The following is a 72,089-nucleotide window of genomic DNA, read 5'->3' on the forward strand; positions in this document are numbered from 1 at the left end:
CATGTTTCCAGTGACTCTTATAATTAAGAGTCCTGGCCTTTAGATGTTTGTATTTGTTATAGATTTTAAAACCCGGGAATTTGACTCAATTCTGTTCTGTATTATTTCCATGATAACCATGAGTCTGTAGAGTTCCCTATCCTGGTTGATGGGAAAAGGGAAAGAGTACAAGGAAATGAGAGGAAACACTCCATTAATTTATAAGAGTGAAAACAATAGATAATTGATCAATCTGTGAGAGGCAAGGAGAAGTTTCCAAATGAAGCTGGTAGAGTTAGTTGCAAGAAATTTAGACCAAAGGGAAAATCTAAGATGAGACAAATGGTCTAAGTTTTCAAAAGGGGCCTGAAAGGTCTGGCATGCATTTCAAAAGGATGAGATGTAGAATGACATCTGGATAGGGAAGCGAGTCATAGAGCAGCATCACTGGGATGTATTGACTTCACCATAGGTTCTTGTTATTCTCTGCCTTATTATCTGAACCCTATTCTTCTGAGGGCAGCTGGAAAGGGGCTAGCAGAAGTAGGATACTTTTCAGAGCAGGACCTCTAGGTGCTTAAGGCTGAGAATTGTAGTTCAGGCAAAGAACTAGGATCTGAAGAAGTTCTTACAGTTTTAATATCCTAGTGTCAAAGAAAATTTGAATTCCCTGATCACACCTGGTGCAAGATGGGTCCCTGAATGACCTCATATCTACAGAACCCAAGTCACTATTTTCTATATTAGCTCAGAACTCTGGGATGGTCACTGAGAATATTAACACACTAAAGACAACCATCCTAATTAAAGGATTACATGATGTGATTTGGGGCTGGCAACCAAAATGTAATATATTTTCTTATCCTGTTGCTCAAGTTATAAACAGCTGATAAATATACATTATTGGGAAAACCTGATTTACCATATTCTCCTACTTTTGACTCTCCTTTTTTATTACCTGGCTCTCCAGATACCTATAAATATGCTTTTGCTACTCTTCCCTCCCTGGTTTGCAAGAGACAAAGAGAATGAAGATATGGTACACATGTTGGAAAAGCTGTACTCACCCCCTCAACCTTCTTGGACGTGGATATAAGTTTTCATCTATTGTATTAGTATCTTTTATCTGTGCCCTTAAATAGTACTTAGCTTATTTTTTGTAACTTGGAATTAAACATTCTATTATGAACTCTCCCACTCTAATTTTTTCACATGATATGATTTGTGTGTTCTTGGGGAGCCTAGGGTTAAAAACATCCTGAGGAGTAAATATCTAGGTGTTTATGTCAATTTTTTGTAGTAATTAAAAATAAATTTGGGGTAATTTTAGTTACTGACAGTCTAAGTAGATTTTTATGTGCCCTAAGTAGGGCCATGATTGCTGAATACTTTATGAATATCTTTGTACATGTTGGTCCTTTGAAGCAAACCATAATCTCTATGCTGTAGAAGAGGGGATGGCAATGGATATACTGCTTTCTTTCCCTCTTACTATGTATTGTTTCTTTCCTCTCAATCACTATGTTTATGTAACATGCTATCTTCTGACTACTTTCTCTGATACCCATAACCCATTTGTGACATTTAATCCTCGATATTTAGTCCTATTCAAAACCTTAAACATGGGCTTGTTTTCCTAATTTCCTCAGTCTCACCGGAAATTATTCATTTTTCTTATCCCCTCTGTTTAGATATATGCCCCGTATCACCCCAGGAGTAGCTGTCATGTCACAGATAACATATTGGTACTGATAATCTTGGAATTATTTTCCCCTCAAACTGGTGGCTATGGTAATGATTATTTTGATGTGTTTTTTCTTAAGCTGTAGCAATGTAATTTATCTTCAACATTGTCATTTTTAAACCTCTGTTAATAATTGACAATGTGCCCTTCCTTTTGCACAAAATGTTATTAAATAATATTGACTAATTAGTTATGTACAAACGCCAAGAATTTTACAGACTTGTAAAATAGCATGCCACTTCAAGGATTTCTGTTTTGGTAGAGACATTTATAGGGAAGAGAGGGCAAGATTCAAAAATAAATTTAGTTTCAGAACAATGACAGTCAACTCAGTGGATGGGTTACCATTTTATCCAAAGGGGTTTTTAATCCAGTTAACATCCATCAGAAAGTGCTTAAACAATTCCTCAGGAATACCAATTTTTTTTTCCTTGGGATGAGGAATTACATTTTGTATTACATTACAAAAACAATTTGCAGAGCAGATTTGGGACAGTTTTTAATTTAAAGTTCTCCTTTTGGCTCAATCTTCTAAGGTCTGTCTCAGTCAAAAAGCAAATTCTCATTGCATATTTGTGCTAAGATCATTTACTGGATTTTTTTTTGTCCAGTCAATCTTTTTTACATTTTTTATAAATGACAAAAACTAGACATAGGCTTAATTGATACAATATATATGGAGTTCATGCTAATCAGGTCATCCACAGTGTTTCATTACATATTAATATTCTTTTTCTTCTATAATAGGAATATTTCCAAGCAAAATCCCATGGCAGCTCAGAATCAATATTAAATGTTTTACATAGTCTGTGGAGTAAAGTTTTTATCTATTTTGTTTTCAACATGGCCTACTTTATTTACCTAAGTTCAGTTAAAGATGTTGATTAGAACTCTTGCTGTTTGATTAAAAAAAACTAGAGCTATTTCATACTAAGGACAGAGAATTAACTTCTGTCCAGAGATATTTTTTTAAAGTTTATTTAAAATTTTAATAATCTTTTTAGTAATCTTTGTACCCAACGTGGGGCTTGAACTCATGACCCCAAGATTAAAATGATATTCTTCTGACTGAGCCATCCAGGCACCCCAACTTCTGTGCAGAGATTTGATTTAAAAAAAAATTCCAGGCTACATTATTGTTCCAGAATTTCCTTTTCTCTTTTTCCCACCATGCCCTCTCTTCTCTTCTCATTCCCCTCCTCATTCATCTCTTCCTTCCTCAACTTTTTCTTCTCTTTTTTCTCCTCAGTCCTCTACTTTCCACTTCCCTTCTTCTTCCTTTAGTTTTTCTTCCTTCATCCTTTCCTTCCTTTCCTCTTTCCTTCCTTCCTTCCATCCTTCCTTCCTTCCTTCCTTCCTTCAGCTGCTTTTGTCACCTTGTCTACTCCGAGGCCAAAGGACCAAAGAACAAGTGGCAATTTTCTTCTAGGATTACCCACTATTCCTAAAAATGTAGGATTATTATTATTATTTTGTTAACCTCTGAAGACCCCAAATCCCTCACTGTAACTGGCCTGCCAGGAGTGGTGATATGTCCTGTAAGTCTGGAACTCTGTTAGAGTAGGCACCAGACCAAATTCCATATATGAAGTGCAGTCCTTATTCCTTCAGAGTAGGCTTGTCATACTTAATTAAATAAGCTTTGCTTTCAATCTGACATTTCTGGTGCAGTTGTGGTTATACATTAGGTTTACCTAATTATTTTGAAACCGTGTAAATAACTACATTGCAATGAACAGTACAGGGAATCCCTAAAGGCATTGTATGTAATCTTTTACCTATTTTACAAGTAGTTTTACAGCTAGATTGATCCATGTATATGCTGTTTTTAAAGAATCATAAATACCATCAGAGGTTTGGTTATTTACTGATATTTTATAGTTAGAATAAGTGAACTTTATCTCACCATCTTTTTAAAAAATGTTTATTTATTTTGAGAGAGGGGGGAGAGAGAGAGAGAGAGAGAGAGGAAGGGGCAGAGAGAAAGGAGAGAGAGAATCCCAAACAAGCTCCATGCTGTCAGTTCAGAGCCCAATGAGGGGTTTGAACTCACCAACTGTGAGATCATGACCTGAGCCAAAAACAAAAGTTGGAGGCTTAACCGCCTGAGCCACCCAGGCGTCCCTATCTCCACATCTTTTAACAAAAACAATTACACTTTTTTTTTTTTTCTGAGCGCAACCCATTTTAAAATCACTTCTGAAATCTAAGCATTAGAGGCCTTATACTAAAAAACTTTTGAAAATACAGTGGTTATATGTGTAGTTCTCATATTAAGAATTCGTATAAACTCATAGCTTTTTTTTTTTGTAGATTCCATTGAATTTCTATATAGGCAATTGCATCATCTATAATAATGACAATTGTGCTTCTTCCTTTCCAATATAGATTTATTTTTTTGTTATCAGCTTATTGTTCTGGCTAAAACCTCTGGTACAATGTTGGATACAAGAGTGTGAGCAGACACCCCTGTCTTTTGATATTAAGGGGGAAACATTCACCATTAAGTATAATGTTACCTATAGGTTTTTCATAAATTTCCTTTATCTGTTGAAGAGGTTTCCTTCTATTCTTAGTTTGTTGAGAGAGTTTTTATCAGGAAAGGATGTTGGATTTTGCCAAATGCCCTTCTTCACATCCATTGAGATATTATATGCTTTTTCTGTTCTAGTTGTTTAATATGGTTGTAGCAGGATTCTTGCATAGGGAGTCATGACACCAAGGCTTTTCTTTCCAGGAAGCAACTTTATTCTTGCCAGCATTGCTTAGTTGGGTTCATACCCGAAGAACTGAGCCCTGAATGCCACGTGGCATAGTTTTTATGCATTTTCGATTTGTCTCCCATATACAGTAACACACAAACATGCAGTCTGATTAAGTGGTCTTATGTTACAGGGTTGTGAAGGTTGTCACATACACATATAGCCAGGTTGTCTTGAGGTTTTTGTTTTGTTTTTTTTTTCCTCTCTCCTTAGGGAGGAGACCCTGCCACATTACCCCCTTTGGACTTGGACCCCTCTATTTTGGATCAAAGAGCATCATCTTGGTTTAGAGGTTTGTATTTCCATAACATCATTATATGAGTGGCTGTCTTTCTTTCAACCATGGCCTCAATGAGACTGGAGACCAGACTGTACAACCAGGAGAGCTAAGCAAGGTAAGATTAAGCACCCTCCCAAAATTAGGAGGGTAATTCCTATGGGGGTTTTGAATCCCCTGAGAGTTGAAAACCACCCTGCAAATAACTCCTCGGGGTTCCAACCATTCCAGGTCTGGATGGGGACATGAGCATTCCTTCCCATTTGATCTGTGATCTCCTCTATGACTTTTCCCTCATCATCTATCTGTAGACAGCAGTTGCTCAGGTTAAACTTTCCACAAACTCCTCTCTTAGAAGCAAGCAGGTAATCTAACACCAAGCAATTTTGATAGATGGCATTACTCATTTTGGTTTGCTGCTTGGCTAGTAAGTTAAGAGCTCTGGCAGTTTCATTGGTTATAATCTCTACAACTGCTTGTATTCTGGTTATGTAGTTTAGCATGTAAATGGGCGTGCGGACCCATCCTCTGACCAGGTGGCAGGGTCATAATATTGTATTATATGCTCTGGAGGCCACTCATCATCTTTCCAATTGCCAATTTGTAAGTGACACTGCTTCCTTTGAGTCTCCCTATCTCCATATGCTTGAACTCCCAGATGTTCCCCCCTGTCAAGTGGGAGTAGGAAGAAAGATGGATGGATAGTCCCCAGCACACATGACCCTGACCAGACTGAAGGAAGTACATGTCTAGGCTGTTTTTCCACATATCCAGTATAGTCCACCTGGGGCCCACCATTCTACGGCTGCGTTGATGTTGTCCTAAGCCTCCTGGAGATGGGAGAAGTTAGACAAGGGGTGAGGATCTGGCTCAAGGTGGCCCAGGGACACCCACCATTGGCTTTCCCAAGTGGTTGAATTATAAAACCTTTGGCCTAGGCATGTTAAGTTTCCAACAGGGATGGTGAACTTTCTCCCCCATTGGGAAAGGCAGTTCTTCCCAATGATTGAGGTTTTGAGGAGCCAAACCCCGGTAGTGGAACTGGGGTATTTTGTTCCATTAGAAGGCTTGAGGGGATCTAATTCTCTGGCCTCCCATGGCCATTGATCCTCCATGTTAGTTGCCCCATATACCTAGCATGAAGAGATCTTTAGGGTCTGGGCTATAATCTGTGTCAGGGCTTAGAAACAAATGCCTTGCTGTGACCGAAATGGGAGGGGGACTACTTTTTATTTCTTCATAGAATGAGAAGAAGACTTGATGGGATGTGGTTGGATGGGTGGTAGTAACCCTATTGAAATACAGCACAGTCTCTGTGTCTCTGCCCCACCCATAGATCCGGATGCCAGTTCGGGTGCCCCATTGCCACTTGTAGTCTCCTGGGTTAATGATGGTAAAATTAACAGGGTCATAGGCCTTTGATTGACAACCTGATGTAGCAACCCCCTTCTGAAGGAGTGCTATTGTGCCTTCTTTTTTCCTAGTAGCCCATGAAACACAGCTCCAACTGGAGCATAAAAACTCAGGTGTATAAGCACATAAACCGTTTTTCTCACACGTGTATTTGTCACTGAGTCAGTATTCTTACTCCAAATCTAAGCCTCTGCATGGTATATCAAAAGTCCTTGGGCCCTCCATGATAAGTGCCCACTTTTCTTGTATGACCAGGTGACATCTGGTTCCAGTGCAGGTACCCACCTGGCACAGTTTACTTAATTGCAGCTTCAGGGTTCGGTTCATTCATTCCACCTTCCCAGAGCTCTAGGGTGGGTATGCCATGTGTAACTTCCCAGTTATCTTTAGCCCTTCTGCCACCAGCTGCACCACCTTAGCCATGAATGCTGGCCCATTATCTGAATCCATAGTGATAGGGATCCCAGATCATGGAATAATTTCTCTTAGAAGAAGTCAGGCCACTTCATGTCCCTTTTCTGTTTGAGCTGGGGAAGCTTCCACTCATCCTGAGAAAGTACACGCAAAGACCAACAGATATTTACAGCCCTGAGCCCAGGGGAGCTCAGTGAAGTCCACCATCACATTTTCTTTCTTTTTTTTTAAATTTTTTAAAATATTTATTCGTTTTTGAGAGTGAGAGAGACAGAGCATGAGTGGGGGAGGGGCAGAGAGAATGAGAGACACAGAATCAGAAGCAGGCTCCAGGTTCTGGGCTGTCAGCACAGAGCCAGACGTGGGGCTCTAGCTCACGGACCACGAGATCATGACCTGAGCCGAAGTCAGACATTTAACCAACTGAGCCACTCAGGTGCCCTGTCCATCATCACATTTTCAAATGGGGCTCCACCGACACTGCACCCAGGAGCGGCCTGGGGTCCCTGACGTGGGTTATTTCGGGTGCAGTTTTCACATTACTCACATACCGCCCAGGCTATGCTAGAGGGTCGAGGGATGTAGAAATATTGGCTTAAAATCGGCTCAAGGGCTGTCTGGCTAAGTGTCAGTTTCCTGATAGAACTGCTTGACAAAGGTTGGATCAGAGCCTCAGGAATTGCTACTCAGCCATCTTCAAATTCCACCATTCACATGGGAGGTAGCTTCCATTTTCAGTCTTAAACCAAGTACTTTCATGTTGTGAGTAATTAGGGTCCCCTTCTGCCCAATGGACTAGGGGACAGTGCAGTGGTTAAAGCCACTGATTCACTGTTTCTTTGGAGGCCACGAGCTTTGCCTCTTGGTCTGCCTTATGGTTTCCCCATGGAGCCGTGTTGTCTCCCCTTTGATGTCCCTGGCAATGCATGACTGCCACTCTTTTAGGGGCCTGTACAGTGTCTAAGAGTTCAAGGATTTCCTTAGCATATTTTATGTCCTTCCCTCCTGAGTTTATTAGACCCTTCTCTTTGTATAAGGCCCCATGTACATGGAGGATGGTGAAGGCATACTTAGAGTCTGTGTATATATTAACACGTATCCCTGCCGCCAGTTGGAGGGCTCAGATTAGTACAATGAGCTCTGGTTTTGTGCTGAAGTCCCCTTTGTCAGGGGCCCGGTTTCAATGACAGAATTCAGGGTCACTATGGAATAACCTGCAAGGTACTCTCCCTTCTTTAGGAAACTGCTAGTATCAGTGAAATATTCAGCCTCGAGGTCCTTGAGGGGCTGGTCCCTTAAGTCTGGTCAGCTGGAGAACACCTCATCCATGACTTCAATGCAGTCATGGTCTGGCTGGCCCGGCCCAACAGGAAGTAGGGTTGCAGGGTTCAGGGTCCGCACTACTTCTAGGTGAATGCGTGAGTTCTGACAAAGCATTCCCTGATATCTGACCATCCTGGCATGGGTTAGCCAGTATTGTCCTTTGTATTCCATTAATGTCAATACTGAATGTGGCACTGGGACTGTCAATCCTTGTCCCATGGTTAACTCATCAGCCTCAGACACTAAGAGGGCCGCGGAGTCAAGTTGCTTGGAGGGATATGCCACCAGGTGATGCCACGACCCCAACATCTGAGTTAGGACTCCCACTGCAATACTAGTGTGCTCCTGGACATGCAGAAAAAAAGTCTTGGTTGTGTCTGGCAGTCCTAAACCAGGCGCATTAGTAAGGGTTCCTTTTATTTCCTCGAAGGCCTTTTGCTGTACTGATTCCCATATCAGGGTTCCCTCTCTCCCTGCCTTTGTAGCCTTATTGAGGGGTTTTGCCAGGACTGAAAAGTTAGGTATCCAGATTCTATAGAAACCTGCAGCCCTGAGAAACTCCCGAGCCTGGCATTGGGTTGTTGGGGCCGGGATCAAGCAAATAGCCTGCTTTCTCTCTGGGCAGAGTTAGTGCTGCCCCTGGGACAGGTGGAAGCCAAGATATTTAACCTTTTCCTGACAGATTTGAGCCTTTTTCCTAGAGAATTGTAACCGGTTTTCCACAGGAGGGTAAGAAGCTGCTGAGTCCCTTCCATGCAGCCCTCCTGGGACCTTCCAGCCAGCAGTAAATCATCTACATACTGAAGCAGGACACAGCAATATTGATCCGCTGGGAAGCCTTTTAAGTCAGGGGCTAATGCAGTGCCAAAAATGGTTGGGGAGTTTTTGAACCCCTGAGGCAACCTGGTCCCAGTTAACTGGCTCTTGTTACCATTTTTAGAATCCTCCCATTGGAAGGCAAAGATCAATTGGTTCTGGGGGGCCAGGTGGGTACAGAGAAAGGCATCCTTAAGGTCCAAACAGGTGAAGAAGGTAGCTTCAGCAAGAATGAGACCCAAAAGTGTATAGGGGTTCGGGACCACTGGGTGTGTGGTGACAGTTACCTGGATTACTGCTCACAGGTCCTGAATTGGCCAATGGTCATCTGTGCCCGGTTTTTGGACAGGCAAGATGGGTGTGTTCCAAGGTGACTGGCATGGCAGGAGGATCCCATACTTTAAAAGTTTCTCCAGGTGCTTTTGGATTTCTTTCTGTGCCTTGTGAGGGATAAAGTATTGTCTCTGGAGGGTGGGCTCTGCCCGGGCTTCTTCCTTGAGACTATAGAGACGCCACTCTTTTCCTTGGGGAATCGTGAGAGTCATAATCTTTGCTTCTGGTTTCCATAGGGTCAGAGCAGCCTGCCCCCGAGAGCTGAAAGTTATCCAAGCCTGTGCTTCTCCAACAGGTCATGGCTCATTAAAGCTGTGGGGCAGTTGGGGAGGTACAGAAATTCATGGATGACTTCACGGCCACCTAAATTGTATCACCGTCAGAAAGAAAGGATAGCACATCTGACTGCCTGTGGCCCCACTTGTCTCTGTGAGAGGGGGCCCATGGGTTGGGTCACTGCTGAGTGTTCTGCTCCAGCATCCACCATAAAGTCAATGGGTTACCCCCCCCTCCACCTGCCACATTCATTCAGACCATGGGCCCCTGAGGGCCTAACAAAATAGAGCCCGACCTGTCCTAGTCGTCCTCATAGTCCTCCATGGCGGTTATCCCCACAGAATCATCTTTGGTGACCCTATGAGGCTTGGGGCCAGTTGGTACCGACCCTGGACCACATGTCCTCTTTCTGCTTGGGGCCTTGCTGAGAATTGTCCAGTCGCTGGGGGCGTTCACTTTTCCAGGGCCCTCCTGACGGCAGAAAGCACACTGATTCTGTCCTAATTTGGGTTCAGGGTGAGACCCTCCCTGTCGTTCCATCTTCTGGCCCTTTCCCCATGGGGCACCTTTCCAGGAGCATTCCGACCACTCCACCAAGGCAGCAGCTAACAAGTCTGCCTGTTTTTGCATCTTTTGGCGTTCTTCCTTTGGTGCTACCTGGTCACAGTTAACAAACACCTAGGTTGCTACTTCTAGCAACTGACTGGCATGCTGGTGAAACCCTCTGGTTTTTGCAGCTTGTGCTGAATGTTCCCCTGGGCCTCACCTACAAAAGCTGCACTATCTCCTGGTTAGCAGGCGCTTCGGGATCAAAGAGGGTGTGGAGACGAAATGCCTCACATAGTGTCTCATAAAACTGGCTCAGGTTTTTCTCGAGTCCTTGGAGCACTTCTGATGTTTTACTTATATTTATGGCCCCCCCCCCATCCTTATGCCATTTAGAAGGGCTTATTAATACCTTTCAGTCCTTGCAAACCCTCCATCTATACTGGCATCATTTGTATCCCATTTGGGGTTCTCCCCAGGGAAGTGAGCCCAAATGTAGGCCTGGGGGCCTAGTGTCCCACCTGGGGCATTCTCTAACCATTTTAGGGCTGCATAGGTAATGCAGTGATGCTCCTCTGTATCGAAGAGGGTCAGAAGAAGTTGTCGGCAGTCCATCCAGGTAGGTTTTTGGGTATGAATTATGGACTGAATTAGGTTGATCATAGCCTGGAGTTTCTCCATATAGGAGGGGGTATGTTGCTTCCAATTTAAGAGTTCTGTAGTGACAGACACAAAAACACGCTGGCTTCCTTGGGTCTGGCCTTCCTGATCATAATAGATGGGTCCCCTGGTTTCCCTCAGTGACATCTGTAGGGCTCCCCGGTGCTGCTGCAGGGAGTGGCTGCCTCCGCTGGCCTGATTCTCTAGTGCAGTCCAGGGGGCATATGCGGGGTTAAGACTGGTGGTCCGGGTGGTTCAGTCATGGTCAGGGAGGCTGGTGGTGCTAGAGGTGGTGAGGCCTCGGGACTAAGGGCAGACTCTGACAGGGTTTCAGCAGTGAGGGCTGCTGGGGGGCACAGGTGGCAGTGAGGGGTACAGTGGGGCATATGGTGGTGGGATTTCTTTAGGTTCTCCTGACAGTATGGGCTTTTTAATTTCTGGCCAGTATTTGGAAGAAGCTGTGACGTGAGACATCATAACTTTACAGCTTTCTTCAATAGAGACTTTTAGCCAAGGTGGCCGGGATAGGACCAGGTCTTGCCAACATTCAATGTAAGGAAACTGGTCAGAGTGGCCTGGGTCCCCTGCAATGACCCTGATCACTGGGCCAACTAGTTCCTTATCAAGTGAACCCTCAGAGGGCCAGCCCACCCCAAATGACGGCCAATCAATTTCACAGAATGTCCTGGGCTTTCTGGGAGTTAATTTCACACCATAATTTCCTGAATGTCCCTTTTTGAAATTGCTCATCATACACTCTAGGGGAGTCTGTTTACTCTGTTTTTCACCCATTTCCTTCCCCTAACAGACAACTTTGATACACATGAGGGGAAAAAAAGAGGAAGGAGGGGGTACTATTTTGGAGAGGACTCACAGTTGCTTTGTCTGTTTCTGGCCACTCTCATCTCAGAGATATTTCAGGCACCTCTTAGCATTGGTGGGTTCGGTTTCAATCCGTGACCTGGATCAGGCTCTTAGGGAAGTCTGACGCTGCCTTAAGCCGTATGAGGTTGCCACGGAACCTCGGATCAGGATTTGTCAGGACTCCACTCTCGCTTCAGCCTTTGGTCAGGTGGGAACCTTTCTGTTGTCGGTCTCATTCAAACACATTCACAGAAGGATTCCAACCCATTGCCCTACATTCAGCGCCTTAGACTTGTGGCTTTGTTCCTCTTCCCTTGTGGAACTACTAGGGCAACCTGGGGGGATGATCAGGCTCCCCTTCTGCCTCTTAGCGGCAGGTCTGCCAAAACCAACCTGGGTTCTTACCAGTCTGATGGGCAGCATTCCGTAAGCTGGTTCCTGGGCCTCATGGGTTCCTTTGTGCACACACAGGGCCTTTGCCCCTGTGCACTGGTATAGGCTAATCTCTTAAGCAACAAATGGTCCACTGGCACCAGGCGAGGTTGCTTCTCCTAGCGCTCAGAGGTTCATACCCTGGAGGCAAAGGAGGTGGAAACACACCATGGCAAGTTCCCAAATAACGTAGCAGGATTCTCTGTGACACTGAGGCTTACTTTCCAGGAAGCAAGTTTATTTGTGCTGCTCAGTTGGGTTTGTACCTCAAGAACTGAGGCCCAAACGCCATGTGGCATAGTTTTTTTTATACATTCTCTATTTTTTTGTCTCCAATATACGGTAACACACAAACATGCAGTCTGATTAAGTGGTCTCATGTTACAAGGTCGTCACTCTGTGTACAGCCAGGTTGCCTTGAGGTTTTGTTTTGTTTTTTTCTCCTTAGGGAGAGGAACTTACCACATGGTAACTTACATTGATTGACTTTCAAATGATAAACCAATCTCACATTCCTAGAATAAACATTACTTATCCATGATCTATTATTAATTTTATATATCCCTGGATTTGGTTTGCTAAAATTTTGTTTTAAGGGGCGCCTGGGTGGCTTAGTCGGTGGAGCGTCCAACTTCAGCTCAGGTCATGATCTCGTGGTTTCTGAGATAGAGCTCCGCATAGGGCTTGCTGCTGTCAGCATGGAGCCCACTTCTGATCTTCTGTTCGCCTCTCTCTCTGTCCCTCCCCTGCTCTCTCAAAAATAAAACATTTTAAAAAATTTGAATATTTGCATCTATGTTCCTGAGAAATAGTGATTTGTGGTCTTTATTTGTAATATCTTTGTCTAGTTTTAGTATCACAGTAATGTTCTTTCTTTTAGAATAAATTACAAACTGTTCTCTCTTTTTCTGTTTTCTAGAAGGTTTCTGAGTAATTGATGTTTCCTTCTAGATATTTGGAAGAATTCACCAGTGAAGCCACCTGGGCTTGGAGTGTTCTTTATCAGAACATTTTTTAACTAAAAATTTAGTTTCTTTAATATGTAGGGGAATATCCAAGTTATCTATTTCTTTTTGAGTGAGCTTTGGTAGTTTGTGGCTTTCAAGAAATTCTGAGTTGTTAAATTTATTCAATTTATTGGTTCTCAATTCTGTGGAAACTCTATCAAAGTAGTTGGTTGGAACAATCAAGGGATTTATCTCATTTATTTTCCATCTCTCAAGGATCATTTTCTTTTATTGCCTAATATCCAATGTCTTAAAAACTTCATGTATTTCGTATGTCTTTTGTTTTTTCAGGCAGGAGAGAAAATTCAGTTCTTGTTTCTCCATTTTGATCAGAGACAGAGGAAGGGGCCCAACTATTTTAAAATTAAAATTTTAAATAGAATAAAAAGTTTCTTAGAAGTCAGTTTGTTGGGAGTCACTGTGCCAGCCCACATTCATGAACTTGAGTCCACTTCCATTTATTCTGAGGAGTTATGTACTTACTAAATTATATTCATATTAATAACACTTTCCCTAAATGAGATTAATTGGATTGGGCTTCTTGTCCTCATTTAACTAATAAAATTTGGAGAAGTCCATATTAACTCACTATTGGTAGTATCCCTCCTTTCCAAGACCAATCCTTTCTTAAAAGGAGAGGGAGTCTTTTCTTCAAGAGAGTACCAGAGATGATTTCGACATAAGAAACTCCTAGTCAGTTTTATTATTTGTAATTTAGGGCCTTATCCTGGATCAACAATGAAATTGTTGTTGGATAAAATCACAGTTCCAAAGAACAAGAAATAGCCACAATGTTGGCTGTGTTACTAACCAGAATAGCAATACATTATAACTACCAAAGGAATGTTTGCTTTATAGAAGCAAGAAATCCCTTATTTTCCTATTTGTTTGCTTATAATTGTTTATAGTTATGAAATATGGCAAAGCAGGTCAAATTCAATAAACCTTTTTAATAGTACACATATGCACTGTTTAAGCAAAAATCCTGACATCTGGGTAGAATATGAAGAAAACAAAAATATTTTTGCAGCCTTATATTTAAAACAGGTTGTACACTGAAAGACCAATTTTCTTTGTGAGCCACCAGTGCTCAGCTGCTCTGTTATACATAGCTTCTTTTAAAATTTAATCTTACTCCCTCCAAATGTTTTTATTTTAAATATATATACGTATATGATACAATAATAAATGATACTACTTAAATTTAAATCATTAGTTTTAAAATATAATTATTCCTATAAGCATAATTTAAGACAATATTTTCACTCCACTAGTTTTATCCTCTTAAAAATATTAAGAATAACAAATAAGAGTATATAGGTAAAAATTATTGTGTGGTGACTATACTGTTGCTAGTGTCCCTACTTCCCAAGTATCACATCCTCTGTTGTAAGAAGTTTCTATTTATTTTAATTACTTAAACATTTCTAAGCCTTAGGTCTTAAAGTTAATTAAGTCTGAAGTCTTAGAGTTAATTAAGGGTTTTAGAATTACAATTTAAGCTGACATTAAAGAACAATAAATCTACTTGCTCTTAAATGCTTATCCCTAAAATTTTACTCAGATAATACAAATAAGGTAATTGTGGAGTCAGGTAATTTTTAGCATTGCTTGAACTCTATAAAAACAATGTTTAAGATGTTCATTATTTTAACTCAACATGGTTTTATATACATATTTACATCTTTGCAATCTTAAAATCTCACTGTAATTAGTGATTACTTATCTGATCTATATGACAAATGCAAGTTGTTGCCAATAAATTAGGCTCCTGTCAGAAAATAAATTAGAATCATAGATGAACTAAAATGTTGTTTGCATTTTATCCTGCACTGTAATAATATTTCATTTGTACATGTATTACCATAATTAGGAGTATTAAATAATGTAATTTTATGTAAAGTATTTATAAAACATTTATCAATAATTAAAACATTTCTGTACTAATATTTTTAAAAATTTTCTTTGAGTAATGATAAAAACTCAATACAGAAATGTTTCGTCAGGCGCTTGGTTAAGCCTATGACTCTTGATTTCATCTCAAGTCATGATGGTTGGTGAGACTGAGCACCAGCCCTGCATTGGGCTCTGGGCTGATAGTGCAGAGCCTGCTTGGGATTCTCTCTCCCTTTCTCTCTGTTCCGTCTTTGCTTGCACACACATGTGCTCTCTCTCTCTCAAAGTAAATAAATAAACTTAAAAAAATGTTTATTAAGGATGACCTGATGACTGTTTATCTTTCATTTTTTTGGTCTTAGTCACCAGGATCCTTTTTTCAATTAAAATTTATTTTCTTTAATGTTTATTTATTTTTGAGAGAGAGAGAGAGAGAGCATAATCAGGGGAGGGGTAAAGATAGAGGGAGGCAGAGAATCTGAAGCAGGCTCCAGGCTCTGAGCTGTCAGCACAGAGCCTAAAGCAGGGCTTGAACTCACAAACTGGGAGATCATAACCCCAGCCCAAGTCCAAAAGGTGCCCTACCAGGATCCTTACCATTAAATATAATTCAGGGGTTTCCTTTTCAGAGATTTTTGTCCCTTTCTGGTAAGGGGAACATAATTATTTTTATGATTTTAAAAAATGTTATTTATTTATTTCTAGGGGGAAGGGGCAGAGAAAGAGGGAGAAAAAGAGGACCACAAGCAGGCTCTGCACAGTCAGCATGGAGTCCAAGGCGAGGCTTGAACTCACAAATGGACCGTGAAATCATGACCTGAGCCAAAATCAATCATGACCTGAGCCTAAATTAAGTGTCTGACCCTTAACCGACTGAGCCATCCAGGCACTGGAACATAATTATTTTTAGAACCAACCATGGAAAACTTTATTGCAACCCAATTAATGTGTAGGTTATTGTTTCTACTTAGGTTTCATTTTTTCAATCATCTATTTCTTTGCAAATATAGAGGTGAATCAAAAGGGCTTGACATTTACTGGGGATTTTGAAATGGATTTGGACTAATTCAGGCATCTCTGAGATCTCTGTACTTGCATGGATTTTCTTAATTGTTACATTTCTCTAACACTTATTTTTTGTAGATTTCTTATTCCCTTCTAAGATGTTATATTGGCAGTGTTCTTTTTGTTTTTGTTGTTGGCAATGTTCTGATGCACTTTCAATCTCATCCACAGTGGCTTTTTAGTAAATGAACTTTTGCTCTTCACTAGGTTTTGAATTTTAGAACTTAGCCTTAAAAAGTGTCAGTCAAAATGTTCCTATCTTATTTTAGGATATGAGATATCAGAATGTTCTAAAAATAAGTAATAGTAGCAGACTTAGTAATTTGATTCTGGCTTTCCAGAGTTTTGTATACATTTTTATATTTTGGTTCATACAGAGATAATTTAGGTTCTTTATTTGGAAGAGTAGTTTTAAAATTGATTTTGTTTATTTATTTAATCTTTTAATTATTTCAGGAAAAGTTATAAAGATTCTACAAAAACTTCCATATGAATTACCCTTCCTATAGATGCTGCAAATGTTAACATTTTAATCACACTTGCTTTGTTATTTTCTATGTAAATATGCATATAAGTATTAAAATTTTTGAAACATTTAAGAATAAGTTGCAGATCTATAATACTTTAAAGCACCATCAACACTTCAGTGTATATTCCTTATAAAGGGATACATTTTCTTATATCACCATTGCACAATTATCAAAATCAGGAAGTTAACACCAATACAATACTATTGTCTAATCCAAAAAATCTCATTCAGATTTCATTGTCTCACTAATATCCTTTAGGGCACACATGAGATTACTGGATCCAATCAAGGAACATATGTTGCATTTAACTTTCATGTCTTTTTAGTTTCCTTGAGTCTGCGACAGTTTCTAAATCATTCTTTTTCTTTTATTCCCTTGATATTTTTGAGTAGTGAAGTTCATTTATTTTGGTAAAATCTTCTTCACCTTAGTATTATCTGAGGTTTTTCATCTTGATTAAATTCAAACTCTATAGTTTTGACAAGACTATCACAGAAGTGATGTTTTGTTCTTCTCAGTACATACTATCATGAGGCACATGACATTTGTTTTTCCTATTACTGGTGAACTTAACTTGGATCACTTGGTTAAGGTCATGTTTGCCAGGTTTCTCTTTGATGTAGCTAAAATGCCTTCATGGGGATTTACTTTAAGACCTTGTCAATACCCCTTTTCTCATCAAACTTACATCCACTAGTTTTAGTATCTATTGATGATATTTGGCTAGAGAAATTATTAAGTGGTTGTTAGATGGTGATTTGTCCAATTCCAGTATTCCTTCTTTATTTATTACTTGGACAACTACTGTAAGGAAGAACAGTCTTCTTTCCCTCTATTTCTTAGTATAAATTAATGGACTCATGGACTCATTTAATGGGATATAATCCATTATTATTATTGTTATTATTTATTTTTATACTGAAATTGTTCTTCCTCTTGCCAGTGTGAACCTTTGTGCCCTTTTGCCATGTCCCCATCATTCTCTGAGCACTGCTCTACAAAGCAATCAAACAGTATTTAAGAGGACTTCACACTTGAGACTTGTGTTGTCTTTTTGAGAATACATTGCCTCCATGTTCTAGGGCAGACCCTGACTTCAAGAAATTTTGTCACTATTTTATTTGAAGCTTCTCAGCTTTGTTATAGTCATATTAAAAGCGACCTTCAGTGGTCATATTGATAGATTAAAAATGGCCATAGAGTCTTGCAGGCCCTTCCATCAAGCTTTGTGACTTGCTTTGACTAATAATATGTGGCAATTTCTACTTTCACCTTCTTGAAATTTTGCTCTGAGATCACCATGCAATAAAGTTAGTCTAGCCTATTGGAGGATGAAAGGCTACCCAAAGGAAAACAAAAGCTCCCAGTGAGAACAAGGACCAACATCTGACATGCAAGTGAGGCCATCATGTATGTTCTAGCACACATGACCCTCCAACTGTATTGGCTGCATGAGTGAGCTCAGGCAAAACCAGCAGAAACATTTGGCCAAACCACAGTATTGTAAAGAATAATAAACTTTAAAAAAATCTTTCAAATATTGGGATTGTTTGTTACATAGCAATAGTTAATATACCATTGTAAATTCAAATGATCTCTAATAATTACATGTTCTTAATTATCTTAGACCTTTTCTCTATATGCATACATAGATAAAAAGTCCTCTTGAGTCCCCTTGGGGGGGAACTTGACTGGAGATCTATTTGTTTTGAGTTAGATAACCCCATGGTTACACAAATGATGAACCCTGCAACTAATGACATTTTTCATGGAGTATTATTTTTACTTAAAAGAAAAACTCAGGTTATTCAGACTTGGGCAATTGGCAGACATTTCTCTGAAAATGAATTAAGTATCACTTCAGGAAAAACATCTGAGGAGTGCCTGGCTGGATCATTCAGTAGAGCAACTCTTAATCTTGGGATTGTGAGTTTGAGCCCCGTGTTGGGTGTAGGGATTACTTAAAAATAAAATCTTAAAAAAAAAAAGAAAACAGAAAAAAATATCTGATAGTATTTGTTGCCACTGATGAAATTTCAAGTAAAATTTTTGAATTTTAGAAAACTTGTATCTGTTATTAAGAGCTTCATAACTTAACAATCTTTTTTAAGTTTGGTGATGATATCAATTGAAATGATTCTTTTGTTTTATTTTATAATAAAATTTGTCAGCATTTGGAAGGTCTGCATAATTCAGTGAATACACATTGTCCAAATGGCAAATGCATGATATTATAAAATCATTATGTGTCAAAAAGATCCACTTAAGCAAAGTAGAACAATAGATTTTAATGTAATGACATATAAGAAGTTCATTCATATGGTATCAGGTTCCACATACCAACTAACATTTTAAAAACTGCCAGTTACAGAGTTTTAGTGTCAAAGAATATTCACAATTGTCTGAAAAGTTATTAAAGAATTCTCTCCTTTCCAACTATTTATCCATATAAGTCTGGATTTTCTTCGTTACTTAAACCAAAATAACATATTACAATAGGCTGAACATAGAAGCAGGTATGAGAATATGGCTTATCTTCTATTAAATCCAACAATAAAGAGTTTTCCAAGAAAATAAAACAATGCTAGTCTTCTCCTTCAGTATATTTTTGTTCTAGGGTGCCCCGTGGCTCGGTTGGTTGAGGAACCAACCACCTCTTGATTTTGGCTCAGGTCATGATCTCATAGTTCATGAGTTCAAGCCCCACAGCCAGCTCTGCACTGACAGACCAGAGCCAGCTTGGGATTCTCTCCCTTTCTCTCTGGCCTTCCCTGATTCATGGTCTCTCTCTCTCTCTCTCTCTCTCAAAAAGAAATAAACATTTCATATATATTCATATATATATGCATATATATTTGTATATGTATATACATTCTGGAAAATGTTAGTTCTTTTTCATAAAATATGCTATTTAGGCTAATATGAAATTGTTTTATTAGTTTGTAAAATAATAAATATTTACAATTTTTCTTAGTTTTTATTTACAATATATTAAAAAATCAGTGGATAAAACTCCTATAAAAAAAGCTGTTTGGAATCCTCAATTCTTTTTAAAAGTATAAAGGAATCCTAAGACCAAAAGTTTGAGAATAGCTGCTCTCAGCAAATGGGGAGTTATATATCTAAAAGGTTTTCAGAAAATTTCGCTGACCATAAACACAAGGGCTTACAAGTAACTTACTAGATATGTAGGCAAACATATAGAGACTCCTGAGTGAAATATAATATTCTAGCCAAAAGACAGACACAAATGTGTCCAAGAACAATCTCAATCTTGGCAGGAAAAAGACAATATATGATCATGAATTCCTCACATATCTCTAGAATTCCTGAACCAAAACCTTAAGATTTTGGTAAACATCTATCTAGTTCCCCTGTCTGAGGGAACCTGATATTCCCTATATGCCAAATCATGTGCTCTTGCTCTGGAGGAAGTCACTGATAGGACCCACACTACAGTCCCAAATTACCTTTATAAGCTCTTACCTCAGATGGCAAGATGTCTCAAAAGTAATCATCTTTTAAAGTGGCTGAATAATAGGCCTCCAAATATGCCAGTGCTCTAATCCCTGAAATCTATGAATATGTTATGGCAAAAGAGACTTTGCAGATATAATTAAGACATTAAGAGAGACATTACCCTGGATTATCTGGGTGATAGAATCTATGAGCCTATAAAAGTAGAGACTTCCTCTGGCTGCAGATGGAAGAGATGGGGCTGAAAGAAAAGTCAGAACAATTTGAAGTATGAGAAGGACCTGATGCATTGTTGCTAGTCTGAAGATGGAGGGGGCACACATGACAAGGGAAGGAGAAAGAATTTTTTTTAATCAATTGGGGTTAACTAATAACCTGAAAAAGGTTATTTCAGTCCTATAACCACACAAACTGACTTTGTTTAGCAACCTGAATGAATTCATAAGATTCAGCCTCAGAGCCTCTAGAATGGAACACAGCTAGCTGACACCTTGATTTCAGCCGATGAGACTCTTAAACAGAGAACCAAGCCACCCAGTACCTGGACTTCTGACCTAAAGAATCATAAGATAATAGATTGGTGTTGTTTTAAGATGCTAATTTATAGTAAGTTGTTATTGTAGCAATAGAAAATGGATATAGTACCCATTGGACTTTGACATATGAGCATTCTGAAAATGAGCCCAGTTTTTCACAGCTCAGCAGCACCTTCCAGTTGAAGTTCAGAATCTAGAAGGTTGGGACAATAGAAAGGATCTCACCAGCATGCTTGTACTGTTGCCTAATCCCTTTAACTCTGGTGGGTCCTTTTGAGAAAAGCTGATCTTAATGGGTTCTCCAAGACTGTTATAAATACTTTTGATGATAGTTACGAGCTCATGTCAACATTTTATTACAATTTTGCAACAACTGAAAAGATCTCTAGCAAGAAGCTCAGAGATTTACTTCAGTAGTGATATTTATAGAAAAAAAAAAAACAAAGGATGGTTCAATAATCATGGATGTAACAGACAGAAAGGGAAGCAAGTATCTGGTTAAAGGTCAAATGACAGTCAACGGGAATATACATATTCCAGATATAAACTGGATTATATTGCACTGAAGGTGCTGTCCAAGTCAAGTGTGGGACTGTTTTTTCTTCCGCAATGCTCTTTACTTCCCTCTTGACTGAATTAACTTCTATTCACATTTCTTAGGTCATATCATGTATTACTTCCTCACAGACACCTGTCATGACCTTTCTAATTCCTAGATCCCTCTTTGCACCCATAATGTACTTCATGCCTCCAAAACTCTCCTTACACAGGCAATTTTACATTTGTGCCATCCATTATGCAAACAATGCCTCTTTCACTTACTGGACTTTAAACTCCCAATGGGCAGGAGCTATGACTATTCTTGTTTATTATTAGATCTTCAGTACTCAGTAGTGCTGTCCACATAGGAAAGGCTTAGTACATAGATTTAAATGAATAAATGAATACTATACCATTTAAATGAGGTCATATATATGAATATCCTTAATAGGAATATTGAACTTTTATCTTTCACAGTGGTTCACCGTCACTTGTGAAGACCAGTAAGAGGTACAGTATGAATGTATGAGAGCAATTGCTTTAGTTCACTGTGTTAAAAAAGAAATTTTGGCCGGATTTAGATAAACTCTGATGAGAAATTGGACCATTTTGTAGTTAGAGAAAATTTGGACTTTAACAAGTTTACTGAAATCAAATAGAAAATCAGAAGTGAGATTATATTCTTAGGTTTTTCATCTATTACTTTAATAAACAAAAAAAGCACCCTTAGGAAAAGAAAATAACTTATTACATTGCCAAGTAGCGACTGCAAAATGCTAATAGGAATGGGAGTATATCTATAAACAGAAAATTTAGTTTTCTTGATTATAAATAGGATAATATATTGGGTGTTCTACAAAGCTCATATATGCAGGGAGGGTTTTGTCAAGTCTTTGTTTTAGTGGCTTTCTGTTCAGGATATGAAATATTGAGCCCACCATGCCTTCTCCCATTCTTCTCCACACTCCATTCTGCTGGTCACCTACTTATTCTTTTAGTGAATAGCTGTAAAATATCATGGTGCTTAGAAAAATCTCTTTGTAAATGTTTTTCTTGCTTTCTTTAGCCAGGAGCCAAAAATATCATGTGTTTCTGTTTTGGGAGTGTAACAAAAAGAGCTTCTGAAAAATACGGATGGTGTAGCTGAGATAGGATGGCAGTATTTTTTAGAAACACGTTTTTATAGAACCAGATGGTCTAGTATATTCTCAAACAAATATGTCACCTATAATTTGATGAATATCTTCCAAAGGAAAATAATTTTTTCAGTAGATAACAGATGGTATCAGTCAAAAGCATATCAAGACACTTTAAGAAAAACTTGATGGCTCAAGTGATTTAACCAACAGGATTTTCTTCAATGTACCAAGCATGTTTTAGGGTCTAAAATTTGTCATCTGCAAATAATTCAGCCTCATTTCCAAACTTCACTCCATGGAGAATTGAATGCAACCTGTTTTATATGCTAACTATAAAAATGATGAAAATTCTAAAGTTGTTTTCTGGCTGTGTTTTTGAAGTATCCATTATATTATGCTAAAAGAAAAAAAGTACGTATCTAAGTGTCTTAAAACTATAAACAATTTATACTCAAATATAAAAAATATTTTAATAGATCTGAACTACATTTTACCTATGGGGGTGTAAGGTTATGTTACTAGTGAACCTTTCGTTAGTGCTTTTCTTAAAGCTGTAGATATATGAACATAACAGAAAAAAGTTCTTAAGCTACAGATATAAATTATTAAGGAATACTTAGAATATAAGTATAATAATGTAAGTCATTTATTTTGCTCTGGTTTTGGCACATGGTGCTGTAACAGGACCATGGTTCAAAAACCCAATATAGTGGTATGTTGATAGTAAGATCTAATGACATATATAAACATGGGAGGTAGGAGGTACAGTGAAAGTTGGATTATTGTCTTTTTTCATGCCTGATATCTATATATGTACTAAAGTGGGACCACATAATTTATCATTAACCTGTGATATGTTTTTGAGTAAAAGGGAAACTGCTTGTAGTTACTTAATCATTGTAAACATAAACTGGGACTCTCCAGGGAAAATTGGTCTGTCTATCTATCTATCTATCTATCTCTCCCAGGTATACACAATTAGTGCCATGATAAAAGAATCTACTGCTTTCTAATTGGCATGTTTTGGAAAGTGGTCACATCTTTGCCACTTTAGACCTGGTTAGGTGGGGCAAACACAATTATTTTATATTATCTAGAGTATCATTACTATTTCCAGATACTGTTCAACATTATAGGAAAAAGACTTGTTTTTGAGACCATATGCAATTCTATTTCTTAACGTGGATCTCAAATAATTAAACATGTTTGTTCGTTTAAGTGTAATAAGATTGAGATTATGATTACACGTATGATATAATGGAGTATGGGAAGACAACAATTCCACTATAACAAATCTTAAAAAGAAGATAAATTGCAAAATTATGTTTACAAAATATTAGACTGTATATCAGTAAGGAGAATAGATGAACTGAAATTCCAGAGAGGGAAGAGACTTTTCCTAGATGAGTTCACAATTGCCAGTCATTTTCTTCTTTGGGGGCATTTGCTTACTTGGTACAGGTATATGGGCCTTAGTCTAAACAGAGGGTAATCATGCTGATGGGAAAACTGAGGATTTTTTAAAAATTGAGATATAATTGACATATAACATTATGCTAAGTTTAAGGTGTATGATGTATTGATTTGATACATTTATATTGCAGTAAGATTGCCATTGTAGTATTAGTTAAACATCTCTGTTGTGCCATATAATTATCATTTCTTCTAGTGGTAGGAACAATTAAGATTTAGTCTTTTAGCAAGATTAATGTTTATACTACAGTTTTCTTACCTATAATCACTTTAATGTGTATTGGATACTAGTAGATACTCTTAAACAACATCACTCCTATTTTCCCATTTCCAGCCCCTGGTAACTACCATTCCACTGCTTTTTGATTTTGGTTCTTCTTTTTATTTTTTTCAAGTTTTATTCTTTTGGCAATTGTATAAGATAGTATGATTGATTGAATTCAGATTGGACTCAAAAGTATACTTCCTTTTTCCCATGAAACATAGATTAAGGACAAGGTCAAGACTTCTAAAACACAGGTAAAATTTCTTTCAGTTTCCTCATGTGTACAGACACAGCCCAGCTGGAACAAGGGGGCTTGGCATGGCCAGTCTCCACATCAAAATATTTAACACATCACTATATTTGATATGTATTTGAAATAGTGTTAAACAGGAAACTATAGAGTTAAGCTCAAAATCTAGAAAGGATAGAATAGAATCTCCTATAGTTTTTCAGGGCTAAACAAAGACCTGCCAGAGTCTACAGAAATAGTACAGAACATCCAGGCCCAAAAAACACTTTTGAAGTAATGGTATATACTGCATTTTACTAACACTGAAACCTAAGCCTGACTAAGTTAAATCCCTTTTTGGATTTAGGTAGCCAAATTTTCAACTTATCTGCCAAAGAGGGGAAAAGAATAACTATCCTTTGGGGGAAGTAATATCATCAGCAAGTGCTGCAAGTTACCCACCCCTCCCCCCACCCCGACACACACACACACACACACACAATGTCAAGCATACAATAAAAATTATGAGACTATAACAAAGTAGGATAGTATGACCAATAAGCAAGAGCAAAAATAGACAATAAAAGCAGATTCTCCCAGCTATTAACATATCAAATATTGCTAACAAAGACTTTAAAATAATTATTTTAAATACATTAAGAAATAGAGGAAAAGATGGACAAAAATGAATGAAAAAATGAAATATTTTTCATTTTTGACGTCTTTATTGAGGTATAATTGTGAGTGTACAATTAAATTAGTTTTTAGTAATTTTATAGCATTATACAACTATGACTACAGTCAAGTTTTAAAACATTTTCATTACCCCTCCACATTCCCTCAACTCCTTATAGTCCACCTCCTGCCCCACTCTGCTTTCCTCAAGACTGAGGATTTTAATACAAGATTATAAATTATAAAAATAATAAAATTGACATTTAGGAGCAAAAATATAATATCTGAAAATCAGAATAGTTTGGTGGCTGAACACCAAACTGAATATAGTGGAAGATAGTGTGAGGAACTTGAAGACACATTAATAGAAACTATTTAAACCAAAGAGAGCAAAAATAATGATAATAAATCAAAGTACAGGGGACACAAGGCACAAAGAAATTCTAGCATACATATGTTGGAATTTCAGAAGGAAAATTGAGAGAGAATCGGAAAATTGGGATAAGCAATATTTGTAGAGATAACATTTGGGAATTTTCCAAAATTAAAAGAAAGTATCAACACAAAGGTACAAGAGACTTCAGTCGACTCTAATCATGTACAAAGAAGTCTATATCTAGGCACATGATATTAAATAGGTGAAAGCCAATATATAATAAAAAGCTTTAAATCAGCCAGAGGCAAAATAAACATACCTCATCTTTAAAGTAACAGCAATAAGGGTAATGGCTAACTTTTTTTGTAGAAACTGTGTAATAAAATAGTCGAATGACATCTTTAAAGAGCCAAAAGGAAAATAATGACCAATACAGAATTTCATACACAGTAAAAATATTCTTGAAAATAAAAATGCTAGATGTTATATGCTATCTCAGATTGTATTCTAGGACAGAAGAACATTAGTGGAGAATATGGTGAAATATGAATAAAGTATGTAGTTTAATTAATAGTAGTGTTAGTATTTTACTTTTGAAGTGTGCCATGGTTATGTCACATGGTAACATTAAGGGGGATCTGGGTGAAGGCTATAAACAGTACTACCTCTGCAATTTTTATGTAAATATAAAGTCATTCAAAATAAATTGTAAAAAAAAGTTGAGATAAAATAAAGAAGTTCTCAGATAAAATCTGAGAATATTTGTCACGAGGTGAAGCAGACTCTATGATATGCTAAAAGAAATTCTTCACAGTAAAAGTTAGTGATTCCAGATGGATGCATAAAATGGCAGGAAGAAATAAAGGGCAATGGAAAGTGTAAATGTAGGGGTAAATATGAAAAGATACTGGTGTTTAAAACAAGAGAAATAATATCTTTGTGGTTTAAAAAAATGGAAATATAAAGTACATGCCTATAAAGGCATAAATGTCAAGATGCATGTAAATGGAGTTAAGTTGTTGCCAGGTGATTTTATTGTTTGAAAGTAATGAAAGTACTAATGTTAGGATGATTGTGTGGAGGCAAAGATGAATATTGTAATTTCTAGGGAAACTTCTGAAAAGTAATAAAAATGTAAACAAACTAGCTAAAAGAAGAAATAAAAGGAAAGTTAAAAAATTGATTAATTCTAAAGGAGGCAGGAAAAAATGAAAAAAGGAACAAAGACCATATGGAGCAAAGAGAAATGACTGTTGAGATGTTGTTAAATGCAACTACATAAGTTATTACATATAAATGGATTAGGCGCTAGAAAGCAAATGGATTAAAAACCAAATCTGAGTATGTGCTCTGTAAAGAGATCCATTTTAAATATAGATATAGATTGAAAAGAAAAGGATAAGAGTCAAAAGAAAAGAAAAGGATAAGAGAAGCAGCCTGGGTCTTCCAGAGGCCCCACAGTTCACCCCAAGGCACCTCACATGCCAGGCAAGGGGAGAGGAGCCCAGCGGTAGTTGATGCTATAAGCCCAGGAGGTGGCCAGGCCATGGGCAGATGTAGCCAGAGCTGGCACTGGTCATGATGCTGTCCCCTCCATTGTCACAGCCATAGCCAGCCCCAGCAACCCCAATGGCCTCAGTGGCCATGCTGGACCTGGGCAGCCAGCAGGAGCACTGGGAGATGTCCCAGAAGTGGCTCATCTTCCAGGGCACAACCAAGCTGCTGCTGGATACCTTCCAATACCAGAGCCTGGTGAAGCACACAGGGGACTGCTACTGTGGAGCTTTGAAGTTTGGGCCTCAGCAACTTGCACATCTTTGACTGCAATGGCAGCATTTACAAGAAGAAGAATAAACACTTTTTTGTTCTGGCTTCTCGCTTCAGGCTCAAGAAGGGCCCTAACCAAATGCACATTCAACAGGCACAAAGCACAACACGCCTTCTGTAAGAGAAGTGGTATTCAGAGCTTTTACACTCCCTGTTCAAATCCCGGAGGCTCCAGAATTGCCCCCACACTGCCTGGATTGAGGGCACTGCCAGGGATGTGGTCGTTGAGAAATCCAATGACATCTATTGGGAGAAAGCCATAATAGAGCATAAGACCATCAAGAACATGTCTAAAGGGTGAGCTCCTGCTTCTTCCTTCCTGAAAAGGAGGAATGATTGGGAAAAATAGCTTTGCTGTCCATGATGCTCATGAATATGGCTGACCCAGGTTGCTGATTCTGTTGGCTGGAGGCCATCTTGATCTCTGCAGACTGCTCTAACTACCAGTCTCTCTAGGCAGCACTTTGTGCTGCCCAAACTTTGATGTTGGCTGGTTGACATCCTCCTTTCTCTTCCCAACTTTTGTATGATTTTTTACAAAATATTTTTAGCATTAAAACAAAACAAAGGGATGTAAGAAGATAGATCATATGGACAAAGAAATTTAAGGTGGCTATAATAATGTAAGGCACAGAAGACTTTTCTATAAGAAATATTGAAAGATATAAAAAGATAATTAATAATGAAAAAAGTTCAATTAAAAAAGAAGTCCAAATAATCTTAAACCTGTATGTATTTAATGACATAGCTTTAAAATACATATAAAAATGGACAAAATTAATCGTGATTGTGAATTTGTCTATTTCTCATTTTAATCTTGTCAGTTATATTCTAGATCTTGATCTTGGCAGTGATTGAATTTAACATTTGTGTACTGTATATGTTATACCTTCATAAAAACATTTATTAAATAAGTTAATAAAAATGTATTATAGGCCAATTATCCAGGTAAAAATTTAATATAGTATATTTCTTTATTATTTTGCCAAATCCTTGAGACTGAATAATGAATAATCTTGTATTAAAGTTTGCTAGCATGTTTAAATAATGTTTAATGGAAAGAAAAGGTCCTAAAACTCATTGTAGTAATAAAGATATTGTGACACCCAGTGTTTATAAATGTTCCATTGTTCTAAAAACATAATTAGACATACGAGTTAAACTGTGTTTTAAAATATTACTTAGCAAATACATGATCTTGTTTATTTTTAAATTAAAAAAAATTAAATTTTATTTTTTGATTAATTTTTTAAAGCATTCTTTTTTTTAATGTTTTTAAATTTATTTTGAGAGAGAGAGAGAGCACAAGATGCAGAGGGGCAGAGAGAGAGGAAAAGAGACAGAGAATCCCAAATAGACTCCACACCGCCAGCACAGAGCCCAACACAGGGCTCGTCCTCATCAACCATGATATCATGACCTGAGCTGAAGTCAAGAGTGGGGACTTAACTGGCTGAGACACCTAGGTGCCCCTTAATTTTTTTATTGTAGATAGAGGGAGAGTGAGAGAAAGTACACGTGCATGCACTTTTGAGTGGGTGAAGGGCAGAGAGAGAGAGAGGAAGAGAATCTTAAGCAGGCTCCACACTCAATGCAGAGCCCTAGCAGGGGTTGATCCCACTATCCTGGGATCATGACCCAAGCTGAAATCTAGAGTTTGTCACGCAACCAAATGAGCCACCCAGGCGTCCGTATTTCCCATAAATTTTTATGCTTACTTCTTCCTAAGGATCAGTGGGCTTTAAGATTTGTGCTAGAAGTTTGAACTCTTACTCAAAGTATCTGAAACTCCTATGATATTAGATGATCTGTTAGGTTATTATCTCACTCTCCACCAAGTATGTTATGGAAAATTGCTCCTCAAGAGAAATAAAGGCATTAAGAGTTGGTATGTTTCCTTCTCATTTGAAGAGACAGATGTTGAGATTTTGTTAATCCTGAAAGCCATGTATTAGGAAGGGTTCCTTAGTTTTTAGCCTAACGTGGCCCCTACTGATTCTTCACACTTCTTATGATTTGCAAATCAGTGGCTTTGGTCTGACATGCTAGAAAGCTTGATGTTCTAGGTCTGTCATCTTCTCTGAAATGCTGATACATACTCTTGACATCTACTTCCTTTTTATTCTTTTGTCTCTAGAGGGCTATCACTGTAGTCGCACTAGAATTAATCACTCTCTATGGCTCTGGTTTGATAAGATTTAATGAGCTCTCTTGGATTCTCCAGAGAAATAAAGTTCTGTATGTTTCATATGTTCTATATGTTTTTCTTTTTGTCAGAACTCTGGACCACAAACTTTCCATAGTCTTTCTAGGGCCTACTCTTATTTTCCAGAAGTCTTCTGGGTTTGGTATTCGATTGGTTTGGCATCCACTACAGGATAGTTTTCATGCACTAGAGGAATATGTGTGTATTGAGAGTAAGGACTAAGCTTCAGCTTCCTATTGCTCTCAAGGACAAACCTACAAATCTGAATTACAGGATCAAAGGGAAACCTAGCTTATTGATTATAACAAGAAAATCTTGGGCATTTAAAAGGGCTCAGAAAAAATTCATAAGCCTATTTTCTTTTTTAAAATATTACTTAATATAATATCTTAAATCAATTTGTATTTTCCTGTTCATAGTTCTAAGTATGATCATTCCTTCAGTAGTCAAAGATTTCCACATTGTCTTGAAGAGAGTCAATATTGTTACAATTGGAAAGCAAAGAGAGAGAATCAATGGCTGTTCAGTTTTTGACTTCCAAAATAGGCTCTTGAAATCCACATCAAAATCAATATTTTCAAAAGCTGAAGATTTTGTTTTATAAAAAGCTGAATTGAATTGGAAGCAAAACAGTCTCTTGAGAATCAAAAGGAAAGACTTTGAAAGAGCCAGACACACAGGCATTAGGACTATAATAATAGGGGCGCCTGGGTGGCTCAGTCAATTAAGTGTCCAACCCTTGATTTCAGGTCAGGTCATGATCTCAAGGTAGTGAGATTGACCCCCAAGTCAGACTCCACACTGTCAGCGCCAATTCTCTCTCTCCCTCTCTCTCCTCCTCCCCACTCATGCACATGCTCACTCTCTTTCTCTAAAAAATAAAATAAAATAAAATAAATTAATAAAAAAGACTGTAACAGTAAAAGAAATCCAGAAAAGTCTGGCAAGGCAGTTCCATGATATCAAGGCTCTGGCTTTTTGCTCTGTTATCCAGTTATCTCTGGTTCTCATTTACATGGTGATTTCATGGTCACAATAGTGCTCTTTCAGCCCCACATCTGTGTCCTACCTAGGTAGGCAGAAAGAAGAGGAGGGAAGCAATGAGGGAAGAGGAAAAGGAAAACACTCCCAGAAGTATGCTGAAGTATTATAGGCCAGGGGCGCCTGGGTGTCTCAGTCGGTTAAGCATCTGACTTTGGTGCAGGTCATGATCTCTTGGTTCATGAGTTTAAGCCCTGTGTTGCACTCTGTGCTGACAACTCAGAGGCTGGAGCCTACTTTGGATTCTGTGTCTCCCTCCCTCTCTGCCCCCCTGCTCACACTGTGTCTGCCTGTCTCTCTCAAAAATAAATAAACATTAAGAAAAAAAAATTAAAGTATTAAAGGCCAAAGTTGGTTCTGCTATACATAGTTGCAAAGGAGTCTGGAAAATATACATTTTTAAAATAGAATTTCCCCGGGGAAATAATTACATTGGGTTAGGGGTGGAAAAATGAAGAGTTGGATGGGAAATACATTAGGGGATTTGGTGAGACCTGAGACAAAGGCCCTCCTTGGGGATACCATGTGGAGACAAGCTGAATGAATGTCATTGTGCCAATGCCTTGTGCTTCATGCAGTTTGTGCAAAAAAAAAAAAAAAAAAAAAAAAAAGAACCAAAACAAACAAACAAAAAACCATTAATTTTTGGGGTGGAGGAATAGGGAGGGTTTTCCACTGACACTTGCCCAAAGCTTTTATAAGATGTACTTGAATTCCCTCCTTTGAAACCGACCTTTTTAATGGTTACAAACTCAGAGCCTCAGAAATAAAGGGTGGGTTTCATGATGCTTAAAGATGCAAGCCAGGATAAAAGGGAAAAATGCTAGCTCTTACTCGCAAACTGGACTGGGTAGGAACAAAATCTCCTCCTGTTCACTGCTCTGCTAATAATTTATACACAATATCTCTTCTGTGATTTAACCTGTGTTCTTCTTTTTTTCTTAAGTGTATTTACTTATTTTGAGAGAGAGAGAAAGCATGCAGGTTGGGGAGAGGGGCACAGAGAGAGGGAGAGAGAGGATCCCAAGCAGGCTCCATGCTTAGTGCTGAGCCCAACATGGGGCTTGATCTGATGCCCAGGAGATCACGACCTGAGCTGAAAGCAAGAGTCAGATGCTTAAATGAATGAGCCACCCAGGAACCCCTAACATGTTTTGTTAAATTCCTTGTAGCTCCAATTTCAATTTTAAGAAAATATCAGTCATGAACAAATTTGGAAAAGAAATAGGAAAAACCCAAGAGGAAATTTCAAATAAAACTGTATCTGAGCTTAATACTACAATAAATTCAAGAGACCTTCACCAACTATTCTAACTATAAATGCACTTAGGGAATGACCTTCATCATTGTTTTTAGCCTTTGTGTCTGTATGTGCACTTCCCATTACCTTTGCTGCCAAAGTTGTTTTACTTCTATTATGGGGACTTTCAGTAATGGATGTTCATGTGCTTATCATTTTTTAAAAGAGTGTTGGGCAAACAGGATGATGTCTTTCACAGACTCTCATAGGGAGAATGCATTGTAAATAAGTAATGCACCCTAAAAGAAGAAGGAACCAAATAAAGTGTAGATTTGGATAAATATAAGCCTTTTTAAAATTTTACTTCCATAGTTTCAGAAATGAGATGCTTTTGGTCCCCCTAAAATGCATTAGATGGATACTTCCAGAAGTGTGTGCTTTTATTATGCTATTCACTTGATCCATGATTCATAAAGCATCTTTGTAAGAAAGCTGGTTAGTGTCTAAGCCAATGCATTGACTTTAAAGGTAATGCTTTGGCTGTATTTTTGTGTGCTCTGACTAGAGCAGTCCAGAATGCCAACAGAATTTAAACTCAGTTTCTTCAAAGTAAAATTTGATAAAGAGAAGCCTACCTAAAATATTGTTGGTAAAAGTAAAAGGAAGACAGCGATTAGGGAAGGGAAAAAGAAACAGACTTGTTCCCTTTTGGAGTTGTATTTTGAAAAGAGTATGGTTAATATTTTCATTTTTGGTATTAAATTATTTTCTCCAACCTTCAGAAAAAATAGCATTATATTTTCAGGAAACAGTGGTTAGATGCTTTATTTTTAACTGGAGATTGAATATTGTGATTCTGATTAGTTACTGCAAGTTTTAAAATCTGAGAACCTCGTCTGAGCCAGGAGTACATAAGGGCTTTTAGTGGATGGGGAGTTTGCCTGTTGATATTCTTCTTGACACAATTCCAAGGGTGCTGAATTCCAACCATCACAGACAAGTCTGCTCTCCATTTGTTTTGATGAGGAGAGCATTTCACACAATACCGATAAATTCTTTAAATGGTTTTGTGTAATGGGCTTTTACTCTCTTCGGTAACAAAATCAGAGAAGTAAATAATAGCAGTTAGAGCAGAATGAAACAATGTAGTCAAGGGGAGAACCCACTATTACTCTTAGGACTCTATCCCTCTAGCGCTGAAAAGCTTTGTAATAAATGCTTTTTACAAATCATTAAAAATTTTTCTACTAACAAAAAAGGGCACCATTTGGGGGATAACTTTCATAGTAACCTTATATTCATAAGCTTTAAATACATACAAAGCTGTGAACAGGGAGGAAACGTTTTGTGTTCAGCACAAGCAGAATTCTTTGTATTCTATATTTAGAGTCTTGGTTAGTAGTTGACATTATTGGTGAAGGATAAGAAAGTAGAATCTCCAATTCTATTCTGCTTTGCTAGAGTCTGTCTGAAAATGCTGCTGCAGCCTGTTACCTTTTCTCTCTGTGACTCCAGCACCAGGCATATAGAAATCATACAGTCTAGGTCCTTCCAAATGAACATGGGAATGGCTCTTCATTTTTTTCCCCCAAATAATAACCACTTAAATAATACATACATATATGTGGCATTTTTATCTTTTGTTTTACAACAATACCTTATGATAATCAGAATATGGATATTCCCTTTTGCAGATATGTATGAGATCTTAAGGCTTGAAAAGGTTAGGTGACTTACCCACAAGCTTAGAACATCCTAGAGCTAAGACTAGGGTGTCCTAGAGTCTATAGTTTCTTCTTGATGTTAATATTCTATGGTTTTCCACAACAGTAAGATTGGGTGACCTCCAGAAATTCATCTGAGCCAGTGCCCAAGATGTCAGGCCAATTGGCTTGATTTCCAGCATTGGTGGAGCCCAGCTGCTCACTCCCCAACCTGAGAGTGAGGGAGATCAACTGAAAGACAAATATCAGATTCCTTTCTGGAGCCCTCCCCCTGACCCCCCCCCCCCATCTTAACATTGGCCATTAAAAGTATGGATTCTGTCTTCTGTGGTAGTTTTATGTCTGGCATAGAGTTCTGGAAAGTATTCTTATGAAATACCTGTAGAAAAAGAGAAAGAACTATTTGCCTCTCTCTGTAGTTCTTAGATCATTCTGCTGTGAGTAAGCAATGCCTAATTGCATGGAGATTGTCATGAGGAATAACTAAATCAATTCACACATGATGCTGAGGAACAAAGATAACAGCACCTATATAATATCCAGTTAAATGCACCATTCAATGTTTTTACTTCCATGACGTGAAGTTGATATGTTGATTAAAATAACTTTCTGTTATTAGGTGTTCATTTCAGAAGGAAATGCTTTATATTTGGGTGATATTTTCCATTTTATTAATGAAGTGCTAATATATAAAAAAATTAAAATCTCATTAAAGAATCCAAAAGATTAATATTTTATAAATAGTAATCCCATCACATAGCATCATCTCAGAGTTGGAAGTGTCCTTGGATAAGTTGAGAGTCTTACCTTATGCATGAATTTCCTCCACAGCATGCTGAGTGCACTATCTCCAGCCTCTACCTAGCTCCCAACATGGACAAAATTATTTTCTTACAACAGTTGATTTGAGTGTTGGATTGCTGTAATTGTTTTTAGCCTTTTCTAATACTGAACTAAAATCAACTTCCTTTGATTTCCACCCTGCTAGACTTTTTTTTTCCTGTTTCCTTTTCTTTCTTCCCCATTCCTCTCACTTCCTTCCTTCCTTCCTTCCTTCCTTCCTTCTTTCCTTCCTTCCTTCCTGTTTTCCTTCCTTCCTTCCTTCCTTCCTTCCTTCCTTCCTTGTAGAATGGCTCTAAACTTACTGGTCTGGCATTTAAAGTTTAATTGAGAAATCAGTGTGTGGTGTAAGGCATATGAGTGCTTAAATGTGCTATGTGAATGATCATTTGAACTGGGTCTTTCAAACAATGCAAAGAGGGTAAAGAAAAAAGTGAAAATATTTCATTCCCCTCGCCCCTCATTTGTTGTGTTTTTAAGCACTCCCAACACATTGTTTTACTCATCTGTGTGAAATAGAGATCTCAGTTTTGGACTAAAGTGGAATTCAAACATGAATGGGCATGATTGCCATCTGGTAGGTGAGTCTATGAGAAGGTCATTTGTATTTCAAAAAGTGAGGTGGTGTGAAGGGGGGGAGTTTATGAAAAAAGTGGTTTGCTTTGCTTGTGCAGTTGATTTAGGAATTGAGACATAGAGAGCAAGAATGGCATTTGCCTGTCAGTCTGTTCCTACATGAGTCTATGGAGCTGCAACCAGAGGTAGAGGAACTCTTTGCATAAAGGACTCCATGAAATATGGGACTCCATCTGGGACTCCATGAAACCTGATAGTGCCTTTGGCTTCACAATGAGTTACAAAGTGTGAGTCAGGGAGAGAGGTGTTATCACTGTATCCCTTTGAGTCCCTGGAGGTTTACTGGTCTGAGAGTTTTTGGCAGTGGCACTTTTGCTCTGGAAAAATTGCACTGATGGAGTTAAACAGGCAAAGTGAGTGATTCAAGACCATCGTAATAGGGGAGTAAGACTGAAACTCAACTGCACTGAGACAAAAGACAGGAGAGTTTTTAAATCCTGGGGTGAACTTGTGGAAAGTAGCTAGAGGATGTTAGTGGGGAGGTTAGTCTATAATAGTGGTGAGTCCATCTGTTTTTGTTAATTGGCACTTATCAAGGTCAGGCTCCTACACTCCCACAGACAGGGAAACAGGTGCCCTATCTTTTGGGATGATTATATTTCAAAGACATGGCTCCCAAGTCCTATAGAAAGACTTTCCTGGGTTGTAAAACTGGCAAGAGGCTGGGAGAAGATTTACATCTCAAAGGGGCAGGAAAGAATTTATAATTACAAGTCTTCTAAAGTGAATGCTCTAAGAAAAGGGAAAGAGAGGGTGGGGGGCTAGAGTCAAGAAGAAGCCTGTCTGAAGTTTAGTCAAGCTGAGGGGCTGGTAAGGCCAATTTGGTCAGACATCCACATTGTCATGGGAAACAGCTATAGGAGTGGTCCTGAGAGGCACTGCCTTCAGGTGGTTTCAAGAGAGTGGGCATCACTGAAAAGACAGAGCTCGAAGACAGTGAGAGAACAGCTTGTGATAACTTGCGAGACACCCTCGAAACTCCTGGATGCATGTGGAGGGGTTTGCAAAGGGCTGAGAGTATGTGTAACAATGGTAGGAGGCAAGACCAGTGAAATCTGAGTTATTACCATTAAAAGCATCCTACAGATTGCCAATAACTGGCAAGGCCTGAGGAAATACTGATTACTGCAATAAAACATTTCAGACTGACTTTAAAATTACTATGCCCTTCAGTACTAGAGTGCTTCTCTGTCCTTCATTATCTGAATGCTCTGGGAGAGCAGAAGTGGCATTGATAGACAGCTAAAAGATCTGAGTTTTTGTTTTGTTTTGTTTTTTGCTTTTATTTTTTATTCTACCTTTTATCAGCTAAATGAGCTTGTATGAGTCGCTCATATTTCTTTTACTTCTTTATCAAGAAATTGGTTATAATATATCTACTTCATATGGTTGTTATCAGGATGAAATCAGTGTATGCCTTCAGTAAGATGCCTTTCTTTTGACCTCTAATGTTGCATGCATGACTTAAACACAGCCTTAATGTGACCCTAAGTAGGACTATTGTAGCTTTTCATAATCAGATCACTTCTCCTATTCTTTGTTTATGCAAATTTATTCCAGTTCCCATTAATTTCAGCAGCACATGCATGTTTTAAATAGTTTTTTTTTTCCTATTTCATCTGCCATGCTTTATCTATCTCCCAGCTTACCAAGTGTTGGACTTGGGCTTCCTTCGTGTCTACATAATCCATCTCGCAGGAGGGCCTTTAAGAAAATGTAAGTCAGAAAGAATCTTGCCCCATACGCTCCCACCTGAACACACATGTCGCTATTTGCTTGTCAGTGTTTTGGTGTTTTGTTAGTGGTTTTTATGTTCTTTATGCATCTGCTGGAATCTGTCCAAAGTACACTATGTAGCCATAAGCTGTTGGATATCATTATCTATTATGACCAATGATCCAGTTTAAAGAACATCTAAAGAAGATGCCAAGGAAAAGTGTGTAATCTTTGATAGAAAATGTGGGTGTTGATAAAAAAAATCATTGTTTGATGAGTAAATTAAACATTTGCTTATCAGAAAAAAAAAGAAATTCCTAAGTTCAAAGGAATTGCTTATTTTTTCATTAAATCCTCAGGATAAAAAAATAACTATTTTGAGAGGACTGTCTAAAGATGCAGTCGCGGTTACTTTGGTAGCTGGCCCTTGTTCTGTACTAATTTAGTCTGAACAAGACCCGAGTGTGTGCTATTTTTTGGCTTTATAGTCCTCTAACCATAGGCACTGATGGCATTCATGATTATGGATTAAATAGGGCCAACTCTTGTCAGTAATTTGTTAGAAAAGTCCCACAGAGATACCCATGGTGCTGCTGAACAATGATGTTGGTAGTGTGTTGTTTTGCTTTAGGAAAAGCTATAGCATTCCAACATGAGATTCAATGCCTGGTTTTGGAAGCCTCCTCTCTATTTGATGTAAATTAAGCCTTGAGTACACTCTGCCTGGTATTGCAATTAGCTTCTGCGGCCTGACCAAATTCTAATGTGTGCAATTGCAGATTACTTACCACTGGATAAGAAATACACTCCGTCATAGCCTAGCTTTGTTATATAATTTTGCCTGGGGTTGTTAAATCACTGTTGCATTCTGACACTGTGTGTAGCCAGTGGGCTTTTAAAGATTTCAGCATGAAAGGCTCTCAAGAAAACATGAAAATCTTTTAACATAAGGTTATCTCCAGGAGACTACTTTTTGGTTTAGTTATGTGATTATATTTGAACAAATGTATTTTTCTTCACTTCTACTCAGTGTTTTTTAAATCGATGGACTTTCATGATAGGTTTTCAGATCTTGTACTTTCAATATCATTTTTAGGGGGTAGAAGTTTCAGAGTGAGATACTAAGTGTTTTGTGAGATGAATGAATTAAAATATCAATTAGACAATATTTTGCTGATCTGATTTTTTTCTGGAAATACAAATATTAGAAAACTGGTATTCTTAACAGAAAATAAAATTTTTGGAGGGTAGCTGCTGGATAGTCTAATATTTTACCTACTGATGAAGTCACATTTTGAAGAAAGTATTAATTGAGGTGCAGTTGGATTCTTTGTGAGGGGGCAACAAAGGGCTGCTTGGTTAACACCAGGATCAGCAAACTACAGCCCACAGGCAAAATCAAGCCCACCAACTCTTTTTGTAATCAAAGTTTCAATGGAGTATGGCCACACCCATTTATTTATGTATTTCCTATGTCTGCTTTTATAGAGACTGTATGGCCTAAAATATTTATAGCTGGCTGTTTCTAGAAAAAGTTTGCCAAGGTGCCTTGATGGGTCAGTCGGTTGAGCGTCCAACTTCAGCTCAGGTCATGATCTCATGGTCTGTGAGTTCGAACCCTGTATCGGGCTCTGTGCTGACAGCTGAGAGCCTGAAGCCTGCTTCAGATCCTGCATCATCTTCACACTGCCCCTCCCGCTCTCGCACTCTGCCTCTCTCTTTTTCAAAAGTAAATAAATATTAAAAAAAAAGTTAGCCAACCCCTGGTTATACCATTAACTTTATCTTGTTGAATCAGAATTGAGTGTGCACATCCTCTAAACTATGGGAGAATCAAACCACATATTTGACAAACAGTATAACCTAGGACTTTCCCTTCCCTTGGACTCTGGTTAGACATTGATGGCAACTGCAAGCTTTCCTTTGTCTTTCCTCTTTCTCAAGGTACTGGACCCTAGCTTTCATTTGTAATTGTGGCACCAGTAATTTGGAGTTGATAAACTATTGTTGGACTGATGGTGTGTATTTTTACCCAAATCATTGGAGTTATGTTTTGAACCCAATGAAAACATTATGTGTTTTGCAGCAGCTTCACATTTTAGGTGGCCTGTTTAGAACTACCCTTGTGCTACAATTTGTTACATTATAAAGTAGAAAAACATACTTCTCTTTTATTGTTGGCCCAAGCTGGTCACACGTCCTTTTCTAAAACATTACTATAGACTTGATCAGAATTGATACCTGCATTTTGGAATAGGCTTACTTACCCCTGCATCACTTGGGAGATGGAGGGACACTGAGAATGCTTATTCTCCTTTGGCCCCTCCAGAACTACCCATTCTTCATCTATTTTATCTCGAATTCTTCCAAAAGCAGAACTTGAGAAAATGAATACATGAAGGTAGTTATTTTGGGATATGATGTTAGGGAACACTAACTGGGGACTGAGATTAGTAACACCGAGACGGAGGTGAAGCTAATCCAAGAATGGAATTATTGAAGTTGAGTGTTAGTTACTGTTATGAACGACTGGGGCTCAGTCTAGCTAAAAATTCTCTGAAGAACTGTGTAGTTCCACTCCCAGAATGGTTTGCTCAAGACATGGAAGAGGATATATTTATTGACTGGCTTCCAATCCTGATTGGTTAAGGGTTGCCCCAGCAGCCACTAACTACCTTGCATGTACACTTTTGAGTATGCTGCAGCATGGATAGGCAGTCTAGTTTCATGTAGGGGTCTCACCCAGTGAAGGCAAAAGATTGCGAGGAATAAGAGATAGCTAAGTCCAGGGGCTATTGCTGCAGCTGGTTGACATAGAAATGGCCAGAAGAGAATAGTGGGCCAGGGGAATGTGAGACAGAACGTAAAAGATGTATGTCTCACTGCCCTTCTTAACCTGCTCCATGCCTCAGAGGGCTGATCTCTGTGGCCTAGATCATCTGAGCTCCCTTGCCAATTTGACTTCTCATTGAGTCTTGGTACTAGGAGACATGACCAGAGATCTGAAGGCAGGAGAATAGAATGGTTGGGGTATTTATTTCCCCTGCTTCTTCCCTCCCTGTACTGCCACTGGATGCAAATCCAACTCAGTAGTGCTGCTTCTGAGGCTCCAGCTCTCTTTCGGTTTTGGTATTGCCATTCTCTTTATACCAAAAGCCACAGATACTTCCAGGAGGCCTTCTCCCACAGCTGTTGCTCTCCCTTGGGTACAATAACCTCTTGTCCTTTTTTTTCTTCAGGCCTAGAGTAGGTTTTTAGTTTTCTGCTGCTGCTGATCCTTGGACCCTGCCCAACCACTCTAAACAGTCTTTTCATTAAACTTTCATCTGTTTAATCCTTTGTGCTTTGTTTTCAATCTAAATAAAATTGAGATTCTGTTAGCAGTAAAGAAGGGGGAAGTGTTTTTGGGGTTGGCATTAAAGAGCATTCATTATTCCTGTTATAAGGGCCAAGATCAACAGAAAGCTTGCCACCAATGTAATGACTTCAGTACACTTTGAAAAATAGCATAGAGATTAAATTCCTGTTCTGGGACAGTTTTCATCTTCAATGGCCCCTATTTCCACATTTGGGATTATTGAACTGAGGCAAATGCTATATTTTAAATGCTGTATTTTAAATTTTCATCACATTATTTTTTCTTCTTATAACATTACTGTTTTTTTTCAGTGTAAAGGATTAAAATAATGCAAAAAGGTTTAAAGATGAAACTGAAAATCTCCTTTAATTCAACCTCCCACAGAGAAATATTAATATATTGGTATGTTTTCCTTCAAACATTCCTGAATGGAACTATAAAATAAGTCAGCACTTCCATTTTATGTGTGGAAGGAGGACACAGAAAATATGTAGATGGGGGGAGAGTAAAGGAGAATTAAGTCACTTTGTTGCTGGGCAAGCACCAAGTTTAAATATCTCTTATTATTCAAGGATGCACAAACAAGAAAAAAGAAAATAGAAGGAAAAAAAAGAAAAAAAATCAGTAAATATTTATAATTCCCCCCCCGAAAACATAAGTCAACAATCAAAGGAAGACCATGCTTTTCAAGAACATTTTCTATGGTTAAATACTTGTGGCAACTTAAATGCCATCATGGGGATATGGATAAATGAATTATGGTGGGTTAATTCAGGTGTGCTTGCTCATTACTTTGAGAACAGTGTTAAATTTTTGAGAACAATGTTATTTCAATGAATGGATATGATAGCCATTCTGTGATGCATATGAAGTGTTTATAAGCATGTTAAAAAGATATTTGTTCAAATGCTATTTGTGCACTACTTTGAGAACAGTGTTATATGTCATACGTTAATAGAATGAGGTAGACTACTATATGATAATATGAAATGATCTTCAAGATGTATTAAGTGAAAAAATCAAGGCTAACATAAAATGATCCCATTTGTATTAAAACCAGAAAACATAGGGGCGCCTGGGTGGCTCAGTTGGTCAAACATCCAACTCTAGATTTTGGCTCAGGTCATGATTTCATGGTTCATGAGTTTTAGTCCTGTGTCAGACTCTGTGCTGACAACGCAGAGCCTGTTTGTAATTCTCTCTTTCCCTGTCTCTCTGCCCCTTCCTTGATCTCTCTCTCTAGATAAATAAACTTAAAAAAAAAGCACAGAAAACATAAATATGCATTTACATGCTCTTGTATACATAAAATATTTCTGGAAGGAAATGAAAAATTATTAACAATTTTTGATTTTAGGAAAGGGGTAAATATTTGGGATGAGAGATTTGCTTTTAATTATATATATTTTTGTCATGTTTGATTGCTTTTTCTGTTCACATATTACTTATTCAACTGGAGGAGATTACTTGAGGGAACAAAATCACATTTTAATTGTGCACTCAATTAACTTTCAGAAAGCACAGAATCTCTGAAAATGAGAGAAGAAAGAGGATATAAAAAAAGTAGAAAGGGGTTTCTACACAGTTGTAAGTAAAAAGGGAACTGACAAGAAAAGTTTAAATTGGAAAGAAATTTAAAATGTAATGAGGAAATTAAAGCATATGTTACAGTACAGATAAAAATCATTTCTTAAGAGAAATAATGGTGACTTGAAAGACTTCTTTCAACAATTTCCCGGAATTCATAAGATAAGAATAAGAAAAAAGGAGAAGATATTAACAAGAAAGAAGAGGACAGGTGTATAAGGCAAAGAAGAGAAGTTCAACCTACAGAAAATTGTTCTTCCAAGAGAAGAGAAAAAAATTGAACAGAGCAACATCAGGAAATAATGGCGTAAAACCTTCTTGAGGTGAAGAACATCCTGCAGCAGCACATAAAAATTGGGCAAAAGAAAAACAACATTTAGACATATTCTAGTGAAATTTCTGAATTTTAACAGGAAATAAAGAATCTTCAACGAAGAAGGAAAATGTAGTAAGAACTGAAAATGTAGTGAAGCTGATCTTAATCCAGCATAATAATGAACATTAGATGTCAGTGGAGTAATGTCTACAGAATTTTAAAGTAAGTAAAAATAATTTGAGATCTAACCCTGAATTTCCTGTTTAGTCATGGTAACTATCATGTATAGAGACTTTTTATTTAGTATATATTGATGTACTTATTATGAACTTTAGAAAATATACCCCACATATTACTCCTGATGAAAAAAGATTACATTAAGATACATTTAAACCAGACAAGATTTTTAAAATAATTTTATTTTTAAAGAAAATAAATGTTTTTCATCCTTTCTGCTCCTGAAAGGATGAAGTAGACATGTTTCTCTTTATTCTTCCTGCTAAGTACAAACTTCCTGCACATTACATATAAAACAACTATAAGAAGACTTTGAAAGGTAGAGAGAAGTCACTAACTGATGATCTTGGGACCCAAGAAATAACACAGTGCTAAATTCCCTTGGATTTCCTCTTTGCCTCATACATCCCAGATTTGGAGCTAAAGAAGCCAGCAACCCAGAAAAACCAATGGATACAGATTTAAAAATCCCACCAAAAGCTTCTTCCTTCTAGTCAAAGGACCAGGTAAGGGGAAGCCTAAAAATACTGAAAACTTTTAGACAATAAGCACTCTATTATAACAAAAGAACTCAGAAATTCTCTGACCTCTCTCTCACCCATGACACCAAAGTTTGAGTGGGTATCCTAGACTTCTGTCCTTGCCAGAATGGGACAAGGTTTCCATTCTTTAGGTCAGGGTGGTGTCAGAGAAGGCTGAGTAAGGGCCCAAACTTCCATATCTGTTGGGCAGTAGTAAGGAGGCCTCACACACTCTGCTGTGCCAGTGGAAACCACATAGAAATCTTGGACTTCCAACCCAGTGCAGTAATGAAGCACTTCTACTCCTCCTTCTGGAGTAGTGTCAGAGGACATCTAGAATGGAGTCAAGGGTCTCATCACTTCCCAGGTTAAGAAGGCCACTCATATTTCCCATGACGTCAGTTGAGACCACAATGAACAATTTTATACACATAAATTTGATAGTTTATATGAATGGACCAATTCCTCAAAAAAGCAAATTACCATAATTCACCCAGTACAAAATAGATAATTTGAATAGCTCTGTAACTATTAAAACATTGAATTCATTATTTTAAAACATCCTAAACAGAAATCTCCAAGCCTAGATGGTTATCCTGGAGAATTCTACCAAACATTCAAGGAAGAATTCACAGCAGTTGTATACAATCTCTTCCAGAAATGAGACAAGAGGAAAGTATATCCCAACTCATTTTATGACACTAGTATTACTCTGATAAAAAAAAAATTAGTCAAGGGGTGCCTGGGTGGCTCAGTCAGCTAAGCATCTGACTCTTGGTTTTGGCTCAGGACATGATCTCACAGTTCATGAAATTGAGTCCTGAGTCAGGCTCTGTGCTGATAGTGTGGAGCCTGCTTGGGATTCTCTCCTCTCTCTGTCCCTAACTCCCACTCTCAAAAATAAATAAATAAGCTTAAAAAATTAGTCAAAGACAGTACAAAAAAAGAACTATAGACCAATCTCCTTCGTGAATTTAGAGGCAAAATTCTTAACAAAATATTAGCAAGTAGAATTCAGCTAAATATAAAAAAATTATGCATCATGAATAAGTGGGATTTGTTCCAACAGTGCAAGGCTGGTTTAATATTTGAAAATTAACAAGTGTAATCCACCATATTAACAGAATAGACAGAAGAAATTACATGCCTATAGCAAGCAATGCTGAAAAAGCATTTGTCATAATTTAGTACCTATTATGTCAAAAAGCACTTTACATAATTCAATACACATTTGCCACAAAGACTTTCAGAATAAATAGGAATAGAATGGAGTTTCTTAAATTTGATAAAAATCATGTACAAAAATCCTACAGGTAATATTTTACTTGTGAAAGACTGAATACACTCCTCTAATATTGGGAAGAAGGTAAAGAGATATCTACTCTCAACAATTTTATTCAATATAGTGCTAGAAGTTCTACCTAAAGCAAGAAGGCAAGAAAAGGAACTAAAAAGTATTAGATTAGAATGGAAGAAATGGAAATGGAATTAGAATGGAGGAAAAAGCCTGTTTCTGTTTTCAGAAGACATAATCATCTACAAAGAAATCTCAGAGAATATACATAAAAACTCATGAAATTAATGGGCCACCTGGGTGGCTCAGTCAGTTAAGCGTCTGACTTCAGCTCAGGTCATGATTTTGCAGCTCGTGGGTTCCAGCCCCACGTCGGGCTGTGTGCTGACAGCTCAGAGCCTGGAGCCTGCTTCAGATTCTGTGTTCCCCTCTACTACTTGCACTCTCTCTCTCTCTCTCTCTCTCTCTCAAAAATAAATAAATAAATAAAATAAGCATTAAAAAAAACTCATAGAATAAATGAGTTTAGTAGAGTCACTAGAGAGGCATAGAAAAATCTATTTTATTTCTATATACTAGCAATGACCATGTAGAAATCAAACTTAAAAATAAAATACCATTTAAATTTGCTCAAAAAACCCCAGAGAAAAATACTTAGGTGTAAAACTATCAAATCTATCAAAATGTGAACAAGACTTGAATACTAAAAACTACATTCTAAATCCAAACATTCAATGCTTTCATAAGAATTCTGATGAAAGAAATCAAAGATTACCTAAATAACTGAAGAGATGTACTGTGTTCATGAATTGGAAGACTCAACATAGTAAAAATGTCAGTTCTCCACAGATTGATATACAAGGTTTTCTTTAATATCTTTAATTTATTTTTGAGAGAGTGCAAGTGGCAAGAGGGGCAGAGAGAGGAGGACAGAGGATCCAAAGCAGGCTCTGCACTGACAGCCACGAACGGATGTGGGGCTTGAACTTATGAACCAAAGATCATGACCTGAGCCAAAGTTGGATGCTCAACCAACTGAGCCACCCAGGTGTCCCTTCATATACAGGTTTAATCAATTCCTTTCATAATCCCAGACATATATTTTGTAGATACGCGCAAGGTTATTAGACTTTTTATTTATATTATTATTTTTAATTAGTTATTTATTTTGAGAGAGAGACAGCATGAGTGGGGGAAGGGAGAGAGAAGGAGAGAGAGAATCCAAAGCAGGCTCCACACTGTCAGTGTAGAGCCTGACGTGGGGCTCAAACACATAAACCAGAGATCACGACCTGAGCCGAAACCGAGAATCAGACACGCAACTGACTGAGCCACTCAGGTGCCCCAAATTTTATTTTTAAGAGAGAGAGAGAGAAAGAGAGAGATGCCTGTGTGGCTCAGTCTGTTAAGCCTCTGAATTTGGCTCATGTCATGATGTCATGGTTTGCAGGTTGGAGACCCAAGATGGGCTCTGTGCTGACAGCTCAGAGCCTGAAGCTTGCTTCAGATTCTGTGTCTCCCTCTCTCTCTCTGGCCCTCCCCCACTCGCTGTGTCTCTCTCAAAAATAAATAAACATAAAAAAGAGAGAGAGAGGAAGAGAGAGAGAGAGAGAGTGTGTGTGTGTGTGTGTGTGTATGTGAGAGAGAGAGAGTGTGCTTGCATGTACACAATTGGGGGAGGGGCAGAGAGAATCTCAAGCAGATTTTACACCCAAGGCAGAGTCTTACACAGGACTCGATTACATTAACCATGAGATCATGACCTAAGCCAAAATCAAGAGTCGAACGGTCAACCAGCTGAGCCACCCAGGCACTCCAAGCTTACTCTACCTTTTAAATGGTTAAGTCAAAGAACCAGAATAGCTAGAACAACTTGAAAAACAATAAATTAGGAGGAATCAGTGTACCCAATTTCTACAGCATCCTGACTGTATGTTATTGGCAGGATAGATACATAGATCAATGAACAGAATACAGAATTGAGAAATAGACCCACACAAATATGCCTACTTGATTTTTTACAAAGGTACAAAAGCAGTCCAATGGAGGGAAACTAGTCTTTTCAACAAATGGTGCTGGAGTAAAGTGGACATTGATAGAAAACCAGATATATAAACCTTTGGAAAACCAAAAGTAATCTACTACTTAAAAATAGAAGTAAAACAGAAAGTATGACCAATATAGCAAAACATGGGAGAAAAACGAGTAGACATAAAAGAATAAGTCTAGCAAGTAGGGGGCATAAAACATGTTATATATGTAAAAAGAATAGAGTAAGACCCAATATATAAATTATGATAATACATTTAAGTGGTTGACCTTTCTAATAAGAAAACAAAGATGTTCAAGTATAGTTAACAAACACGTATCAAATAAAATGGCAAAAAAAATTCTAAAAAGGTAAGTGCTAAAGAAGAGATATATGAAGAAGGAGTATTTCAAAGTAAAAGCTAGTAAGAAGATACGTTAGGCAAACACAAACAGATATAAAGCACAGATAGTAATATTAACATCAAAGAAAATAGAATTCATGGCAAAAACCATTAAAGGGGACCAGGAAGGTTTTTTTTTTTTGTATAAATGTAACAGTTATTAATTTGAATGTACTGAATAAAATCAAAATATATAAGAAAACACTAAAAATATGAGATTTTGAACACACCTCTCAGTTTTTTTAATGTTTATTTATTGTTGAGAGAGAGAGTGAGTAGGGGAGGGGCAGAGAGAGAGGGAGACACAGAATCCGAAGCAGGCTCCAGGCTCTGAGCTGTCAGCACAGAGACCGATGTGGGGCTCGACCCACGAGCCTTAGAGCTGTGAGATCATGACCTGAGCTGAAGTCAGCTGCCCAACCAACTGAGCCACCCAGGTGCCCCCATACCTCTGAGTTTTGAACAGATCAGTCACACATAAGGAAAAGAACATTTTAATCAATTAATCGTAGCATTTAATAGTATAATTTATAACATTTGTATTTATAATATATAATAAATATCCTATGTAGTATTATAGTATAATAATATGGTATATAAAATAAAATAATAGTGTCTGAATTAAATAATTTATAATATATTTCATTCAAACTCTATTTATTACTAACAGAGTATACATTTTTGTCAACCCACAATCAAACATTTACAAAAAAATTGAGAACTTATTAGTGCACAAAGAAACCATAAGTTCTAGAAAGCAGAATATAATGGGTACATTTTTGGCTCTAATGAAAATAAACCAGAAATTAATAATAAGGAAGCAAAATATCTCCAATTTTTTGTTTGTGAAGATTAAACAAACATTAATACAAACTGGTGTTCTGCAAACTCAAAGAGAAGTTCAAATCAGTTATTAGAAAAAACAATGGCAAGGAAGTCGTTAAGTAAAAACATTAATGGCATCTTATCAAGCCTGCAATCAGAAGCAAATTCATAGTTTTACATTTTTTCATTATTAAACAAGAAAAAAATAAAGCAATTAACTCAGTAAATTCTTAAAGGTAAAGCCAAATAACAGGAAGTTAAGCAGGACCTTGTGTGTTCTGTTCAGAGCTGGGGGCACAGGCCTGTGTCCTGAAGCTAGGACATGTGCTCTGTAAACATTTGTTAAGTTGATATGTGAATGAGTGATTAAGCGAATAAAAATAGAATTTGTGGAATAAAAAGAATATTAATAGAACTGAAAATCTATGACTTCCTAAAGAGGCTCAGTCTGCATTCTTCTTAAAAAAAAAAAAAAGTTTATTTTTCCTGAGAGAGAGAGAGAGAGGGGCAGAGAGAGAGAGGGGCAGAGAGACAGAAGGACAGAGAGAATCCCAACCAGACTCCAAGCTGTCAGCACAGGGCCCGATGTGGGTCTTGAACCCACGAACCTAAGATCATGACCTGAGGCAAAACCAAGGGCTGGACGCTCAACCAACTGAGCCACCCAAGTGCTCCATCAGGCTGCATTCTTGAAGAGGACTCCACCCTTTGCTCTAGGAAGGTGTGAAAATGGACAGAACGGTGCAAGTACCTGTTTCTAGGACAAACGGGTGAGCTGAGCCAAGTGTGGTCTCAGATGTACGGGTGGGGGTGCTAGAGGCCTCATGGTTCATTTCTGGAATGTTCGGCACCTTCTAGGGGGAAATCTGTCACAGTGGGAGGTTTGTCTTAGAACCTATCCTGAACACACAGTTTTAAATAGGAGAAGGTTGTTATACTGCTGGGCCTGAGAAACGGAAGGAGAGGGAGGGTTTTCATTGCTACAGGAAAGAATGTAGAATCATTAAAGACTCATTTTGATTACTCACTTCCTTCCAGAAAAGAAAGAGCAACAAATAGTATCTCAAGCTAATGACACATTGTGAGATATATTAACTGTAGAGAAAGTCCCTTTTCACAGTTTCCTGTTTCAAGTCACTCTTACTGGCTGCTTTCACTTCTATGTGCAACATCCCCAAGTCTTCTGCTGTTGAGGGGAAATGATATATTTTTATCCATTATCAGTCCTTAGCTCTCAAAAAATTCCCATTCCTTTTACCTGTGAAAAAAATCAGCCAAATTGAAATGAAAGTCTTCAAATTTCAAAATATTGAATAATATAGATAATTAAAATTTCCTATCATAGCCTGGCCTCCCACTTAAAAGAGCCCAACATACTCCTTTTGAATTAGATACTATTTTTCAAGATCCTGTTTAGACTCCTAGTCAACCCCTCTAACTTCTCAGGTGCTTCACACAAAAGACTGGTTTGCTGTTTTGCTTTTGTTTGGAAGGTCACCTTTATCAGGGCTATAATTAATTCTTGCCAGGCTAATAGTGTTCCCTGTGATTCACACAGGTCTTAAGGGGAGAAAATTGATAATCTAATAACCATAGCAAAGTGAGACATCTTCACCTTCCAGACCAGGTATCTGGCTTTCTCTTTTTTGGCTTACAATGTGGTCTGTGGTTATGAGTGCTGCTAGCTGTAGGAGAAATTAAAAAAAAAAAAGTTCCTTGGCTTTCTGCAGGTTAGCAGCATGTCCCGGTTTTCAAGTACAAAGTCAGATTCTGAGTCAGCCCATCCCTGTACCTGGAATCAGAGGCTTTTCATGCAATAAGATACAACAGCTTAGCTTGCATGAGGTTTTTGGGAAAAAGCCAAATATTCAAAAAACCATCTGCTTGCACTGCTCATAAATCACAGAAATGATTGCCCTTGATCTGCAGCCATTCCCCATTATAGAGGATATTGGTTTCCAAAAGATGTCACAGCATATTGAAATGAGACAGTCTCTTCCAAGCAGAAAATTCCTCTTCACAATTGCATGATGTAGTGGAGTAGAATTATGTCATGTTAGCCCTCAAAGGCAGATAGGATCTCAGAGAAGATGCAGGTGGAGGAGTGGTTGTAAATTTTGCAACTAGCATAAAGGACAAGCCACTAACATTTTTTATGCTTTGCTCCAGTCAAATGTTGTAAGAGTTCGAAATGATTGGGAGCGATGAGTTGTATTTCTGAAGATGTCTTTTAACCAGGTGTCCGTCTTGTCACTCGTAATACTGTTTCGCACCAAGAGTGAAGACAACGGCAGTTAATAGAATGAGTATAAAGAATGACTGTACTGCAAACAGCCCTTGAAATCTAGACACCGTTATTATTTAGCACTTGGGGAGCCATCTGCAGAATACTTGGCATTGTGCAAAGCATAAGGGATGGCAGGACAGCTGGCCGATGGCTCTGATGATCTAAGTGAGACACAACCTTCCGAGGAGCTGGCATGGCACATGCATGCTCCACTCATTTACCCTCTGTTGTAACAGCTAGTGAAGGACTGGGTCTGAAATCCACAAAGCATTGGGAAATTCCTACTTTAACACCCAGGGTTCATTCCAGCTGGGCTGATCTGACAGCATGTTTCTGGGTGATCTGTAGGGAACAACTTGCAGTAACAGGCTCATAAGTAGTATCTTTGTGGAGGAAACGGTTCCAGTGGGGGTTCTCTCGTCCTAAGTTTACTTCACCATCTGGCCTGAAGTCACCCATGTGGTGTATACCTATCTTGATTGACATGAAAATTCTATTGTTATTAAGTGGTGTTATGTGTCTCTGGTAAGTATTCAGATGGTCTTCAATAAGCAGTAAGTACTATGAGTGTTAACCAACCTTGATGATCATTTTTGGTTTAAATTTGTTTTTCATGATGGTCCTGTGAGATTTTATTGACCTGTTTTAGCTACTGAGGATGTTGGGCTATCTTATGTCTCATGCTTGGGACTGGGAAGTAGGGAAAAGTCCAGAATGGGAGAGAAAAGAAGAAGACAGTGGATAAGCGAAAGATTTTGGTGTTTTACAGACTTGGGTTTGCATTCCAGTTCTACTGCTTAGGAAATACATGATGTTGGACAAGTTATATAACCTCTCTATGGCTAATTTTCTTCATTGATAATAATAATGCTACCTCATAAGAATGTTATGAGGATTAAAATATGCATATATGTATATGTATAGCCAAATGAGTACTCAATACTGGGTAGCTATTATTACTCCCATTCAAGAAAGTGATAATTCCAGGACAAACTCTGATAGAGTAAAGTTAGTGTCTGAGACAGAATTGAACAACTAAAGTGAAAATAAAGACTAGGGCAAGATCATTTCCTTTATCCCTCAATTCCTTATGTGTTTCATCAGTTCTTATGGGGATAGATTATTCAGATCAAATTAATATTGAACACTCTGTGTGTGTGTGTGGGGGGGGGTGCATGTACACACGCATGTGCCTGTTTCTGTGTGTACATGCTTCAGTTTTCAAGGAAAAGAAATAGGCTCTGTACCTGAGGGATGGAGATCTGTCTCAAGGACACATAGGAAGTAAAGAAATATTGGGAGCTCTTTGCAGCTACCTTGGGCGTCAAGAGCCTGGAATGAGGTTCCCAGCTGTTTAGGCTACAGCAGCAGCTCCAGTGACTGCTGTGTGTGAAGACTCAATCATTCATCATTACTCAGAAAGATGCCCATTACCCACTGCCCCCGTGCTCTAGTGAGCACAATTGTCTTGGCTAAAGTTGTACCTTACCCTCCTTCTCTTGACTTTCAGAACAACTCGCTGTCTGCCTTCTATTGCTTCTCTCTGAGGACCGAGTCTCCAGTTGTCTTGTATGTACTCCAAGAACTTGCCTCCTTGGCACAGTTGAGTGATCCAAGGATGGATGCCTAAGCTGAGACAATGTTATTCTTTCTCACAAGAATTACAAACTCAGGATGGATAGGTAGGGAGGAGCAGCTGAGTGTTGTTAACAGCCACCCTCCAGAGCAGGGTTTCTCAACCCTGGCACTTTGACATCTTAAGCTGGAAAATTTGTTGTGGGGGCTGTCCTATCTCAGCATTATGGGATGTTTAGCTGTATCCCTGGCTTCTACCCACTAGATGTTGGTAGCACACTCTTCGTACCCCTCTCTCCCCATCAGTGTGACAATAAAAAATGTATCCAGATCTTGCCAAATGTCCCTTTGGGAGGGAAAAGCACTTCTGGCTCAGACCCATCACTCTAGAGCAGTGCTAGAAAAGTGTGGCCTAAGGACTGACAGCGTCAGCATCATCTGGGAGCTACTTACGCATAGAAAATATTGTCTCTCACATCAGAACCAATGAATCATAATCCAGTGGTAGAGTACCAGAAGATACATTTCACAAGGTTTGCAATGACTTTTATGCTTACTAAATTTTGAGAACCACTGCTCCATACTTTGTTATCCCAGGTGTGATTGGAGTGTCCACAGCCTCAGGTCATATGAGAGTTTGTTAGGAATACAGAATCTTAAGCTCACCCCAGACCCAGGTTCAGCATCACCTAGGAACTTGCTGTAAATGCAAATTATCTCTAATTGATTTTTATGTATATCAGAAACTTGGATTGGAGCCCAACAATCTGTTTTAATAAGTCTTCTAGGTGATGTTGATACAGATACCTTCAACAATGGCTGCGGATTGGAATCACCTTTGGGATTTTAAAGAATATTGATACTTGGGTCTTATTCCAAAAGATTCTGATTTTAACTCATTTAGGGTATGGACTGAGTATCAACACCAGAATTTTATGATTCTCTTGTAATTATCATGTGCAGGAAAACTCGAAAACCACCACCAAAGACAGAGGGTCTTCAAACTCAACTGAAAATGTCTGGAGTTTCCATGGTTTCTTCACATCTCAAATCTTCATTGCTCAACCCCTATTTTAATTTGGGTGCCACTTCTATACTCTTCCAATGACGTTTTCAACTAAGCTAGCCAGAACCCATTTCTGTTGCTTACAACCTTAATAACCTCAACCCAAATAGCCATCATACAGGGGAGACATTGAGGTAGACTCTCAGGAAATCTATAAAGTCAGGTATTTGGAATTGGTCATTGGATTGTGTGTGTGAGGGGAAAGCACCCCAGTATATTCTGGGATAGAAAACCAGAAGTCTGTGATACACAGTCAGCCATGAGGGACACTGTTCAAAAAGTATCTTCCTGCCTGTAGCCATTGGGCAAAAGGTTGCAGCTAGAAGTCATTAGCTTGTAATACTCCAAGGAGCTGAGGGATTGGTGCACTGGCTTGGACATGGAGGTTTGGGTAAGCCATCAACAATAGCTTCTATATGGGTTCATTACACTGATGATGTTAAAGTGATGGGCCTCGGAGAACAGGAAATGGGGGATACCTCAGATGTTTGGGTTCAAGGGCTAGGAGATAATGCCTACAAAATTTCTGGGGTTTGATACTTTGACATTTCTATGGCATTAAAGATTTAGAGTATTCTGGGATATTATTTCTATTTTATTTTTTTATTTCATTTTAATTTTTTTTTTTGAGAGAGAGACAGAGAGAGCGTGAGCAGGGGAGAGGGGCAGAGAGAGAGAGGGAGACACAGAATCTGAAGCAGGCCCCAGGCTCTGAGCTGTCAGCACAGAGCCTGATGTGGGGCTCGAACTCATGAACTATGGGATCATGACCTGAGCCAAAGTCAGAGGCTTAACTGACTGAGCCACTGAGGGCACCCCTGGGATATTATTTCTAAAGTAAAGGGCAAGTGTATGTACCTGGTGTCTCCTACCATGGAGAAGGAGGCACAACATGGGGCACGGTGGTCTTCTACATATTCTGAAGATAGTTTATGATTATTTGAAAGAACATGTTGTGTATTGTCTGTGACCTATTTATTTGTTAATTTGAGTCAGCTTTCGTAGGTTTTACTGTAACAAAAGCCTTGAGAATCTGAATGGCTTGCAAAAATAAGCATTTACTTTTCCTTTCTTTGATCACACATTGCCATGGCAGCTGTCCTACAGGTAGCAGGGAGGGCTCAGGTGTGCTCTATGTCTTTTCATTGTAGGCCCAAAGCTGAAAGAGTGCCACCTACTTGGGATGTTCTCCTGGTGCAGGGTGGGGGCACAAGAGAACAATTCATACACATCACATCTTAAAGTCTCTTTTAGGAACTGGAATACTGTCATATTCACCCATATTCCATTGATCAAAGCAAGTCATACAGTGGCAAAACCCACAGTCTGTGAGAGAAGGAAACACAGAGTAAAACATGGCAAGATAAGATGGAGAATTATAAATTTATCTGAAAATCTCCCAGACCAAGAGATTTGGCTCTTTCATAGTAAAGTTCATGTTGTTTTTTACTCAACCCTAATTACCCAGCAGTTCCAAAGGTACTGTTTGGAGACCAGGATGCACAATGGAGTCTGTGATAAGCCCTCATGGGACAATCCAGTCATGATCTCTAGAATTTGAGAGCAGAACCATGCTCTTCTTTCTAGGTAACTCCTCCTTTTTAAAGGGACTCTGGTGAAGACAGAATCCCTGCTCTTGGACAACTACAGGCTTTGAACTATTTATAAGCAACTAATGCTATTTGATATACTTAGCTTGAAAGCTGGGTATAGCTAGTAATATTCCATCATCAAATCAGATACCAAAGGCACGAATAGTTTGTACAATCAGGTTGCACACGTTCCCATCATTCACATTGCCATGAGTTCCTCAGTTTATACCTATAGATAGTTTCATGGGTGGTTTCCCATAACCACATGGCTAAAGATAAAACATTCTCCTTGGCTCTCTGTAAAATACTGATATGAATTGGAAGTAGCCTGTTGTATTACAGCTCCAGATAGGAATGGCCCTGAAAGATGGTGGAGAAAATTAAAGCTCTCTCTGGCCAGAAAACCAAACGTAACAATTTGCTATTTACTTTGCCTAGAAGGAAATTTGGCTTAAAATCAGGATTTGTATTGATTTTTAGGCGATTGTTTTTGTCTAACCCTTGTTGGGAAAGAGCAAGATTAGGATAGTGTTGACATGATAGTTAAGGAATGGTTTGACTGGATCTCACAGAATGAGCTTGGAGCATGAAAACAGTTGTGTCTCATTTACACCTTTCAGAAGACTTTCACTGTGGAAGAGACTCTTAGTTGTCAGGTAGACAGGATGGCCCATAGCTACCAGTCTTTTTCCTTTATTAGGCAGTACAGGTTTTAATCAGCCGGCTTATGAATAAAGCAGGCATGGTGGCAGAGATAGATGCTATACTTGCTATAGGCTTAACTTTGTGAATTTCACCTCACTAGATATGACTTACCTAGTTAGTATCATTGCTGAGTGACCAATTTTTCAAGCAATGGCTTCAAATCCTGAACCACAATCTGGCACCAAACCTCAGGGGTGCTTCCTAATCAACTAAATCAACTTCCTAGATCAACTAAATTGGGCACCTGTCATCAGTGAATAAATCAGATTCTTTCTTTTCTTTCTTTTTCTCTCTCTTTCTTTCTTTCTTTCTTTCTTTCTTTCTTTCTTTCTTTTCCTATAAGAATAGATATGCATGTTCTGGACTTATATTTCTTTTTCTTCCTATACTCGTCTTTTTTGAGTTTATTGAAGGTCATATACTCTGTCAGAGTAAATATGTGACCCCTAAATTCACAGCAAAAGTAGTAAACAATGGGATGATACCCAAGGGATTACTGGACCCTATCATATGCCCTGTCATTCAGAAAATACTGGCCTTATAGGATGATTCAATGACCTAATAAAAACCCAGCTGTGACATGAGCTGGCGGTTATCACCTTGCAATTTTAGGGTGCTATTTTGTAAGATGCACTATTTGGTCTATATCTGTTATTGGCAGATTTGTAGAGGAAAACTCCAAGACATCCTTGGAACATCCTTATTTTTTTTTTTCTTTCTGAGAGTAAGTTATTCAAACTTTTCTTCACTTTTATGAAATAACTTGGCACATGTCCAACAAGCCACCTTCCCCTTTTTTGCCTTAGTTTGTCAGTTGGTTTCAGTTGCTTGCAACCAAGGATTCTTTTTTTTTTTAATATAATTTATTGTCAAGTTAGCTAACATACAATGTATACAGTGTGCTGTTGGCCTTGGGAGTAGATTCCCATGATTCATCGCTTACATACAACACCCAGTGCTCATCTCAACAAGTGCCCTCCTCAATGCCCATCACCCACTTTCCCCTCTCCCCCTCACCTTCCCATCAACCCTCTGTTTGTTCTTATTTAAGAGTCTCTTATGGTTTGCTTCCCTCTCTGTTTGAAATTATTTTTCCCCTTCCCTTCTCTGATGGTCTTCTGTTACGTTTCTCAGATTCCACATATGAGTGAAATCATACGATATCTGTCTTTCTCTGACTTATTTCACTTAGCATAATACCCTCATGTTCCATCCATGTTGTTGCAAATGCACCCAAGGATTCTTGATGAATACACCCTACTACTAAAGCATGTTTCTTCTTCTTCTTTTAAATAGCTATAAGAGAAGTCATAATGATCATTTTCATTGAAGCAAATAAAATAGTTGACAATTTTTCAAAAATATGGTGGACATTTTAGTTGTACACCCAGTATCCATTCTTCTTTACTTTATTCCTAAAAGAAATCCTGATATTCTTTAAGAAAGAAAGGTGCCCACTTTTAAAACATGAATTGCCCAGCCTCTTCTGCTGCTGGGGATGACTAAAGAGAGACATAGCTCTAAGTAGATGCTGCTTTCGGAAAAGCATTTGAAAGGGAACAAGTAAGTCTTTCACCTTTTGCCCTCAGCATTTCCTTCTTTTCTCTTGCCTAGAATTCAGAGTGAGTTGAAGTTGGAGCATCTATCTTGTATCCCATGGATTAACAATGTAACACAAAGCCACCTGCTGAGGATGACGGGGCAGAAGATAGGAGCTGAGACACTGATGTCATTGTGAAGTCCTTGGACTAACCACAGATTGCCAACCTCTGAACTTACTCTAATGAGAGAAGAGCTGAGACCTTTTTGATTAAACCACTGTATTTTGGGTTCTGTTACATTTAAATGAAGGCAACATTCAATTGGCACACATAACTTCCCTTTTTATTAGAGTTTCAGGACAGAACAAAAACCTTTTTATTTCCATATAGATGACAGAGCTGTGCAGATTATTTGAGGCTGTTGAAAGAACAATTTATGGCCATTTTTTTTTCTTTTTTAGAGATTGAAATAACTAATAACTTTCGTTAAGATTGCTATGATTTTAGCTGACAAAAGGAACATAGATGAGGAATGTAGGAGAGGAATATGGTTTGATGTGCCAATTTCAGGCACATCTGCTTATCTTCAATTTATTTCCCAAACACAGAAATTACCTTATTTTTTAAAAGGTGCTATTTTTTCCCTGTTACCATTGAATTCTACCATCACCAGGGAATGTGCTCTTCCCTTTAGTGGTGCTGATGGCTTTGTGTTTTACCTTCAGCTCTGCAGAACTTTCTCCAGATTTCCTTGAGGAATATTCACATTTGCCTCAATAAGCAGTCCATTGTGAAGATTTTTTGCATGGCTAATTTAAGGGCCTTGTCTTTAGCTTCTCTGGTTCTCTTTCTTACTAAATAATCTTTGAGGTTTTATACATGACCATCTGTGGGTTTCCTGCATGAAATGCAGGATTTTATGTCACTGTATCTACCATGCCAGAGCACAGGAAGGTAAACTTCAAGAGCCCCAGGGTTGAACACTGAAATATCTAGGCCAAAATCTAGACAGAAATTTGAGTACCACAGTATCCTAGAGCTGGAGGAGGTCTTCAGGATCATGTCACTTAAGTCCCAATGTCAAAGATGCCTAGACAAAAGCTAAGAAGGCGAGAGGACCTACCCTACTCTGTAAGTAGAATCAGGAACAACGGAACCCTAATTTCTGATGTAGAGTTCTTTCTAGGGCCTTACACCTCTCTTTCCTTCTCTGTTCAGGTTGAGAAACCTCATACCTGGTTTCTCTTTGAACTTCCTCCCAAGTCACCATTCATTGCTATTCCTACTTCTTTTGAACCTTTCCCCCTTAAAGCAGAAAGCATTTGTATCTAGTTGTTCAGTCATAAGGTACTTTCTTTGCATGTGTCTGAAGTTGCTACCTAGAAGTCAGACACTGGCTAACACTGGGACACTCCCCTCCTGAGGCGGGATTGTGGAGGCTTCTTTGTAGTGACAGCTCAGAGCTTTACCAAGAATTCTCATCCTAGGCATTTCCACCCCTCCTTGTATTTTAAGAACTTCTACATTAGTTCCCTATGGCTGCTGTAATAAAATGCCACAATGTTGGCTTAAAACAGCACAAACTTATTTTCTTACAGTTCTGGATGCCAGAAGTCTGAAATGGTTTTCTCTGGGTTGAAATCAAGGTGCCGGCAGGAATGTGCACTCTTCTGAGACTCCAAGAGAGAACCTTGTCTTTGCCTTCTCTGGTGTCTAATGCCTGCTTGTCTTCCTTGGTCTGTGGCCCCTCCTTTCATTTTCAAACATATCACTCCACTCTCAGCTTCCATCTCCTTTCAGTGGAATTTCCCTCCGCCTGTCTCTTTTAAGAACACTTGCTTCCATTAGGGTTCACTTGATCATCATGGGTAACCTTCCTATCTCAGGACCCTTAATCACATTTTCAAAGTCACTTTGGCCACATAGGTAATATTCAGTTTCCAGAGATTAGAGCCTGGATGTCTTTGGGGACCATTATTCATCTTACCACAACCATCCTCTCTTTTTGACCTTTATCTGGCCATTTGGTTACATTGGGTACTGACATCTACATACACCCGAACACAGTGTACATCCCAAGATTAAGGTGCCTTCATAGGAAAATCAAAGTTTTAGCCTGCATTTTAAAATTTGTTCTGGGAAAGATAATTCTGTTGTGTGTTTCTGCCTTAGGAACAGAGAAAATGTTACCAGCATTGGCGAGAGCAAAGTGAGAAAGACTGAAGAATACTCTGCAGAGATGGGGTGCGGAGCCTTGCCATGGTCCTGCTTCCATTCATGAACCTCATCTGAGTCTCTCCCCTTGCTGTGGTCTGCTGGTCAACCCTTTCTTGGTTTCTGTGAGATGCCTTCTTCTCTGAACCACAAATTCTTTTCTTTCCTGTGAGTCCACTTTTGCCACTCTCAACCAAGAGTCTTAACAATTGCAAGATTAGAAAGACAGAGAGAGAATGTCGCTGTTCATGGGGTAGAGAACACAAGACCTGTAGGTAAGAACCTGACTTTGATTCCCTTGATATTGGGCAGCAGGAGGGTAATGACTGGGACTGGAGACAGAGCTACCAGGATGCTCTGTCAGTGTAATATTCTGGCTGTGGTAACTAGCTTTCAAATGTCTAGGCACTGTGTAGTGAAAGCAGATAATATGTGCAACCAAAGAGTAGGGAGGGAGGTATTTGTGGCCTTAACAGAATAGTTCTTTTGATTCCCTGAAGCACTATTACTTAATCTCTTGAAGATTCTATAGTTCAAGGTGTTCAAGCCAAAGGACAGGCATTTTATTAGAGAAAGGCTATTAAGATGAAGGAAGGGGAGGACACGGTGAAGGTCCTTGCTCTCTTGAAAGTCTCTAATCCTGGATAACATCCTTGGAGTCACTTCAAAGACTTTATTTAGATCACGGAAAAGCAGCCTTCCAAGGTCATACAGCAGGCCTTCCTTGCTTCTCCCTCCCTGGAAATGGCCCCAAATTAAGCTGGTTTTAATGATCTTTTAGCTGGCAGCGGACGGCCAGCCAGAAGGAAAAATGGGGAAGAGGTGCCTGGGAAAAGTGGGCTGATAAAGGTGGAGGTAGTTTTGCCCCAGGTGGGCTGTGCCACCTCCCAGTCATCTCCTATGTCTAAAGTACAGGGATGGAAACCCTTGCTTTTTTGAGCTTGATGACTGGAAATCAAGTTTTCTTTATTATATGCTATATTATATGGCTATTATATATACTAATATATATTATATTATAGTCCTATAGTCACTATAACACATATAGTCTCACATTTTAGTGAGGGTTGAGAAACTTGTGAATTGAAGAGGAAAACTCAGGTGGGACATGCAATGTAGAGCCTGGAAGGAGAGATGCCCTGCCATGTAGTGCTATGACACCATTATAAGCCCCCAAATGACTTGATTTATCAATTCTAACTAGCCAGGTTTCCCAAGAGGAAATCAACAATTCCCACCTAATGCAGAATGAATGAATTATGGCATCTAGGACATTGGAAAAATAAAAAGGATTCTCTCTCCTGTGAAATAAAAGGGTTGGAGATGATCAAGGTCTTTCCAGCAATAGAGGTGGGTAGGGGGAAAGAGAGAGAGTCAGGGACCTGGGGTACGTGCACATGGCAGTGGGGATGCTGAATCCTGTTGAGGCATAGGTGAGGGAAGATCCTATGGTGAGTTCAGAAAAAAGGGAAAAGCCTCTGAAGGAAATGGAATAACAGTATAGTACACTCTCTCCTGGAGGAGATAATCCCTCTCGAATCAGTGTGCCCACTTGCTTCCTGTGAGGGATGAGGACTGCTCATTGCTAGGGTTGTGTTACAAATGTTAGCGCGACTGACACGACATCTCTTAATAAGGGGTGAGTCCTTCGTGTATTTTTGATGGTGCACCGGTGACACAACCCCTCTCAGTTAAGCAGAGAAACAGTGCAAGAGTAAATTGTCAATGACAATATCAGAGTCCTCACTCGGCTTCAGGGATTAAGTGAACAACAGCCTGGCCAGGCCCCGACATGGCTTTAGGCACCTTAAAAAAAAGAAAAAGAGCAACCGAATTAAAGCCACATATATGAGAGAGGGAAGCCTCTCGGCCCAGCAGGGAGATACCTTTGATTAAAGCTCGGTCTGACCTTCCTGCTTCATCTGTACAGAAATTGAGACACGATTCCTAAATGGCAGGACTTTGCAGAATCATAATGAGCAAGGACTGGGATGCTTTGGGTAACATTTCCATCTTCATTCCTGGAGTAGGCAAAGGTGAAATTCAGGGAGGGTCTCTGTTATTTGTTATCAAAAGAACAATGCACTCCTCTTCCCCCTGTTTCTTTTGTGCAAAGGCAGGATTATCTGCAGAACAAATAATTCATTCCTGGACACTTCAGATTGCTTTTCTGCACGGCTGAATTCTTAGGTTATTAGTGTTTAGTGGATGCCAATAGTTTGATGGGAAATCTTCTATTTGAAGGGTGATATGTATTAGTAAAGAATTCACTCTGGGAAAGCAACTCAAGCTTCAGAGACTTTAAAACAAAAACAAAACCCAATCAAACAAACCTGTTTCATAGTTAATGAGGGTAAAATAAACCAGAATTGTATTTTAAATTCTATTATGTTTCATTGAGTTACAGTTACTTAAATGGCAAAATGCCCAAGTAGTTTATGTGGTTAACTTGACATTCACATTAATGGTGTGGGATTAAAATAATTTCTACCATTTTGGAAAATACATCTACTATAGCATTGTCTTCCTACAAATTAAAATTAAAAAATTAATAAAATCTGGACTCTTACATTATTAATACCCTCCATTTAACTTTATTTTCTATAACTATATGAGCTATAGTACCTAGCGCCTTTTTGGTACTTAGAAGATTAAAACATTGTAATATAATATTTATATTGGAAGCAAGGTCCTGGCGAAATTGTATAGATATTTTTGAAACTTGAGAAACAGTACCCTTATCTGTCATATTTTTACACTAAGGAGTATATGTTGCTATAAGATTTTGGTGAATATATACTCACCCAAGAGAGAAGGGTAGATTTTTCTGAAAGTCAACAATGCTTATTAAAAAGAAAATTTCTGCCAACTTGTGTAGAATGAAATTACAGGATCTCAAACAGCTTCTCCACTGTCAACCGTTGTCATTTAACATGCTTTTTATGCCATGTCAGGTCTGTGTTCCTGAAAATGGCGAACATGTGTCCAATAAAATCTCACCTGTGTCTGCATCGGGAAGGAATGTATTATGTTCACATCAGCGTTCCCAGATGAAACCAAACACGTTTATGTTTAGCAGTGGTCTGCTAGGGGGAAAAAAAAGAATTTTGACTGGAGAAGAGAATGGAAACCAACCGTAAGCCAAGCCCTATTCAAAAATGAGGACATGCTGCCCTCTTGTGGAAAACTGTCGTGCTAACATGTGCAGCCTGAATTGAGTGCTTTTTATTTTCCTGAAGAAATTGTTTTAAGGTGGCACTTAATTCATCGCCCAGAACAACACTTGAACATTTCTAGTGGCATCCATATACTATATTTATTCTTTCACCTACCCTTTTGATGCAGAAGTTCAAATCTAGACCCAAAGGCTAGGCTTAACAGTTGTTATAAATACATACATACATACATACATACCTACATACATACATACATAAATAAAATCATTTATGTTCCTTCCCCTGAAAGAGAATATCCATCCTTTTCCTTTAACCACCTTCTCTTTCTCATCTTCACTGTCCTCACCAATCATATCGTGAATAAACTTTGCAGCTTTCTGTGTGAAGTAAACTAGAGAAATCTGGACATTTCAAGCTTTGTTCCAAGGCATGGCTAATCTTTTCCTCTTTTGTAATATACACTTCTAAGGCGTGTTTGCATTTTGAAATCCTGCCCCTCTACTCACCCATTACCAGTTACTACTTACAAACATATACATGTGTCTTCCACATTACAAACAGAAACAGAAAGAGAACCCACAAACAAAGCAGTACAAAACACACCTGCCCCCAGTCCTATACTGCCCTCTCTCTCTGATCCTACTTCTTTGAATTTTGCTAAAAGAAGAGGCTACACTGTCTTAGTTCTTTATTGTCCACTCATTGCTCAATCTGCCTGCTCACTACCTTCTCAGAGACTACCATGCTGTTGGCTCTTCTGTGGAAAGAGGTCGCAGCCATTTTCTCACCACCAAGTAGCTCAGCATACTCTCCAAGTTCTTTCTCTAAACCACTAGTTCCTCATATCCGTGAAAGATTTTGGTAATTCAGTAATTTTTTTTTTCAACGCTTTTTATTTATTTTTGGGAGAGAGACAGAGCATGAACGGGGGAGGGGCAGAGAGAGAGGGAGACACAGAATCGGAAACAGGCTCCAGGCTCTGAGCCATCAGCCCAGAGCCTGACGCGGGGCTCAAACTCACGGACCGCGAGATCGTGACCTGGCTGAAGTCGGACGCTTAACCGACTGCGCCACCCAGGCGCCCCTAATTCAGTAATTTTTTAAGTGCTGCCTGCTATTGGTCTTCATAGACTCAGAGTGCAGGAGGCACATCTGATGCTCTAAGTCCCATGGCAACAAAGTCGGGTCAGTTTAATTTAACTTAAGAGTTTCCTCAACCTACCTGATAAATCCTTTTTTTTTTTTTTTTTTTTTTTGCTTAATACCAGTTAAGCATCTGGAGAGATAGTGTTTCTCTGCACAGATCACAGATTTTTTATCATACAAACAATTCTTGACGTATCCTTGAAGATTCTTCTTGTGGAGGTGTGCGAGTCTTCTTCTAGGTGGCATTCAGAGGAGGAATGCAAGGAGTCTTAGATACAGAGAGACTGCCCTCCAATGGCCGCCATGCCAGCTTGTAGTGCCCATGGTATGCAGTGATCTGTTTGCTCATCCCGTGCTCAGACCGTGGTGTTATCAGTTTTTTTTTTTTTAATTTGATGGGCAAAAAAGGAAATATTGAGCTTTAATATCTAATTATCCGGTTTTTAATGAAGTAGAGGTACATTTATGTGTTTTCCCCTTATCTGTGAGTTGCTGTATATATGATTTGATTTTGGGGGGATGATTTTTATTCTTTATATATATTCTGGATTCTGGTCTTTTGCCTTTTATGTATAATGGGAACATTTTTTTTATTCAATTTGTTACTTATGTTTTAATTTTTATGGTGCCTTTTACAACTTAAAAAAATGCCCTTTGCAAAGTTTTAAGTTTTGACATTGTCAAAATTATTAGTATTTCCTTTCCTATGTTTTAAAAAGACTTCCCTGTCCCTAAGGAAAAAATGTATCGTCTTATGTTTTCTATATCAAACTTCTTAATTCAACATTTTCATTCAGTCTATTGATATTATCTCAGTATCAACTTGTCTTGGCACATTTGTTCAAGTAAATACATGTGTTTCTATAGATTTATTTTACGGTGAATTTTATTTAAAGCAATTTCTTTAAGCATATTAATTTATTTTTGAGAGAGACTGCATGCAAGCAAGAAAGAGAGAGAGAGAGAGAGGAGGGAGAGGGAGGGAGAGAGAGGGAGAGGGAGGGAGAGGGAGGGAGAATTCCAAGCAGACTTCACATTATCATCATGGAGCCTGATGTGGGGCTTGAACTCACAAACTGTGAGATCATGACCTGAACCGAAATCAAGAGTAGGATGCTTAACTGACTGAGCCACCCAGGCACCCCTGTAGTGAATTTTAAAACATAATGCATGGAAAGTGTTGAGGGGCACCTGGCTGGCTCAGTCAATGGAGTCTGTAACTCTTGATCTCGGGGTTGTAAGTTCCAGCCCCATGTTGGGTATAGAGGTTACTTAAAAATAAAATAATTTTTAAAAAGGCTTGAAAAGAAGACTTTCAGGTGCACATTTGGGTACATATAGAGGACAATTTGGATGAGAAAGGACATCTTTATTTTTCTTTCAAATGAAGAATATTTGGTTAGACAGAAAGATATCTAGTCAACACATTTTTGAAATAGGCTAGGTACTTATGCTTATGTTATTGTATTCCACGTTATTGATAATGTTGCATTGCTTGATAGCATTATTTTTAATTTTGGCAGTTGAAGTTTATCTAAGTTTTGATTGTTCTGGTTGACTGTGTTAGAATTTAAAATTCATGTCCTGAAATTCAGTCCAACATTCTTGAGGATGTAACTGGCAGTTGCCTGACATTCTTCTTCTTCTTCTTTTTTTATGTATTCATGAAATCTCCCTGTTTTACTGTTAAGAATTTCAGACAAATATTGTGCTGCTAAATTCTGGGAGGGGCAGACTAAAGGATTAGTGTTTTGTAGAAGAGTGAAATAGAGTCACTATCCTTCTTGACCCAGCAAATGAATGCCATTAGGTGATTTCTACAGAGGTTTTGCACTAGCAATTTGGTCTCAATTAATGATGATTTTAGTGGAAGGGTAAGGACCAATTATCAGAGCCTCAGAAATATTTCTTTGTCCAGGTAGTTTAGTGTTGTTGGTAAGTTCATCTGTGACATTCTTGAAATAACCAGAGACTTAATCCCATTCCCAAAATGGGAAAAAAGTAAGGATCCAGAGGAAAAGCATAGAAAGCCACTTAAAGGTGACCTGCAATCTGAAGGCTGACGACAGTGTGGGGCACTGTTGCACATCCTCTCTATTCTCAGAAAGAAGAGTTACTCAATTTGAAGGCCTGGTAGGGCCAAACTTTGCTTCTAGTTTTGACTGCAGCCAAAAGGAATCAGTGAAATTGTTCCAACTGTTGGGGGTTCAGAAATGGCCTAATTTAAATTCAAAGAAATTATCTTTGGAATAGAGGTGAATCATTTAATTAGCATAAGTTAAGGTGATATCTTGGGAAGAGAGGAGAGATGAAGGTATATGATCAGGCTGCCATTCTGAGTTGCAGATTTGTGTCTTTGTGTGTTTTGTTTGTGTCCTTGTGTGCCCCTAATTTTACTTGCCATGTGTGGGAGCCATCACCAAGTGAGGATGATTCCAAAGCCAGAGAAAGATGGCCCCTGGAAGGCCACACTGAATCTGGTCCACCCATTGATGGGACTAGTCCAGTGAGGACATGATTATGGGATGATAAACACTGTGAAGGGACATTGCTGGCACAATTCAGACCCATGACACGAGCATGGTCAAACATTGGCACCTTCACAGCGCAAGTGCAGACTATTGAGATGTGGAAACTGACCAAGGGATAATCCTTGTTCTTTCTGACCAGATACCCTGTTACTAAGCACAGTGATGGCAGCCTTCTGGAACTTCTCCACACAGTCTGCATGGAAGGCCAGGGTCATCTTTGCTGCACTATAAAGCACCTTACATTCACATTTTATTAGCTATGTCTCTCCTTCCAGTGAATGTGTTCAAGAATTCAACTGCTTTCCACCTAGGTTGTGGGATGTCAGAACAGATAACCCTTAAGAGGAGAATTGCCCTTTTTGGGTCACCAAATGGAATGCGCACAATACAGTCTACTTTTTAGCTTTGGAGTCCAAAAGCCTTTAGGAGAAGTGATCTCTGGATTCCAGCCACAGTTAAATCTGGGAACTGTCTTAGCTGTCCTCAGAATCATGATCTATGCCAATACGATGGCCTTTCTTTATTATGCTCCAATTTATCTTTCTAATTTTATTTCTTTTTATCCTTTTTGTGTGTTCCTGTCTCAGGACTTTGGCACATCCTGTTCCCTCTCCTGGAACACTTGTCCTTCATTTTCTCTTCCTTGATGGCTGTGGTCCCCTCCAGCACAGCTCTATATCTGGTTAGACATTCTTTGTTCATTTACCATCATCTGATATATGTATATTTGACTCATTTATAATATGCCACAGAAACAGGGATTTTTAAACTATATTGTTTATTTTAAATTACGAAGTAGACACACTAATCAGCCCAGACTACTCCCTGCTCCCTCTGCCCAGTTCATGATTTATGAGCCATCACTTGTGCCCAGTATCACAGTCCAAGTCCTACCCACCCTTCAAGGTTTGCTCAGTGTCACCTCGTTCATAGAGTGTCTATTGATTCTGCCCAGTTACAAATAATGCCACCTGTCTGGCCTTCTAGAACTTTTATGAAAGTAGCACCCTCTAAATGGTATATATACTTACTTATCCCTATTATTAGACTATAAGTGGTTTAAAGGGAAGATATATTTCTTTTTTTTTTAATGTTTATTTATTTTTGAGAGAGAAAGAGAGGGCAGAGAGAGAGAAGGAGAGAGAATCCCAAGCAGGCTTTACGTGGGGCTTGAAACCGTGGACCATGAGACCATGACCTAAGTCGAAATCAAGTCAGATGCTTAACCGACAGAACCACCCAAGCACCCTGGGAAGACATATACCTTATTAGAATGTTATGATATCAGAAACTGAATATACTGCTTTGCATATAGTATATGTAAAGTAGGCCAGAGCTTAAAGCCACAGACTTTGCAGTCAGACGACCGTGGATTAGGTATTTGTTCCATTTCACATGTGATAAATGGTTTTGTGTATGTCACACCCCTTTGTTATGGGCCCTGGGTTCCACTTGTGAAATCATGATATGTGGTGTCCCAGCCCTCCCTCCATTACTCCGTGTCAGCACTTCCCTTTCTCCCACCACCTCTCCCCTTTTACCAGGTAATAGTTCTAGAGGGCATTACTGGAACTTTTTCCTTTTAACCCAATTGAGTGTCTAGGGTGTAGCAGAGATTCAAGAAATATTTGTAAAAGAAATGAAGTAGTAATTGTGAGATCTTAACTTTTAACAAACGAGTATGTTTACCCCCTAAATAGCTGCTTGGTGAGCTATAGTATAGTGATGGTGGATATTAGAAAATGTCAGCCTGGGAGTAGTATGTTCTTTGTTACATCACACAGAGAAACTGCAGCAGGGTGGTGAGTATAGATCACAAGGAGCTTGGTAGTGGAGTCTTCACTCAGTTACTGACTCACTGGGCGACCTAATGAGTCTCTTTGGGGCTGGATGCAGGCACAGGTAATCACTGGTAGAACAGGATTGTGGAATGCATACATTTTAGTGTCACTGAAAATCTGGATTGCACAGTGCCTGCACAGAGACAGTCACCAGTGTTTGCTGAATGGAAGAAAAGTGAATGGATCGTTATTAGTAGGGACAAAGATAATGTTATTAAGATAACCACTGGTAGCAAAGAATTATTTTTTCATCAGCATGTCTGTGATTCATACTTGAAGACATTCCAACGTTACTTTTCAAGGTTGCTTAGTTACCTCTCTTTCTTTGTGGAATATATGTTTTTCTGAAAAACATTTAATAGTCAAAGAAAGCAAAGTATGAATGGGAGTGAACTATATACTGAAATTGTACACTTAATAAAAATAGAGATTTATCACTTTTATTTCCCAGTATTCATCTCAGCTGTGGTTATTCAATATTTCCCCCTTGCTTGTTTGTATTCCTTCATTTTAGCATTTTCAACCTTATTTTACCCTCTCATGGTCTTTTTTCTTAGTCTTTCAGTTATTGTTCAGAAATGACTCAATTTGTTACTTGTAGCATCCCACGTCTGCCATCTAGTGGAATAGAATGGTCAACACAACTTTTAATCATGATCCTTGAAAAAGTCTGAATCTGTGGCGCTGTTGCTTGGAATACAAATTACTCCTTTCATCAGACTTCAAAGCAATGCCTAGACTCCAATTTATAAAATTTCTATAGTGAAACTGAAAGTTGCATTTAATTGTCTAAAATGGTTGTTGGATATTTTACTAGGTTTGTTATTTTTTATTAAATTTTGCAGAGCCTCTGAAGAGTTGAGTAACCAGAGGTAGATCCATTGTATTTGTTGGGAAAAGTGGGATGGTGACACTAATGACAGAAACGATTTTAGAAGAAAGGCTGAAATTTAAGAGTATCTGGGGACCATCAAATATCACAGCCATTTTGTCCTAGGGAAAGAAAATTATAAAAATATGTCATTAACCTCCTTATAGTAACTGTATGCCATGGGAAATTTTAGGCTGTACCCGATGCACTTCAAAGGACAAAGGGAGCTTGTAGCTGTTCTGTGGAACCATACCATGTCAAATGACTTTACTTACATCATTCACTCATATTTTTCTTCATAGATGAGTGAAAATGTATTTATTTTTATCAATTTGTAATTTTAAAAATATTTTCCTTATAAAACAGTGCAGTTTCATTATAGCTAATTTTTAAAATTCAGAAATATTAATAAAAGAAATAAAGAATAAAAAAGACACCTGTAACTTTGCTTTCCAGGCATAACCACTTAAAAAAAAATTTTTTTTTACATTTATTTATTTTTGAGAGACAGAGAGACAGAGCACAAGTGGGGGAGGGGTGAGAGAGAAGGAGACAAAATCCGAAGCAGGCTTCAGGCTCTGAGCTGTCAGCACAGAGCCTGACGTGGGGCTCAAACTCACAAACTGTGAGATCATGACCTGAGCCGAAGTTGGTCGCTCAACCAACTGAGCCTCCCAGGTGCCCCAGGCATAACTACTTTTTAAAACTATGGTTACTTATTTAATTTTGAGAAAAAGAGAGAGAGAGCACAAGCAGGGGAGGGGCAGAAAGAGAATCCCAAGCAGGCTCTGTGCTGTCAGCACAGATCCTGACGTGGGACTTGATCCCACAGACCATGAGAATCAAGAGGTGATTGCTCAACCAACTGAGCCACCCAGGAGCCCCCAGACATAACCACATTTTATCATTTTGATGTATTTCCTTTCAGCCTTTGTAATTTCATACTATAATGTATTTATAATTTTTCTTTAACGAAACTTTAATCAATATGTTTCCAATTATCTTAACTAACATTACAAGGTGAACATCTTCATTCATGCAATTCAAGAATACAACTTTTAATGTCTGTAAAGTATTTTTTATATTTATATGTGAAAGTTATTTAACCAATTCTAATTATTAAAATTATAGGGTTTTTTTCAAAATATTTCGCTCTTAGAAATACTGCCACCTTGATCTAACGTGTATATATTAGTGAAAATTTATTTCCTGAGGACAAATTCTCTTGAAGTTTAAGTGTTCAAGGTTATAAAACATTTTCAGGCTTTTGATTTAGATCACAAAGTTACCTTTCACAGTTAGAATAATTTTGTTTAGGCTAGCGCTGTATCAGAGGATCATTTCATGTCACCCTTGACAACGTTATTTTTATTTGACTAAATAGAGATATAAAGAATATCTCGTTGAAGAATAATTTGCATTTCTTTGATTATTAAACACACTGGATTCTTTTATGTTTACCAGAAATCACATTTCTTTCGCAATTATTTGTGCGTTTTTCCTCCTGTGGCATTTTTTCTTGTTGATTTGCTAGAGCTGTTTATAAAGTTAGGCTATTAATCATTTTTCATCATATATGCTGCCAATCACTCCCCCAGCTTGTTGTATGTGGCTTTTTTGATTTGTGAAGTTTTAACTTTTTTTGCGTGTAGTAAAATTCACTGGTCTTTTCCTTCACACTCCATTTTCAGCTTTTATGTTCAGAAATGTACCTTTCATTTTCCACCTTCATTTCTATCTTTTGCTTATGCTTTCCCATTTTCACTTCATAGAGGCCATGCCTGTTTACATCTTTTTGAAGATATCTTTTAGAAATGAAAATCATTTTCTCTTTTTTTTTTTTTTTTTGTCAGCCATTTCCCGATATAGTTTTTTCCCTTTAGTCTTTGGGATTAATGCAGCACCACCTTCTATAGGTCATAATTAGTGAAAATTTCTCCCTAATTATAGAAAAGTTTTTATTATTAGAGTTAATTTTCAGTACTGATAGGAGGGTTTTTTTTCTTTTTTTTTAATTAAAATTTTAATAGGACACTGGGAGACTCTGGGACATGAATTCCTTGCCATCATAAATCATACATCTATTTTATATCTTTTATTGAGTAAGGATCAGGAGACAAGGAGAGATGAGTAAAGGCTGGGAGTCGTGGAAAATTAAGGTAATCCTAAATGACACTGACAAATTCATGTCTGATGCTGATGACAGAGATATGCTTGCCTCCCTTCTGGGATTGTGGGTCAGGTTAATTCCTTTAATCAAAAATATGGAGTTCTGAGGAAATTTAGACAGTCTGAATGACTGGTATTTTTATCATAAAATATTTCTCCCACCTACACTCTGCTCAGCACTTACGGAACGGGGGCATGTCATTTTTCTCCAACCCCTGCTTACTAAAGAGACAAGTAAATGAAATTGAGCAGTGTGACATTTTGAGCCACAGTGTGCCCTTCCTCTGTTGTCCATCTGATAACCTGATTTTTTTGCCCTTTTGTGGTAGGAAGTCACCTTGAATAGCATTACAGCACGGCACACTTTGTGGTTTTATATCCTCATTCAAAATGAAGGCAAATGAAGGTAATGCCCACCAGTTATTTTTTGTTCCTTCTCTTTTCTTTTCTTTTCTTTCCTTTTCTTTTCTTTCCTCTTCTCTTCTCTTCTCTTCTCTTCTCTTCTCTTTTCTTTTTTCTTTTCTTTTCTTCCCTCCTCCAGTTTCTCTCATAACACCACAATCTAAAGTTTATAAGCATCTAAATAAATGGTGTTGGGAAAACTGGACAGCTACCTGCAAAAGAATGAAACTGGATCATTTTTCTTACACCATACACAAAAATAAACTCAAAATGGATTCAAGACCTAAATGTGAGACCTGAAGCCATAAAACTCCTAAAAGAAAACAGAGGCAATAAACTCTTAAATATCAGCCTTAACAACATTTTTCTGGATTTTTCTCGGGTAAGGAAAACAAAAGGAAAAAGAAACCATTGGGACGACACCCACCTATAAAGCTTCTGCACAGCAAAGCAAACTGTCAACAAAATGAAAAAGTAACCTAGTGAATGGAAGAAGATATTTGCAAACGATACCTCCAATAAGGGGCTAATATCCAAAATGTACATAGAGCTCATACATCAAAAAACCAAATAAAAAATTAAAAAATTGGCAGACGACCTGAAGAGACATTCTTCCAAAGAAGACCTACAGATGGCCAACAGAGACATGAAAAGGTGTTCAACATTGCTAATTATCAGGGAAATGCAGATCAAAACTGCCATGAGGTATCACCTCACACAAGTCAAAATGACTAGTATCAAAAATAACAAGTGCCTTAGTAAGAATGTAAATTGGCACAGCCACTGTGGAAAACAGTATGGAGTTTCCGCAGAAAATTAAAAATAGAAATACCATATAAACTTAAAATTCCACTAATGGACATTTACCCCCAAAACCCCAGAAACACTAATTTAAAAAGATATATGCACAGATGCTTATTGTAACATTATTTATAGCAGCCAAGATGTGGAAGCAATCCAAGTATCCTCCGATGGATGGATGGATAAAAGAAGGTGTGGCATATATATATACAATGTAATATTACTGAGTCATAAACAACAATGAAGTCTTACCATTCGTGACAACATCGTTGGACCTAGAAGGTATTAGGCTAAGTGAAATAAATTAGAGAAAGACAAATACAATCTATATTTCACTTATATGTGGAATCTGAAAAACAAATGGATAAGCAAATGAAACAGAAACAGACTCATAAATAGAACAAACTAGTAGTTGCCAGAGGGGGGAATAGGTAAATTAGGTGAAAGGGATTAAGAGGTACAAACTTTCAGTTATAAAATAAAAAGCCTTGGGGGTGACAAGTACAGCACAGGGAATATAGTCAAGAGGATTGTAATAACTTTGTATGGTGACAGATGGTAACTATGCTTACTGTGGTGAACGTTTGATAATGCATATAATTGTGGAATTGCTATGTTATACATCAGAAACTAATATAACATTATATGTCAACTATACTTCAATTAAAAACAAATACATAAAAGGGAGAAATTTGCTGTTTGGAAAAAAAAACCCTTGGTCAGACCCCTAGGTTTGAGTGCCTGACCCACCACTACTGCTACCCGTGGGCAAGTGTGTAAATTCGTGCTGTTGCCTCCCTTTTCTCATGACTGGTTATAACCGTACCTACTTGACTGAGTGGTTGTGAAGATTGACTGAGATTATGCATCTAACGTATTTAGAAGAAAGCCTGACACATGTTAAGGGCTCTAGAATGTTATCGGTAGGTTACAGATTTGATCTCCTTTAAATGAAATACTCTACATATCTAAGTGGAGCTTCATTACATCAGAGATAATCTAAGGGATGATAATTTTATACTCTTCCTGCTACAGGTCTCTGTTACTGCATTCAAATGTTAATTTGTGTTGGGGGGGGAGGGGAAGCAGAACTTCGGGTGTTAGAAATTACAGATAACTGGAGATCAGAGATATATACCTTGTCTCCCTAACAGTACAGATCTAGGAATTTTGGGAGTGCAGTCACGGTGGCCTCTTTGAACTAGCATAATTAAATTGGGGGTGGGGGGGGTGGGGGAAGGTTAATAGAGCTGCAGATGAACTTTATGAACCAAGAGAGTTAAAGCCTTGCACACTCTGAGGATTTCTTTCTCCCTTGTTTCTGG

General features: G+C 38.3%; 1 pseudogene; it reads left to right on the forward strand.

Moving 5' to 3' along the window:
• The first annotated feature begins 11,547 nt into the window (after positions 1 to 11,547).
• Positions 11,548 to 58,735, forward strand: LOC124523424 (centromere protein V-like; annotated as a pseudogene).
• The last annotated feature ends 13,354 nt before the right edge of the window (positions 58,736 to 72,089 follow it).

The sequence above is a fragment of the Lynx rufus genome, unplaced genomic scaffold (assembly GCF_022079265.1).
Source record: "Lynx rufus isolate CCGP_SWC_20201006 ecotype Redwood Valley unplaced genomic scaffold, mLynRuf1.p SCAF_4, whole genome shotgun sequence".
Classification (NCBI taxonomy): Eukaryota; Metazoa; Chordata; class Mammalia; order Carnivora; family Felidae; genus Lynx; species Lynx rufus.